Below are 72,089 nucleotides of genomic sequence, written 5' to 3'. Positions count from 1 at the left end.
GTATTACAGTTGATTTAATTATATTATGTATTACAGTTGATTGAATTATATTATGTATTACAGTTGATTTAATTATATTATGTATTACTGTTGATTTAATTATATTATATATTACAGTTGATTTAATTATATTATGTATTACAGTTGATTTAATTATATTATGTATTACAGTTGATTTAATTATATTATGTATTACAGTTGATTTAATTATATTATTTACATTTACATTTAAGTCACTTAGCAGATGCTCTTATCCAGAGAGATTACAGTTGATTTAACTATATGTATTACAGTTGATTTAATTATATTATGTACTACAGTTGGTTTAACTATATTATGTATTACAGTTGATTTAACTATATTATGTATTACAGTTGATTTAACTATATTATGTATTACAGTTGATTTAACTATATTATGTATTACAGTTGATTTAACTATATTATGTATTACAGTTGATTTAACTATATTATGTATTACAGTTGATTTAACTATATTATGTATTACAGTTGATTTAACTATATTATGTATTACAGTTGATTTAACTATATTATGTATTACAGTTGATTTAACTATATTATGTATTACAGTTGATTTAATTATATTATGTATTACAGTTGATTTAACTATATTATGTATTACAGTTGATTTAACTATATTATGTATTACAGTTGATTTAACTATATTATGTATTACAGTTGATTTAACTATATTATGTATTACAGTTGATTTAACTATATTATATATTACAGTTGATTTAACTATATTATGTATTACAGTTGATTTAACTATATTATGTATTACAGTTGATTTAACTATATTATGTATTACAGTTGATTTAACTATATTATGTATTACAGTTGATTTAACTATATTATGTATTACAGTTGATTTAACTATATTATGTATTACAGTTGATTTAACTATATTATGTATTACAGTTGATTTAACTATATTATGTATTACAGTTGATTTAACTATATTATATATTACAGTTGATTGAATTATATTATGTATTACAGTTGATTTAATTATATTATGTATTACAGTTGATTGAATTATATTATGTATTACAGTTGATTTAATTATATTATGTATTACTGTTGATTTAATTATATTATATATTACAGTTGATTTAATTATATTATGTATTACAGTTGATTTAATTATATTATGTATTACAGTTGATTTAATTATATTATGTATTACAGTTGATTTAATTATATTATTTACATTTACATTTAAGTCACTTAGCAGACGCTCTTATCCAGAGAGATTACAGTTGATTTAACTATATGTATTACAGTTGATTTAATTATATTATGTACTACAGTTGGTTTAACTATATTATGTATTACAGTTGATTTAATTATATTATGTATTACAGTTGATTTAACTATATTATGTATTACAGTTGATTTAATTATATTATGTATTACAGTTGATTTAATTATATTATGTATTACAGTTGATTTAATTGTATTATGTATTACAGTTGATTTAACTATATTATGTATTACAGTTGATTTAATTATATTATGTATTACAGTTGATTTAATTATATTATTTACATTTACATTTAAGTCATTTAGCAGACGCTCTTATCCAGAGCGATTACAGTTGATTTAACTATATGTATTACAGTTGATTTAATTATATTATGTACTACAGTTGGTTTAACTATATTATGTATTACAGTTGATTTAATTATATTATGTATTACAGTTGATTTAACTATATTATGTATTACAGTTGATTTAATTATATTATGTATTACAGTTGATTTAATTATATTATGTATTACAGTTGATTTAATTGTATTATGTATTACAGTTGATTTAACTATATTATGTATTACAGTTGATTTAATTATATTATGTATTACAGTTGATTTAATTGTATTATGTATTACAGTTGATTTAACTATATTATGTATTACAGTTGATTTAATTATATTATGTATTACAGTGGCTTTTATTTAGGCCTCCTGTTAATGTCAGATGTCCTTGAGGGCCCTGAAAGGTGTCCGCCGGCCTCACGGGTGGCGCAGTGGTCCAGGGCGCTGTACTGCAGCGCCAGCTGTGCCACCAGAGACTCTGTCGTAACCGGCCGCGACCGGGAGGTCCGTGGGGCGAGGCACAATTGGCCTAGCTTCGTCCGGGTTAGGGAGGGGTTGGCCGGTAGGGATATCCTTGTCTCATCGCGCACCAGCGACTCCTGTGGCGATCCGGGCGCAGTGCACGCTAACCAAGGTTGCCAGGTGCACGGTGTTTCCTCCGACACATTGGTGAGGCTGGCTTCCGGGTTGGATGCGCTCTGTGTTAAGAAGCAGTGCGGCTTGGTTGGGTTGTGTATCGGAGGACGCATGACTTTCAACCTTCGTCTCTCCCGAGCTGTACGGGAGTTGTAGCGATGAGACAAGATAGTATCTACTAAAACAATTGGACACCACGAAAATTGGGGATAAAAAGGGGTAAAATAAAAATAAATAAAAAAGGTGTCCGCCAAATCAAATATATTATTATTTTATTATAATTATTTATGTCTGTCAGTCTGTACGGTGTCTGACTCTTCTCCTCGTCTCCTCCAGCAATGTCCCACCTGAACGGCCAGAGGCTGCACGGCAAGGTGATCAGAGTGACCATCTCTAAGCACCAGACGGTCCAGCTGCCCAGGGAGGGACAGGAAGACCAGGGCCTCACTAAAGACTTCAGCGGCTCCCCGCTACACCGCTTCAAGAAGCCTGGATCCAAGAACTTTCAGAACATCTTCCCTCCCTCTGCCACCCTCCATCTATCCAACATCCCGTGAGATTCACTTTACCTCCCTCTGCCACCCTCCATCTATCCAACATCCCGTGAGATTCACTTTACCTCCCTCTGCCACCCTCCATCTATCCAACATCCCGTGAGATTCACTTTACCTCCCTCTGCCACCCTCCATCTATCCAACATCCCGTGAGATTCACTTTACCTCCCTCTGCCACCCTCCATCTATCCAACATCCCGTGAGATTCACTTTACCTCCCTCTGCCACCCTCCATCTATCCAACATCCCGTGAGCCACCCTCCATCTATCCAACATCCCGTGAGATCCCGTGAGGTTCACTTTACCTGCCACCCCCTCTGCCACCCTCCATCTATCCAACATCCCGTGAGATTCACTTTACCTCCCTCTGCCACCCTCCATCTATCCAACATCCCGTGAGATTCACTTTACCTCCCTCTGCCACCCTCCATCTATCCAACATCCCGTGAGATTCACTTTACCTCCCTCTGCCACCCTCCATCTATCCAACATCCCGTGAGATTCACTTTACCTCCCTCTGCCACCCTCCATCTATCCAACATCCCGTGAGATTCACTTTACCTCCCTCTGCCACCCTCCATCTATCCAACATCCCGTGAGATTCACTTTACCTCCCTCTGCCACCCTCCATCTATCCAACATCCCATGTGATTCACTTTACATCCCTCTGCCACCCTCCATCTATCCAACATCCCGTGTGATTCACTTTACCTCCCTCTGCCACCCTCCATCTATCCAACATCCCGTGAGGTTCACTTTACCTCCCTCTGCCACCCTCCATCTATCCAACATCCCGTGAGATTCACTTTACCTCCCTCTGCCACCCTCCATCTATCCAACATCCCGTGAGATTCACTTTACCTCCCTCTGCCACCCTCCATCTATCCAACATCCCGTGAGATTCACTTTACCTCCCTCTGCCACCCTCCATCTATCCAACATCCCGTGAGATTCCACCTCCCTCTGCCACCCTCCATCTATCCAACATCCCGTGAGATTCACTTTACCTCCCTCTGCCACCCTCCATCTATCCAACATCCCGTGAGATTCACTTTACCTCCTCTGCCACCCTCCTCTCCAACATCCCGTGAGATTCACTTTACCTCCCTCCTCTCCCATCCCTCCAACTGCCACCCTCCATCTATCCAACATCCCGTGAGATTCACTTTACCTCCCTCTGCCACCCTCCATCTATCCAACATCCCGTGAGATTCACTTTACCTCCTCTGCCACCCTCCATCTATCCAACATCCCGTGAGATTCACTTTACCTCCTCTGCCACCCTCCATCTATCCAACATCCCGTGAGATTCCTTTACCTCCCTCTGCCACCCTCCATCTATCCAACATCCCGTGAGATTCCTCTCCTCTGCCACCCTCCATCTATCCAACATCCCGTGAGATTCACTTTACCTCCCTCTGCCACCCTCCATCTATCCAACATCCCGTGTGATTCACTTTACCTCCCTCTGCCACCCTCCATCTATCCAACATCCCGTGTGATTCCTTTACCTCCCTCTGCCACCCTCCATCTATCCAACATCCCTCCTTCCCTCTCCACCTCCACCTGCCACCTCTCCATCTATCCAACACCTCCCTGAGATCTCTCCAACTTACCTCCTCTGCCCCTCCATCTCTCCAACATCCCGTGAGATTCACTTTACCTCCCTCTCTCCAACCCTCCACCTCTATCCAACATCCCTCTCCAATTCACCTACCTCCCTCCCGTCTCCAACTCCAACATCCCGTGAGATTACCTCCCTCCTCTCCCTCTCCAACTGAGATTACCTCCCTCCTCTCCACCCTCCACTCCAACACCTCACTTTACCTCCCTGCCACCCTCCTCTCCAACTCCAACTACCTCCCTCTGCCACCCTCCATCTCCAACTATTCAGCTCCCTCCTCCATCTATATCCCGTGAGATTCCCTACCTCCCTCTGCCACCCTCCATCTATCCAACATCCTTCCTTTACCCCTCTCCACCCTCCATCTATCCAACATCCCGTGAGATTCCTCCTCTGCCACCCTCCTCTCCAACTGAGATTCACTTTCTCCTCCTGCCACCTCTCCTCTCCAACTATACTTCCTCCCTCGCCACCCCTCTCCAACATCCCATGATTCCCTCCCTCTCCACCCTCCTCTCCAACTATAACTCCCTCTTCCCTCTCTCCAACTATACCTCCCCTCTCTCCAACTACACCTCCCTCCTCCCCCTTTCCAACTCTCCAACTCACCTCCTCCCCCTTTCCAACTACACCTCCCTCCTCCCCCTCTCCAACTATACCTCCCTCCTCTCCCTCTCCAACTACACCTCCCTCCTCCCCCTCTCCAACTACACCTCCCTCCTCTCCCTCTCCTCCAACTACACCTCCCTCCTCTCCCTCTCCAACTACACCTCCCTCCTCTCCCTCTCCAACTACACCTCCCTCCTCTCCCCTCTCCAACTACACCTCCCTCCTCCCCTCTCCAACTACACCTCCCTCCTCTCCCCTCTCCTACTACACCTCCCTCCTCCCCCTCTGAACAAGCGAATATGTATAATAATGTCTGTCACAAGAAAGTTCCCCTTTAGCTGTACTCCTGCAGTATACTGTAGAGGCTGTATTCCTGCAGTATACTGTAGAGACTGTACTCCTGCAGTATACTGTAGAGGCTGTATTCCTGCAGTATACTGTAGAGACTGTATTCCTGCAGTATACTGTAGAGGCTGTACTCCTGCAGTATACTCAATATGGCAGCTATATGTCTACAGTATACTGTAGAGGCTGTACTCCTGCACTATACTGTAGAGGCTGTACTCCTGCAGTATACTATAGAGGCTGTACTCCTGCAGTATACTGTAGAGACTCCCTCCTCCCCCCTCCAGTATACTGTAGAGGCTGTACTCCTGCAGTATACTATAGAGGCTGTACTCCTGCATTATACTGTAGAGGCTGTACTCCTGCAGTATACTATAGAGGCTGTACTCCCCCTCTCCAAGTATACTATAGAGGCTGTCCTCCTGCAGTATACTATAGACACCTCCCTCCTCCTCTCCAGTATACTGTAGAGGCTGTCCTCCCCCCTGCAGTCCAATACTGTAGACCTCCCTCCTCCCCTCTCCAACTGTACTCCTGCAGTATACTGTAGAGGCTGTATTCCTGCAGTATACTGTAGAGGCTGTCCTCCTGCAGAATACTGTAGAGGCTGTACTCCTGCAGTATACTGTAGAGGCTGTACTCCTGCAGTATACTGTAGAGGCTGTACTCCTGCAGTATACTGTAGAGGCTGTACTCCTGCAGTATACTGTAGAGGCTGTACTCCTGCAGTATACTGTAGAGGCTGTACTCCTGCAGTATACTATAGAGGCTGTACTCCTGCAGTATACTATAGAGGCTATACTCCTGCAGTATACTGTAGAGGCTGTACTCCTGCAGTATACTGTAGAGGCTGTACTCCTGCAGTATACTATAGAGGCTGTACTCCTGCAGTATACTGTAGAGGCTGTACTCCTGCAGTATACTGTAGAGGCTGTACTCCTGCAGTATACTGTAGAGGCTGTACTCCTGCAGTATACTGTAGAGGCTGTACTCCTGCAGTATACTGTAGAGGCTGTACTCCTGCAGTATACTGTAGAGGCTGTACTCCTGCAGTATACTGTAGAGGCTGTACTCCTGCAGTATACTGTAGAGGCTGTACTCCTGCAGAATACTGTAGAGGCTGTACTCCTGCAGAATACTGTAGAGGCTGTACTCCTGCAGTATACTGTAGAGGCTGTACTCCTGCAGTATACTGTAGAGGCTGTACTCCTGCAGTATACTGTAGAGGCTGTACTCCTGCAGTATACTGTAGAGGATGTACTCCTGCAGTATACTATAGAGGCTGTACTCCTGCAGTATACTGTAGAGTCTGTACTCCTGCAGTATACTGTAGAGGCTGTACTCCTGCAGTATACTGTAGAGGCTGTACTCCTGCACTATACTCCACCAGAGGTATCACCAGTTGAAGAAATAGTGAAAGGTAAAAAACCTTTTTTCTTCAGAGCTCCCCTCTAAACACTGTTCCTTTGTTTTCGTCCTCCTCTTCTCCGACAGTCCATCTATAACAGATGACATCCTGAAGGAGCTGTTTGCTGGGACTGGATACACAGTCAAGGCCTTCAAGTTCTTCCAGTAGGTTCTCTTTCTGACACTTGACTTCCTCACTGCTTCAGCAACACACAAAGGCCCCGACTAGGCCGCGATTCAAACAGAAACCTTCACTGCTCCAACGGAGGCCTCTACTTGACAGCTTCCCTGATGTTCACAGAGATCACCTTTTGTAGTTTTTAATTTAACTTTTATTTAACTTGGCAAGTCAGTTAAGAACAAATTCTTATTTACAATGCAGGCCTACCACGGCTAAACCACGGCTAAACCACGGCTAAACCACGGCTAAACCACGGCTAAACCACGGCTAAACCAAAAACTTGAAACTTAAGCGTCGACTCAAACGCAACATGACCTTCTTCTCCCCTAGAGTTGATGTCCGCTCTACCGCAGAAATCTAAGTGGCATAATAAAATCCCCATAAAAATATGTTAGTTAAATATGTTAGTAAAATATGTTAGTAAAATATGTTAGTAAAATATGTTAGTTAAATATGTTAGTTAAATATGTTAGTTAAATTCTTCCAGTTAAATATGTTAGTTAAATGTGACTTAAATATGTTAGTAACATACAAAGGTTAAATATGTTAGTTAAATAGAAACCTTACTGCTAAATATGTTAGTTAAATATGTTAGTTAAATATGTTAGTTAAATATGTTAGTTAAATATGTTAGTTAAATATTTAGTTAAATATGTTAGTAACAATATGTTAGTTAAATATGTTAGTTAAATATGTTAGTTAAATATTTAAATATGTTAGTAAAATGTGTAAACCAAAAATTGAAAGTTAAATATGTTAGTTAAATATGTTAGTAATATGTTAGTTAAATATGTTAGTTAAATATGTTAGTAAATAATAAAATGTTAGTTAAATATGTTAGTTAAAATATGTTAGTTAAATATGTTAGTTAAATATGTTAGTTAAATATGTTAGTTAAATATGTTAGTTAAATATGTTAGTTAAATATGTTAGTTAAATATGTTAGTAAAATGTTGTTAAAGTTAAATATGTTAGTTAAATATGTTAGTTAAATATGTTAGTTAAATATGTTAGTTAAATATGTTAGTTAAATATGTTAGTTAAATATGTTAGTTAAATATGTTAGTTAAATATGTTAGTTAAATATGTTAGTAAAATATGTTAGTTAAATATGTTAGTAAAATATGTTAGTTAAATATGTTAGTTAAATGTGTTAGTTAAATATGTTAGTTAAATATGTTAGTAACATATGTTAGTTAAATATGTTAGTTAAATGTGTTAGTTAAATATGTTAGTTAAATATGTTAGTTAAATATGTTAGTTAAATATGTTAGTTAAATATGTTAGTTAAATATGTTAGTTAAATATGTTAGTAAGATATGTTAGTTAAATATGTTAGTTAAATATGTTAGTTAAATATGTTAGTTAAATATGTTAGTTAAATATGTTAGTTAAATATGTTAGTAAAATATGTTAGTTAAAGCTAGCAATCCACTGCATCTGCCGATGAAAGGCAACAAGAGTTGGAGCCGTGTTTCAGCTACACCCTATTATGTCCCCCTATGTGGAAAGGTGAGACTCTCAGGAACATGTAGTACGTCTATTGTCACAGGCCCCCCCACAGGCCTCACAGGCCCCCCCACAGGCCCCACAGGCCCCCCACAGGCCCCACAGGACTCACAGGCCTCACAGGCCCCCCACAGGTCTCACAGGCCCCCCCCACAGGCCTCACAGGCTTCCCAGGCCCCCCACAGGCCCCACAGGCCTCACAGGCTTCCCAGGACCCCCACAGGCCCCCTACAGGCCTCACAGGCCCCCCACAGGCCTCACAGGGCCCCCCACAGGCCTCACAGGCCCCCCACAGGCCTCACAGGCCCCCCACAGGCCTCACAGGCCCCCCACAGGCCCCACAGGCATCACAGGCCCCCCACAGGCCTCACAGGCCCCACAGGCCTCACAGGCCCCCTCACAGGCCTCACAGGCCCCCCCACAGGCACCACAGGCCCCACAGGCCTCACAGGCCTCACAGGCCTCACAGACCTCACAGGCCTCACAGACCTCACAGGCCTCACAGACCTCACAGGCCCCACAGGCCTCACAGGGCTCACAGACCTCACAGGCCCCACAGGCCTCACAGGCCCCACAGGCCTCACAGGCCTCACAGACCTCACAGGCCCCACAGGCCTCACAGGCCTCACAGGCCTCACAGACCCCACAGACCTCACAGACCTCACAGGCGTCACAGACCTCACAGGCCCCACAGACCTCACAGGCCCCACAGGCCTCACAGGCCCCACAGGCCTCACAGACCTCACAGGCCTCACAGACCTCACAGGCCTCACAGACCTCACAGGCCTCACAGACCTCACAGGCCTCACAGGCCTCACAGGCCTCACAGACCTCGTCTAAAGGTCCCGTGGTAACAGTTGAAAAAAATGCATGGAATTAGTTTATTTTTTATTTTTCATACTTCAAGGTGTCTTAAAAGTGAAATAGCTAAATTATCCTTCTTAAAACAATTCGATATAGATTAGTAAAAAATTATCTTGTCTTAGGTCAGTTAGGATCACCACTTTATTTTAAGAATGTGAAATGTCAGAATAATAGTAGAGAGAATTATTTATTTCAGCTTTTATTTCTTTCATCACATTCCCAGTCAGAAGTTTACATACACTCAATTAGTATTTGGTATCATTACCTTTTAATTGTTTAACTTTGGTCAAAACATTTGGGTAGCCTTCCACAAGCTTCCCACAATAAGTTGGGTGAATTTTGGCCTATTCCTCCTAACTGAGCTGAGTCACACGCTTTTTCAGTCCTGCCCCCATATTTTCTATAGGATTGAGGTCAGGGCTTTGTGATGGCCAATTCAATACCTTGACTTTGTTGTCCTTAAGCCATTTTGCCACAACTTTGGAAGTATGCTTGGGGTCATTGTTCATTTGGAAGACCCATTTGCAACCAAGCTTTAACTTCCTGACTGATGTCTTGAGATGTTGCTTCAATATATCCACATACTTTTCTTGCCTCATGATGCCATCTATTTTGTGAAATACACCAGTCCCTCCTGCAGCAAAGCACCCCCACAACATGATGCTGCCACCCTCATGCTTCACGGTTGGGATGGTGTTCTTCGGCTTGCAAGCCTCACCCTTTTTCCTCCAAACATAACGATGGTCATTATGGCCAAACTGTTCTATTTTTGTTTCATCAGACCAGAGGATATTTCTCCAAAAAGTACAATATTTGTCCCCATGTAGAGTTGCAAACCGTAGTCTGGCTTTTTGTGGTTCCTTCCTTGCTGAGCGGCCTTTCAGGTTATGTCGATATAGGGCTCTCTGGTGACTCTCAGGTGACTCTCTGGTGACTCTCTGGTGACTCTCTGGTGACTCTTTGGTGACTCTCTGGTGACTCTTTGGTGACTCTCTGGTGACTCTCTGGTGACTCTCTGGTGCTCCACTTAGAGAAATATATTTGTATTTATTTTTTTAACCTTTATTGATTGTTCCACACCCTAATAGGTTTTTCCAAAAGCAGATTTGACAGACAAGAGCTAAAGCTGTGTCATTCAGAGCCGAGGGAACATTCAGAATAGTGATCTCGGTACATACATGATCTGGAATGAACATCTCTTTGCGGATCAATAAAGTGTAATTGATTACTGTCTGTCCATCTGTGTCCGCCTCAGGAAGGACCGTAAGATGGCTCTGATCCAGTTGGGTTCAGTGGAGGAGGCCATCCAGGCCCTGATCGACCTCCACAACCACGACCTGGGAGAGAACCATCACCTCCGCGTGTCCTTCTCCAAGAGCACCATCTGACCCACCTCACCCAGCTCCCCCAGCTCCCCCACCCCCAGGGCCTCGCTCCTGGGCTGGGCTAACCCCATGCCCCTCCCCCCACCTCCACCGCCAGGGCCTCGCTCCTGGGCTGGGTTAACCCCATGCCCCCACCCCCCTAGCCCCTGTTGGGAGTGACGGACAGAAACACCCACTTTTACTTAAAACAAACAACAGACAATGAACTAGTTTAGATGATATTGTTGTGTAATAGACTACTGTAACACAAGGCCTTCAGACAGAGACTGATATAGAGACAGAGCTGAAGGAGAGCTGGTTGATTGATTCAGGGCATAGAGTACAACGGTGATGTGGGCTGACATGGTGCATCAGTGCATCCTTTACCTGGCATTCGAGGACCCTAATCCAGGGAGAGACTAGACCCTAACCCAGGGAGAGACTAGACCCCAACCCTGGGAGAGACTAGACCCTAATCCAGGGAGAGACTAGACCCTAACCCAAGGAGAGACTAGACCCTAACCCAGGGAGAGACTAGACCCTAACCCAGGGAGAGACCCTAACCCAGGGAGAGACTAGACCCTAACCCAGGGAGAAACTAGACCCTAATCCAGGGAGAGACTAGACCCTAACCCAGGGAGAGACTAGACCCTAACCCAGGGAGAGACTAGACCCTAACCCAGGGAGAGACTAGACCCCAACCCTGGGAGAGACTAGACCCTAATCCAGGGAGAGACCCTAAACCAGGGAGAGACTAGACCCTAACCCAGGGAGAGACCCTAAACCAGGGAGAGACTAGACCCTAATCCAGGGAGAGACCCTAAACCAGGGAGAGACTAGACCCTAACCCAGGGAGAGACCCTAACCCAGGGAGAGACCCCAACCCAGGGAGAGACCCTAACCCAGGGAGAGACTAGACCCTAACCAAGGGAGAGACTAGTCCCTAACCCAGGGAAAGACTAGACCCAACCCAGGGAGAGACTAGACCCTAATCCAGGGAGAGACTAGACCCTAATCCAGGGAGAGACTAGACCCTAATCCAGGGAGAGACTAGACCCTAATCCAGGGAGAGACTAGACCCTAATCCAGGGAGAGACTAGACCCTAACCCAGGGAGAGACTAGACCCTAACCCAGGGAGAGACTAGACCCTAACCCAGGGAGAGACTAGACCCTAGCCCAGGGAGAGACTAGACCCTAATCCAGGGAGAGACCCTAACCCAGGAAGAGACTAGACCCTAACCGAGGGAGAGACTAGACCCTAAACCGAGGGAGAGACCCTAACCGAGGGAGAGACTAGACCCTAACCGAGGGAGAGACTAGACCCTAACCCAGGGAGAGACTAGACCCTAATCCAGGGAGAGACTAGACCCTAACCGAGGGAGAGACTAGACCCTAATCCAGGGAGAGACTAGACCCTAACCGAGGGAGAGACTAGACCCTAATCCAGGGAGAGACTAGACCCTAATCCAGGGAGAGACTAGACCCTAACCCAGGGAGAGACTAGACCCTAATCCAGGGAGAGACTAGACCCTAACCCAGGGAGAGACTAGACCCTAACCCAGGGAGAGACTAGACCCTAATCCAGGGAGAGACTAGACCCTAATCCAGGGAGAGACTAGACCCTAATCCAGGTAGAGACTAGACCCTAACCCAGGGAGAGACTAGACCCTAATCCAGGGAGAGACTAGACCCTAACCCAGGAAGAGAGATACTCAAAACTCTTTGGAGTCTTCTGCCCAGTCTGTCACCCCGTCACCCACCCAGCCACTGACCCACCTACAGTCCCGGAGTGAGACTCCTCTAGCTGTGCTGCATTATTACAACTGAAGCCCCTTCTCCGTAACCAACAGCACACCACGCTTTATGTGGTGGTGTTCCATGGACGTTGTTTACCGTTAGACTGGTTTCTCTTCAGTGGGATGATTTATTACACATGATTTACCTGATGAGTCTGAGACGCTGTTCCATTAACAGGTATCGTCACGGATACGGAGAAAGGGCGGTTGGCTGATGAAGCTGGGTGCCAGTAGCGGCGACCCTCCTCCTGACTAATGAACTGCCTCCATTTTAAGTAGCGTTGGAATGTTGAGCGAGGGGGACCAATGATCAGGCCCCCTCCTCTGTGACATAATGGTGACATCATCACGGTGCGACACTGAGTCTCAGAGCAGCTCAGCTAAACAGGACCACCACACCACTCAGATCACCATGACAACTACTCACCTGTTTTGTTTTGTTCTACAGTGTATCCGTGGTTTTCATTGAAATGTAAACAGAAAGAAAACCGTTCAAAGCTAAATGGGCAAATCTTCTTGCACCTTCATTTCTCTGTTTACTGTGCAGAGTCCTTGGACCAGACCAGACCAGGAAGTACAGTAGACTACAATAGACTACAATACAGTAGACTGCAGTAGAGTCCAGTATACTACAGTAGAGTACGATAGACTACAGTACAGTAGACTACAGTAGACGACAGTAGAGTACAGTTAGGTACAGTAATGACCTGTGAATAATAGGCAAAGTAATGGTGAACTTAATTGCTTTTATTTGGCCCTGTAGCTGAGGTCTATCTACTTGTAGGTGAGGTGTATCTACCTGTAGATGAGGTGTGTCTACCTGTAGCTGAGGTCTATCTACCTGTAGATGAGGTGTGTCTACCTGTAGATGAGATGTGTCTACCTGTAGCTGAGGTCTATCTACCTGTAGATGAGGTCAATCTACCTGTAGATGAGGTGTATCTACCTGTAGCTGAGGTCAATCTACCTGTAGATGAGGTGTATCTACCTGTAGATGAGGTGTATCTACCTGTAGATGAGGTCTATCTACCTGTAGTTGAGGTCTATCTACCTGTAGTTGAGGTCTATCTACCTGTAGATGAGGTGTATCTACCTGTAGATGAGGTGTATCTACCTGTAGATGAGGTGTATCTACCTGTAGATGAGGTGTATCTACCTGTAGATGAGGTGTATCTACCTGTAGATGAGGTGTATCTACCTGTAGATGAGTTGTATCTACCTGTAGATGAGTTGTATCTACCTGTAGATGAGGTGTATCTACCTGTAGCTGAGGTGTATCTACCTGTAGATGAGGTGTATCTACCTGTAGATGAGGTGTATCTACCTGTAGATGAGGTGTATCTACCTGTAGATGAGGTGTATCTACCTGTAGATGAGGTGTATCTACCTGTAGATGAGGTGTATCTACCTGTAGATGAGGTGTATCTACCTGTAGATGAGGTGTATCTACCTGTAGATGAGTTGTATCTACCTGTAGATGAGTTGTATCTACCTGTAGATGAGGTGTATCTACCTGTAGATGAGGTGTATCTACCTGGTGTATCTAGATGAGGTGTATCTACCTGTAGATGAGGTGTATCTACCTGTAGCTGAGGTGTATCTACCTGTAGATGAGGTGTATCTACCTGTAGATGAGGTGTATCTACCTGTAGATGAGTTGTATCTACCTTTAGTATCTATGTAGATGGTGTATCTACCTGTAGATGAGGTGTATCTACCTGTAGATGAGGTGTATCTACCTGTAGATGAGGTGTATCTACCTGTAGATGAGGTGTATCTACCTGTAGATGAGGTGTATCTACCTGTAGATGAGGTGTATCTACCTGTAGATGAGGTGTATCTACCTGTAGATGAGTTGTATCTACCTGTAGATGAGGTGTATCTACCTGTAGATGAGGTGTATCTACCTGTAGATGAGGTGTATCTACCTGTAGATGAGGTGTATCTACCTGTAGATGAGTAGCATCTACCTGTAGCTGAGGTATATCCAGGTCAGATCAGACTGAACCAGGCCAACTGGACCACACCAGACTGCACATCTCTGCTGGAGGAAAGCCTCTCTGCTGAGAGTGGTGGACATATGAATGTGAATACTGGAGGCATCATTAAAAAACGCCACCCTATTCCCTATATAGTGCACTACTTTTGACCAGAGCCATATTCCCTAAGGGCCCTGGTCAAATGTAGGCCACTATAAACAAATGGGTTGGTGTTTAGGACGCAGGCCCTGTCTGTCTGTCTGTCTGCCTGCCTGGCTCCCATAATGATGATCTGTCTGTCTGTCTGCCTGCCTGGCTCCCATAATGATGATCTGTCTGTCTGTCTGTCTGCCTGCTTGCCTGTCTGTCTGTCTGTCTGTCTGCCTGCCTGGCTGGCTCCCATAATGATGGTCTGTCTGTCTGTCTGTCTGTCTGTCTGTCTGTCTGTCTGTCTGTCTGTCTGCCTGTCTGTCTGTCTGTCTGTCTGCCTGCCTGCCTGCCTGGCTGGCTCCCATAATGATGATCTGTCTGTCTGCCTGTCTGTCTGTCTGTCTGTCTGTCTGTCTGTCTGTCTGTCTGTCTGTCTGTCTGTCTGTCTGTCTGTCTGTCTGTCTGTCTGTCTGTCTGTCTGTCTGCCTGGCTCCCATAATGATGATCTGCCTGCCTGCCTGCCTGCCTGTCTGTCTGTCTGCCTGCCTGCCTGCCTGCCTGCCTGCCTGGCTCCCATAATGATGATCTGTCTGTCAGGCTCCTGTAATGATGGGTTGTCTGTCTGTCTGTCTGCCTGCCTGGCTCCCATAATGATGATCTGTCTGTCAGGCTCCTGTAATGATGGGTTGTCTGTCTGCCTGTCAGGCTCCTGTAATGATGGGCTGTCTGTCTGTCTGTCTGCCTGCCTGGCTCCCATAATGATGATCTGTCTGTCAGGCTCCTGTAATGATGGGTTGTCTGTCTGCCTGTCAGGCTCCTGTAATGATGGGCTGTCGTGTTAGCCCTGATCTGACCTCTGACCCTGATCTCTTTAACTAAATTCAAACGCTTTCTGCTTTTGGCAACAGAAGAGGAAAGCTTAGTTTTGGTGTTCTCTTGGCCCTTCTGGGTTAGATCACTCTGCTCTGTCCCTCAGCCCTGTCCTCTGTCCTGCTCTCCTCCTGTCCTCTCTTCATGTCCTCCATTCCTGTCCTCCATTCCTGTCCTCCTGTCCTTGATACTGTCCCTCTGCCCTGTTCTCTCATCCTGTCCCTCTGTCCTGTCCTCCTGTCCTCTCCTCCTCTCCTCCTGTCCTCTCCTCCTCTCCTCCTGTCCTCTCCTCCTCTCCTCCTGTCCTCTCCTCCTCTCCTCCTGTCCTCTCCTCCTGTCCTCTCCTCCTGTCCTCTCCTCCTGTCCTCTCCTCCTGTCCTCCTGTCCTCTCCTCCTGTCCTCTCCTCCTGTCCTCTCCTCCTGTCCTCTCCTCCTGTTCTCTCGTCCTGAGCAGAGTTAAATGTCTCTACTCTCTTTAGCTTTGTAGTTTTACAGATCAGCCATGTATCCATCTTGGATCAAACCAAAAAAAGAGAGATAATAAAGCGACATGTTATTTACACCTGGCAATGAGATGACACTGAGTTGTGCTTCCCTTGGAAGTGCTGTGTCCTCAGAGAACAGGAGAAGGACCCGGTGTGAATTATTTCATAGAACTAGAATGAGAAATAGAAACAATTCCTTATAATTCTATGGGTTCTGTGGTTTTCAGGTCCAGGCCAGGCCAGGTGCTGTCTGTCTGTCTGTCTGTCTGTCTGTCTGTCTGTCTGTCTGTCTGTCTGTCTGTCTGTCTGTCTGTCTGTCTGTCTGTCTGTCTGTCTGTCTGTCTGTCTGTCTGTCTGTCTGGTGCTGCCGTGGTGTAGCCTTAACATTCCAAGGAGGGTCATGTGACCTCCTGAGTAGCATTATGGGTAATTATTAGCACTGTGTTTTGTGTCATCCAACCTCAGCCGAAGTTATGTCTCGTAATCTCCAGGGGAAAAGTAAAAACAAAACAAACATGATTTAGTTTAAGTTTATTACAACGCAAGGCAAGAGATGGTGTTACTTAACAGTTACTGTACCTTAAGCAAAACAACTGCAAACCCTTCCAAAAACAAAGAAAAAGATTTTGAAGTTTACAGTCTTAACAGAAACCAACTATTCAGGTCTCTATATATCTTAAAAAAGGCTTTTTTTGGAGGAAGAAGAGAAGAAAAAAAACATGACTTATTTTTGGTAATTTGTTATTTTTTATGAAAGAGAAAACGAATCTGAAACCTCACTGGGTTTTTGTACCACTATAATCATACAAGAAATCATGACAGAGCTAAACATCATATTTACTGTGTATCCACTTCAGTTGTTATTACGTGCCTTCTAATCTAATGTTTTAGACAGCGTCTGAAATGGCTCCCCTATGTGGTACACCCTTACTACTTTACAGTAGTGCACTATTGGAGAATAGGGTGCAATTTCAGACACAGACAATATCTTATGTACTATCTAGTGGGATTGGTGAGAGGGTTGATTTAATTCACTTGTTGTTTTTTTTTTTATGTAGAGAAATGTAGACGTGTTTCTCAATGTGGGGGGGTCCATTGTATTATATGGTTTCTGATGTGGAAGTTAATGCTTGGTTCTTTGATTGCACTTCTTAAGAGACAAATGAGCAGGAAACTGAAATTATACAGTGTGTACTGTGGGCCTCTCCATCCCTCTGTGTGTGTGTGTGTGTGTGTGTGTGTGTGTGTGTGCGTGCGTGCGTGCGTGTTATGTAGTGTGTGTGTGTGTGTTATGTAGTGTGTGTGTGTGTGTTATGTAGTGTGTGTGTGTGTGTGTGTGTGTGTGTGTGCGTGCGTGCGTGCGTGCGTGCGTGCGTGCGTGCGTGCGTGCGTGTGTGTGTTATGTAGTGTGTGTGTGTGTGTGTTATGTAGTGTGTGTGTGTGTGTTATGTAGTGTGTGCGTGCGTGCGTGTGTGTGTGTTATGTAGTGTGTGTGTGCGTGTTATGTAGTGTATGTGTGTGTTATGTAGTGTGTGCGTGCGTGTTATGTAGTGTGTGTGTGTGTTATGTAGTGTGTGCGTGCGTGTTATGTAGTGTGTGTGTGTGTTATGTAGTGTGTGTGTGTGTTATGTAGTGTGTGCGTGCGTGTTATGTAGTGTGTGTGTGTGTTATGTAGTGTGTGTGCGTGTTATGTAGTGTGTGTGTGTGTTATGTAGTGTGTGTGTGTGTTATGTAGTGTGTGCGTGCGTGTTATGTAGTGTGCGTGCGTGTTATGTAGTGTGTGTGTGTGTTATGTAGTGTGTGCGTGCGTGTTATGTAGTGTGTGCGTGCGTGTTATGTAGTGTGTGTGTGTGTTATGTAGTGTGTGCGTGCGTGTTATGTAGTGTGTGCGTGCGTGTTATGTAGTGTGTGTGTGTGTTATGTAGTGTGTGCGTGCGTGCGCGTGTGTAAAATGTTAGACGCCGTGTTCATTCTTCTTCACTTATTTGTGACTTAACAGGACTGATGATCTGTCGTTACATCTTCTAGACCGTTCTACAGCACCATTTTCAGAACTACGGCCTTTTGATGCCGAATGTAGCTCAGGTCAACACATGTTGAACACGTCAATACTGACTGAGTTCTGTTTAGCACATCTGATGAGGTCAATAAAAATAGTTCATTTTTATTTCTAAAGTAACCTACCCAAACCCTGTGTATAAATGTTATTCCTCTGATGTTAAGGCCCACAACACCCACTTAGGTCATTTCAGGTGTTCCTTCATTTTGCTCTTTGTGAGTGAAGCTGTAAAAGACAACCTGTGTGTTTTTGTTTTCATCTTTATTTGACTTGTTTCTCATATTATTCATGTTAGGGGTATTTTGGTTGCCTGGTTTTTGATCCGTACTGATATCTGTAGTGCATTTTTTTCCTCTCTTTTAAAGGTGAACTGCTTGTCTGTCACTCTGCTTTTCATAACAACAGGTGTTTGAGTCTGCAGAAAGCCCTGAGAATGTGTGTCTGAAATAACACCCTATTCCCTATATAATGCATTACTTTTTCTTTTTTTTACGGAGCCACAGGAGTCCCCACCTGGCACTGACCTCGACCCCAAGTTTTTTGGGTGCATCAAAAGTAGTGCCCGGTATAGGGAATAGGGCCCAATAATGCTGTGGTATCTGAGGGCTGGTTCAGACCGTGAACCTCGTATAAACCACCATACTGGTTATTGATGCTGCGCTTCATGTAACACCCTGGACCAGAGCTAGTCTCCGCTGAGCTGCCTTGGTCGTGGTCTTCATCATACTCCTATTTCTGTGGATCGACTCTCTCACATCTAAAAGCCATGTCGTTTAAAACATTTTCATTTCATGTTCTAGGTCTCTGAATGTTCTAGAATGTCTGAATGTCATAGGTCTCCCAAATGTTCTAGGTCTCCCAAATGGCACCCTATTCCCTACATAGCGCACTACTTTTGACCAGAGCCTACGGTCCCTGTATAGGGAATAGGGTTGCATTTGGGACGCTTCCACAGTCATGCCTTAACTCAGGCAGCATAGTTCAGCCATGATGACAGACTTTTCTTTTCAATTGTGATTAACATTTTGCTTTTACATTATCAAATGTTTTTTATACTGAAGAGTCACAAACAACAGAAACAAACAGGACCAAAGTTGATGTGCCTTTCATTGATCTGTTATTCATCCCCTAGTTCCCTCATCCATCACTATCGTTTAAATTAAAGACTGTCATTGCTGAATACGAGGTCATTGGCTCTCTCAAAACAGGGGTAAAGTAAGTTATAGATATACATTTCAGTCAAAATATAATTTACAACATTTTGACAGGAATCCATTATCAAAAAGGGGTAAAGTAAGTTATAGATATACATTTCAGTCCCATTCCTAGCTTGGTTAACCCAGACTGAAACAGTGAAACGTAATGAAACATAATGAAATCAGGTTGGATTCCAGGCTAGCCCATTGATTCCCACAGACTCACGTAATAAAAACGTTTAAAAAACAAACAAAACAAATGTACCTTTAGCTTTACTTTGAGTTGTACAAGAAGACAACACATGAAATGAAACCAAAGGAGCTGAATCCTCTCATTACAACCACCAATCATAGTGTAGCGACCCTCACTGGACCGGGGTTCGAGTCCTGACCCCCCCCCCCCCCCAAGCCCCCCTGAGTTTACTACAATAGTGTTACTTTAATAGTGACTTTTCCTGTCAATATCACTGAATTATATGGGAGACAAATGATTGGAGAAGTTAAATCGATGTCCGGTTTCATGATTACGAAAGGGAGAGATTTGACATTTTAAAGAGCCATGTAGTTGCACAGAGCTCAGTCAGAGGGCTTACATCCAAGACGGCACCCTTATCTCTACGCAGTGCACTACTTTTTATGACCTGAGCCCTATGGGCCCTGAACGTAAGTTGTGCACTATATAGAGGATATGGTGTCATTTGGGACACAGGAAAGTGTCTCATCTGATCTGATTGTTTTTCTCGTCTCTTTAAGGCACGTCTTGATAATATACCTTATTTATAGTTAATATTTCAATGTTTCACGACCAAAATAGACAACAAGAAAGTCTGTATTTAAAAAAGTTCCCTTTTCAAACTTGGCCAAAATGGTTCACGAGAACAAGAAAGCTACAAATAACAACAATAACGAGAGACATTAAAGTCCCAGTGCACTCAAAAACGTGATTTACCTGTGTTTTGATATTTCCACGCTATGAGGTTGGAAAAATACTGTGAAATTGCTAAAATGATGATAATGCCCCTTTAGTGTAAGAGCTGTTTGAAAAGACTGCCTGAAATGTCAGCCCGTTTTGGTGGGATGGGAGTTTTAGCCTGCCTGGTGACATCACCAGTTAATAGACCAATAAGAAAGAGTTCCAAACCTCTCTGCCAATAACAGCCAGTTTTCCCCTCCCCACTCAGACCCTCCCCACTCAGACCCTCCCCACTCAGACCACTCCCCACTCAGACCCTCCCCACTCAGACCCTCCCCACTCAGACCACTCCCCACTCAGACCACTCCCCACTCAGACCCTCCCCACTCAGACCCTCCCCACTCAGACTCCCCTCCCCACTCCCCACTCAGACCCTCCCCACTCAGACCCTCCCCACTCAGACCCTCCCCACTCAGACCACTCCCCACTCAGACCACTCCCCACTCAGACCCTCCCCACTCAGACCCTCCCCACTCAGACCCTCCCCACTCAGACCCTCCCCACTCAGACCCTCCCCACTCAGACCACTCCCAGACAGTCCTATCTAAATTCTTACTTGTGATATTGCTCTTTGCTAAGAAGCTATTTTTGTTTCTTTTTGATCACAGTTAGGTTCTTCATTTTTACCCAGAAATTATTTGATACTGAGATTTAAACATTTTTAAAAACAGCTGCATTGGACCTTCAACTGTTTGTTTTTTAAAATATATATTTAAAGATGAACACAACATGAAATAAACCAACTTGTGTATTTTGATATCATACCAGGTTTGATTTGTAAAGCAGTGTGTGTGACGTCGTGGGGATGGAAGGTGGGGTGAGAAACAACAGGTTTCCTTATGAGTTGATGTCATTTAAATGCAAATAGAAAATTAAACTATTAAAGAAACATATTTTAAAATGTTTGTGGTGCATGGTTGAATGGAGTTTCTGTATTTGATATAGAAACATTTTATTTTACATTTTTCAATTGATTACTATGATTATTATAGATACTATTATAAGGATTCTCATTATTACTATTGCATCAGAATCTCTTCTTATTTTTTTCCTAAAGCAACTTTAATTGTAGCATGCCTTGAATAAATGTCACGATCTCTGCTTTCCTCAGTCCTCCTGTGTCCTCTTGACTTCACATTGGCAATCAAACCAGTCTTCCGGGAAGAATCTCCAATTGCGTTTTCTTGACTACTCGCGTCCTCTCTCCTCGCTTCCTTCTCAAAAACCCATCGGGATAAGAAGGTCAGAGGAGAGGGACCTCTGACCTCGTCTAATGGGTTTTGAGAAGGTGAGGAGAGAAGACGCAAGGAGTCAAGGAAAAGCAAATTGAGATTCTCCCTCAGTGTTCCTTCCTTTCCTGTCTAACTTCTCTCAACCACTGCAGTGTGCCCCACTATGCCTCTTTTAACCAATCACACTGCTCGCCACACCAACCTGCCTCTCTGTTCTCTTCCTTAAACGTCTTCCTCTGAAGGCAACACCCCATACCTTGACTTGACTTAAACCCTTTTACTCTGAGGGCCGATTTCTCAGTCCTACAAGATTAAACCAAGTCCTGATAGGTTACAAGTCAACACAACCAATGACCCCTAACCTCACACACCATAGGATAGACAGGCAGACAGACAGACAGACAGACAGACAGGCCCTGACCTGGTAGCAAGGTCAAACTCCCAAGGTTATGTAGTCCTTATAGTACCATGCTGTATGGGCTAGATAGATAGACCACAACACTGTCTAGGATAGATAGATAGATAGATAGACCACAACACTGTCTAGGATAGATAGATAGATAGATAGACCACAACACTGTCTAGGATAGATAGATAGACCACAACACTGTCAGGGATAGATAGATAGACCACAACATAGATAGATAGATAGATAGATAGATAGATAGATAGATAGATAGATAGATAGATAGATAGATAGATAGATAGATAGATAGATAGATAGATAGATAGATAGATAGATAGATAGATAGACCACAACACTGTCTAGGATAGATAGATAGATAGATAGATAGATAGATAGATAGATAGATAGATAGATAGATAGATAGATAGATAGATAGATAGATAGATAGATAGATAGACCACAACACTGTCTGGGATAGATAGATAGACCACAACACTGTCTGGGATAGATGGATAGATAGATAGACCACAACACTGTCTGGGATAGATAGATAGACCACAACACTGTCTGGGATACATAGATAGACCGCAACACTGTCTGGGATAGATAGATAGACCACAACACTGTCTGGGATAGATAGATAGACCGCAACACTGTCTGGGATAGATAGATAGACCGCAACACTGTCTGGGATAGATAGATAGACCACAACACTGTCTGGGATAGATAGATAGACCACAACACTGTCTGGGATAGATAGATAGACCACAACACTGTCTGGGATAGATAGATAGACCACAACACTGTCTGGGATAGATAGATAGACCACAACACTGTCTGGGATAGATAGATAGACCACAACACTGTCTGGGATAGATAGATAGACCACAACACTGTCTGGGATAGATAGATAGATAGATAGACCACAACACTGTCTGGGATAGATAGATAGACCACAACACTGTCTGGGATAGATAGATAGACCACAACACTGTCTGGGATAGATAGATAGACCACAACACTGTCTGGGATAGATAGATAGACCGCAACACTGTCTGGGATAGATAGATAGACCACAACACTGTCTGGGATAGATAGATAGACCACAACACTGTCTGGGATACATAGATAGACCGCAACACTGTCTGGGATAGATAGATAGATAGATAGATAGATAGATAGATAGATAGATAGATAGATAGATAGATAGATAGATAGATAGATAGATAGATAGATAGATAGGATAGATAGATAGATAGATAGACCACAACACTGTCTGGGATAGATAGATAGACCACAACACCGTCATTGATTCTACATTTTTTAAAAGTATTGTTGTGTATTGTTGTGGCCTGAAGTGTAAATTAGTTGGATATTGGATTATATATATATTTACATAATCTGGGAAATATGCTATTCTGGCGTTAATTGTTTTTTTTTACACATGATTAGTCTTAGTACATTTACATTACATTTAAGTCATTTAGCAGACGCTCTTATCCAGAGCGACTTACATAACTGCATCACAAATGGCCCCCTATGTAGTGCACTACTTTATCAACACAAATGGTCCCCTATGTAGTGCACTACTTTATCAACACAAATGGCCCCCTATGTAGTGCACTACTTTATCAACACAAATGGCCCCCTATGTAGTGCACTACTTATCAACACAAATGGCCCCCTATGTAGTGCAATACCTTATCAACACAAATGGCCCCCTATTCCCTATGTAGTGCACTACTCTATCAACACAAATGGCCCCCTATTCCCTATGTAGTGCACTACTCTATCAACACAAATGGTCCCCTATTCCCTATGTAGTGCACTACTCTATCAACACAAATGGCCCCCTATTCCCTGCTCAAAAGTAGTGCAGTACGTTGCGGATCCAGGTCTGGTCATGGGATGTATAGCCAGGCGAATACACACGTGACCATGCCCTGCAAACCTTTACGCAGCTTCTATATACACACGTGACCATGCCCTGCAAACCTTTACGCAGCTTCTATATACACACGTGACCATGCCCTGCAAACCTTTACGCAGCTTCTATATACACACGTGACCATGCCCCTGCAAACCTTTACGCAGCTTCTATATACACACACGTGACCATGCCCTGCAAACCTTTACGCAGCTTCTATATACACACGTGACCATGCCCCTGCAAACCTTTACGCAGCTTCTATATACACACGTGACCATGCCCTGCAAACCTTTACGCAGCTTCTATATACACACGTGACCATGCCCCTGCAAACCTTTACGCAGCTTCTATATACACACGTGACCATGCCCTGCAAACCTTTACGCAGCTTCTATATACACACGTGACCATGCCCTGCAAACCTTTACGCAGCTTCTATATACACACGTGACCATGCCCCTGCAAACCTTTACGCAGCTTCTATATACACACGTGACCATGCCCTGCAAACCTTTACGCAGCTTCTATATACACACGTGACCATGCCCCTGCAAACCTTTACGCAGCTTCTATATACACACGTGACCATGCCCTGCAAACCTTTACGCAGCTTCTATATACACACGTGACCATGCCCCTGCAAACCTTTACGCAGCTTCTATATACACACGTGACCATGCCCTGCAAACCTTTACGCAGCTTCTATATACACACGTGACCATGCCCTGCAAACCTTTACGCAGCTTCTAACATATTTTTCTAACATATTTTCACCTTTTCTATAGTTTGATCTTTTGTTTCTCAATGAATCTGGAATAGAAAATATCTTCATGGGGTTTAAAACTGCATTTACATGGTTGTTGTATTGACTTTATACAGAACCTAGCCACTGGACACAGACATGAATCCAACATCTATTCCACGTTGGTGTCACGGGTTTCTTCCTGGGAAGGAGAGGAGGACCACAATGCAGTGCGGTAGTTGTCCATGGTTTTTAATTAGAAAACTGAACATGAACACATAACCAAAACAACAACGTGGAAACCCGAAAACAGTCCCGTGTGGCACAAACACTAAGACAGGAACAATCACCCACAAAACCCAACACAAAACAGGCTACCTAAATATGGTTCCCAATCAGAGACAATGACTAACACCTGCCTCTGATTGAGAACCATATCAGGCCCAAACATAGAAACAGACAAACTAGACACACAACATAGAATGCCCACCCAGCTCACGTCCTGACCAAACAAAACATAGAAACATACAAAGCAAACTATGGTCAGAGCGTGACAGTTGGTTTCAGCGTAATTTCATTGAAATGATGTGGAAACCACATTGACTGAACACAGTTTATCATGTCATCTCTGGTGTAACTAAATTCGATGACTCAACGACTAAAGTATTCTCTCCATGTATTGTAATGGTAGCAGTATGGGGGGGATTCAGAACCCAGGTAAACGAGCGTAAATGGAACGTAATTCCCTTTTTGTTTCACTCAATGGGTATTCTGACCTTCATCTTGAGCCTGCGAATAGCATGCTATTCACCCGCGATTCACCCGCTATTCACCCGCGATTCACCCGCGATTCACCCGCTATTCACCCGCTATTCACCCGCTATTCACCCGCTATTCACCCGCTATTCACCCGCTATTCACCCACTATTCACCCGCTATTCACCCGCTATTCACCCACTATTCACCCGCTATTCACCCACTATTCACCCGCTATTCATTTGGGGTGGATATCAAATATGTGAAGGTGTGTCTACTGATACACTGTATTAATGGAGGTGTGGAGGAGGAGGTGTGTCTATAGATACACTGTATTAATGGAGGTGTGTCTACAGATACACTGTATTAATGGAGGTGTGGAGGAGGAGATGTGTCTATAGATACACTGTATTAATGGAGGTGTGTCTACTGATACACTGTATTAATGGAGGTGTGGAGGAGGAGGTGTGTCTACTGATACACTGTATTAATGGAGGTGTGGAGGAGGAGGTGTGTCTATAGATACACTGTATTAATGGAGGTGTGGAGGAGGTGTGTCTACAGATACACTGTATTAATGGAGGTGTGGAGGAGGTGTGTCTATAGATACACTGAATTAATGGAGGTGTGTCTACTGATACACTGTATTAATGGAGGTGTGTCTACTGATACACTGTATTAATGGAGGTGTGTCTACTGATACACTGTATTAATGGAGGTGTGGAGGAGGTGTGTCTACTGATACACTGTTTTAATGTAGCACACACTCCAACAGGTATATCTCTCGTCACCCCAAAACCAATTATTTCTTTGGCCGCCTCTCCTTCCAGTTCTTTGTTGCCAATGACTGGAACCAACTACAAAAATCTCTGAAACTGGAAACACTTATCTCCCTCACTAGCTTTAAGCACTAGCTTTAAGCACCAGCTGTCAGAGCAGCTCACAGATTACTGCACCTGTACATAGCCCATCTCTGTAGCTCAGTTGGTAGAGCATGGCGCTTGTAACGCCAAAGTAGTGGGTTCGATTCCCGGGACCACCCATACGTAGAATGTATGCACACATGACTAAGTCGCTTTGGATAAAAGCGTCTGCTAAATGGCATTTATTATTATTATTATAATTTAGCCCAAACAACTACCTCTCCCCCTACTGTATTTATTTTGCTCCTTTGCACTCCATTATTCTACTTTGCACATTCTTCCACTGCAAATCTACCATTCCAGTGTTTTACTTGCTATATTGTATTTACTTTGCCACCATGGCCTTTTTTTGCCTTTACCTCCCTTAACCTCCCTTATCTCACCTCATTTGCTCACATCGTATATAGACTTGTTTATACTGTATTATTGACTGTATGTTTGTTTTACTCCATGTGTAACTCTGTGTCGTTGTATGTGTCGAACTACTTTGCTTTATCTTGGCCAGGTCGTAGTTGTTGAGAACAAGTTCTCATTTACTTTAAATAAAGGTGAAATAAAAAATAAAAAATCCTCCTGCACTGTAATTTACGAATTGATAAGAGGTACATTAGTACGCTGTTCGATTAAGGGGATTATAAATATAAATGACAATTGTTTTACCTTAGGATCGCTGTGTAACGGCGTTCGTCTGTTGAATGAAGAAAGTCGGACCGAAATGCAGCGTGTAGGTTACTCATGACTTTAATGAACAGAATAGCGGTGCATGAAATAACTGAAATACAAAAACAACAGAACGGAACGTGAAACTAATTACAGCCTATCTGGTGACTACAACACAGAGACAGGAACAAACACCCACAAAATACCAAGCGAACTCAGGCTACCTAAATACGGTTCCCAATCAGAGACAACGATAAGCACCTGACTCTAATTGAGAATCGCCTCAGGCAGCCAAGCCTAACAACACCCCTAATCAGCCGCGATCCCAAATAATACAAACCCCAATACGAATCACAACATATAAACCCATGTCACACCCTGGCCTGACCAAACATAACAAAAACACAAAATACAATGACCAAGGTGTGACAGAACCCCCCTCCCTAAGGTGCGGACTCCCGGACGCACCTCAAGAGCATAGGGAGGGTCCGGGTGGGCGTCTGTCCATGGTGGCGGTTCTGGCTCGGGACGTGGACCCCACTCCATAAATGTCCTATTTCCTCCCCTTCGCGTACTGGGTTAATCCACCTTCTCCGCCGACCATGGCCTAATAGTCCTCACCCAGATCCTACTAACTTGATTTCTGATTTCTAGAATGTTTTCATTAAATCGTCAGTTAAATCCACCTACTGTACATTTACAACGGTCACTGACTTCATAGTTAATTTCCTTTACATCGTTATTTTACCTTTCCTCCGTCTCGTTCCTGTGTTTGTTCCTGATGAGGTTTGTTTTTCTTCTGTTAAACAGCAGTTACCTTGCCAGCTACATCAGTCATCTAAAAGAGTAGCCAGTTTCTGTTCTGCTTCCTTTTACAACTCGGTGGAAGAGCGCAACACACTGAACTATGCTCAACTCTCCCATGCCAGTCCAGCCAGCCTTCCAGAAGCTTTGCCTTCACTGGGTACTAAACCGAGTTGTATAAAACACTTAACACATTAACACGTAAAACAACTTCAAAACAGCTTACCCGACCGCTCGGAGGCGTCCGTATGGTCCTAAAGAACACCGTTACCGTGTTTTGTATCACATTCCAATGATAACACTGGGGGGGGAACAAAAATGCCTTTTCAGAATGTGGTTGGGACATGTCCCCATCCCCACTGAAAGTTGCACCCCTGGTTGTTCCTGAGGATAGCTAGCAATAGTGGATCATATTAGGATAACGCCTTACAGGCTGTGAAATAGTCTGGGACATGTAGCCTATGGGAATCATTATGGAACGCAGGCCATATGTAGCAGATTAAACCTGGAGCCTGAAGCACGGTTCACGATGACCGGTCTGTTGTCATCACAGTGCCATGATTAGTGAGGATCAGGACTACTGGTCAACCCCTATTACAGTTCCATGATTAGTGAGGATCAGGGTAGATTTATAGGACTACTGTTTAACCCCTATTACAGTTCCATGATTAATGAGGATCAGGGTAGATTTATAGGACTACTGTTTAACCCCTATTACAGTTCCATGATTAATGAGGATCAGGGTAGATTTATAGGACTACTGTTTAACCCCTATTACAGTTCCATGATTAGTGAGGATCAGGGTAGATTTATAGGACTACTGTTCAACCCCTGATTGTACACTTTTCTCACCTTCCAGTATTTTGTGGAGTTATCAATTAAAACAATTTGTAAGTCGCTCTGGATAAGAGCGTCTGCTAAATGACTTAAATGTAAATGTAAATGTAAAACATGGCAACTTTCAGGAGGAAATCAAACCACTATTTTTGATTCCTCATTACTTTTAGTCCGTAAAAGGCTCTCCAGTCCTGTTTTCATTATTATTTATATTTTGCTAACACTAAATCATAAAAGATGAGTATTTTTAAATCTACAAGGAGATTAATGTGTGCTTTCTTTAATTGATCCCTAATATTCTGAACTGTTCTCTTCATATATTCTTATATGGCTTAGAACTAAAGTTAAAGCCATGTTAGAGACTGGTGATCCACATGGTTTAGAACTAAAGTTAAAGCCATGTTAGAGACTGGTGATCCACATGGTTTAGAACTAAAGTTAAAGCCATGTTAGAGACTGGTGATCCACATGGTTTAGAACTAAAGTTAAAGCCATGTTAGAGACTGGTGATCACATGGTTTAGAACTAAAGTTAAAGCCATGTTAGAGACTGGTGATCACATGGTTTAGAACTAAAGTTAAAGCCATGTTAGAGACTGGTGATCACATGGTTTAGAACTAAAGTTAAAGCCATGTTAGAGACTGGTGATCACATGGTTTAGAACTAAAGTTAAAGCCATGTTAGAGACTGGTGATCACATGGTTTAGAACTAAAGTTAAAGCCATGTTAGAGACTGGTGATCACATGGTTTAGAACTAAAGTTAAAGCCATGTTAGAGACTGGTGACCCACATGGTTTAGAACTAAAGTTAAAGCCATGTTAGAGACTGGTGACCCACATGGTTTAGAACTAAAGTTAAAGCCATGTTAGAGACTGGTGATCACATGGCTTAGAACTAAAGTTAACCACACCTGCATTCAACATGGTTCGTATACCTCATTTACTCAAGTACTTCCTTTATTTTGTCAGTTACATGTATATAGTAATAGTATAAACACAATTAGTATACAATGAAGACTGTACACCTTGGTATGGTTTGATAAAGCTTTAATTTCTCCTGCTATGGCACAGTTTCCAGCTGTAGATTATTCTGCTTCATAGTACAATTCATATTAAATAAAAAATACAACTTTTTTTTTTTTTAACAGAAGTTTGTCCAGCCTTTGTTTTCCCGCTGCTTAGATTAAATACCTACAATAATCATAATCATCATCATCAAAAACTTTAAATAAATTAGGCGTCATAAAGCAAAAAAAAAATGGTATCTACCAAACTTCATAAATATACATATCGTAACATGTTTAAAAAATAATATAACATCTGTACAATTGAAATAGACAGAATGGATTCCAAACAGACCCTGTTCTGCTACAGTGAGCCATTTGTTCCCCACATAGTGCACTACTTTTGACCAGAGTAGCTTTGTCCAAGCCAACATGACTCCATCTCCTGTTTGTGAAGTACAACCCCCACCGGGGACGTGACTCTGGTCAAAAAAAAAAAAAAAAAAAGTGTACTATATTAGGGAAAAGGGTACGATTTTGGACATACCCTCCAGAGACACTTGATACTTTGGTCCACTAGAACTGCAAGGCAAGCAGTCTCTCATTCACAGATAGTTGGGTACATCATGAAGCAGTCTAAAGCAGTGTGTTCCTCTCCCTAATCAAGTTCAAGCCTCCACATAGTGTGCTAGTATCAGGAGGGTTTTGGGGGTCAATTTCAGTCAATTCAGGAAGTCCACTGAAATCTCCAATCAAAACGCTTTAAAAAAAAATGGAGGACAACTCGGAACAGCAATTGATTTTACTTTCTGAATTGACTAGAATTCCAAAGAATTTGACTCATCTACTAGTCAGCTAACTGAAAACCTTAAAGCAAATAGTTAACTTTACATTTTTTACATGCATTTTAATATATTGAATAATTGTTTCAAACTCCTGGAACAACACAATATTGAATCTGTAAGATGAAATGTTATTATTATTTTTTTTATATGGTCTTGTCTTCCAATAACAAATCTGAAATGTTTCAAAACAGGATGTGATATATTTCTCATATCCTGTTATAGTGGAATACAGCGACATCTCGTTCAGAGAGCTGTATTCCTTTATTGCTGTTAATTTTCAGTCGTCTTCCTGTCATTAAAAACAACGCCAGAGTGTGTGTCCCAAATAGCACCCTATTCCCTACATAGTGTGCACCCCCCCCCCATAAGGCCCTGGTCAAAAGTAGTGCACTATATAAGGAATAGGGTACCATTTGTGACAAATGCAATATCAGCCATATTAATATTTATACGTTTGTATCTACAACAGATTTGACAAGACAGATAGAAGTAAACAGAACCACATCATCATGATTTCCTTCGTCTCATCAGCAGAGTAGGAAACCGGTAGCCTACGGTCAAGACAGTACACAAACAGATCTGGGACCAGGCTAGGAGATGGACAGATCTGGGACCAGGCTAGGAGATGGACAGATCTGGGACCAGGCTAAGAGATGGACAGATCTGGGACCAGGGCAAGTCTCAGGCCAGACACCAGGGCTAGTCTCAGGCCAGACACCAGGGCTAGTCTCAGGCCAGACACCAGGGCTAGTCTCAGGCCAGACACCAGGGCTAGTCTCAGGCCAGACACCAGGGCTAGTCTCAGGCCAGACACCAGGGCTAGTCTCAGGCCAGACACCAGGGCTAGTCTCAGGCCAGACACCAGGGCTAGTCTCAGGCCAGACACCAGGGCTAGTCTCAGGCCAGACACCAGGGCTAGTCTCAGGCCAGACACCAGGGCTAGTCTCAGGCCAGACACCAGGGCTAGTCTCAGGCCAGACACCAGGGCTAGTCTCAGGCCAGACACCAGGGCTAGTCTCAGGCCAGACACCAGGGCTAGTCTCAGGCCAGACACCAGGGAATATGAAGTTACCCAGCAACAAAATAATATGAGGTTACCCAGCAACAGAATAATATGAGGTTACCCAGCAACAGAATAATATGAGGTTACCCAGCAACAGAATAATATGAGGTTACCCAGCAACAAAATAATATGAGGTTACCCAGCAACAAAATAATATGAGGTTACCCAGCAACAAAATAATATGAGGTTACCCAGCAACAAAATAATATGAGGTTACCCAGCAACAAAATAATATGAGGTTACCCAGCAACAGAATAATATGAGGTTACCCAGCAACAAAATAATATGAGGTTACCCAGCAACAAAATAATATGAGGTTACCCAGCAACAAAATAATATGAGGTTACCCAGCAACAGAATAATATGAGGTTACCCAGCAACAGAATAATATGAGGTTACCCAGCAACAAAATAATATGAGGTTACCCAGCAACAAAATAATATGAGGTAACCCAGCAACAAAATAATATGAGGTTACCCAGCAACAAAATAATTGTAACTAAATCAAGATCAAGGTTGCCATGCCTGTGTGATAGAGTAAATTGTACTGTGGTAACATAGAGTCTACCCAGCCCCAGAGTCTAAACCTGGTTGACCCCCTCCCCCCATCTACCCAGCCCCAGAGTCTAAACCTGGTTGACCCCCCCCCATCTACCCAACCCCAAAGTCGACACATGGCAGGCAATTGTGACAAGTAGTCTAGTATTTAGGGGACAGGGTGTTATTTGGGTCAGACATACAGCTATTGAACTTCCACACTACACAATGTGACACTAATGAAATGAATCGGGGCAGAAAACTGAAACACATGGACAATTTGGATAATCATATTCCCACCAATAAAAAGTAACATTTCCAAAACCTTTGACTAAGTGCAATCTTGCCGTTTTGCCTTCTCCAGTAAGCGAGATAGTTAGGGCCCTCTGTTTGAATAGAGAACGCTGCCAGAGCAGGCGTTAAGAGGATTCTCATAGTTCAGAGAGAGAAAGCAGACACGGAGCTTCATACTGTAGGGTCAGAGGGGGTGCAGGCTTTTGTTTCAGCCCAGCACTAACACACCCAATTCAGCTAATCATGGGCTAAAAAGTGTGTTCGTGCTGGGCTGAAACAAAAGCCTGCACACCCAATAAAGCTCCAGGAGCTGGAGACAGTGATTTTACTGGATCAGATCAGCCTATCCAGCAGCCGAAACTCAACTCAAACTCCAAGCAAGTTCCAACACACTTCATCATCGTTTCCCCTCTAATCAGAGCCTGATTTAGACCTGGGACACCAGTCATTCTCCCCACTAATCTACCTGATTTAGACCTGGGACACCAGTCATTCTCCCCTCTAATCAGGGCCTGATTTAGACCTGGGACACTAGGTGGGTGATTCCCCTCTAATCAGGGCCTGATTAAGACCTGGGACACCACCAGTCATTCTCCCCTCTAATCAGGGCCTTTTTTAGACCTGGGTCACCAGTCATTCTCCCCACTAATCTACCTGATTTAGACCTGGGACACCAGGTGGGTGATTCCCCTCTAATCAGGGCCTGATTTAGACCAGGGACACCAGGTGGGTGATTCCCCTCTAATCAGGGCCTGATTTAGACCAGGGACACCAGGTGGGTGATTCCCCTCTAATCCAGGGCCTGATTTAGACCAGGGACACCAGGTGGGTGATTCCCCTCTAATCAGGGCCTGATTTAGACCAGGGACACCAGGTGGGTGATTCCCTTCTAATCAGGCCTGATTTTGACCAGGGACACCAGGTGGGTGACTAATCAGGGCCTGATTTTGACCAGGGACACCAGGTGGGTGATTCCCCTCTAATCAGGGCCTGATTTTGACCAGGGACACCAGGTGGGTGATTCCCCTCTAATCAGGGCCTGATTTTGACCAGGGACACCAGGTGGGTGATTCCCCTCTAATCAGGGCCTGATTTTGACCAGGGACACCAGGTGGGTGATTCCCCTCTAATCAGGGCCTGATTTAGACCTGGGACACCAGGTGGGTGCAATTAATTATCAGATACAAAAGAACCTGGACCTCGTAGGGTCATAGTTGAATACCCCTGGTTAAGACCATGGTTTCATCACAAATGACACCCCTGTGGGCTTTAGTCAAACGCCACACACTACGTAGGGAATAGGGTGTACACTACACAGGGAATAGGGTGTACACTACACAGGGAATAGGGTGTACACTACACAGGGAATAGGGTGTACACTACACAGGGAATAGGGTGTACACTACACAGGGAATAGGGTGTACACTACACAGGGAATAGGGTGTACACTACACAGGGAATAGGGTGCCATTTGCGCCACATCCAGTCTGTTGAAAATAGCCAGCAATCTCACAGCAGAAAGACCATGGTGCTTGAAAACCTGACCAATAAACCAAACAAAATGGAACAAAGAGAATTCCTAGGTTTGGACCTTAAGTTTTCACATTAAAACAATATTAATTGAGTATAGAAGCAAGACTAAGTGAGGACTAGGGTGTAATTTGGGACGTAGTGCTCACTTCACGACAGGAGGACCTTGGTTTTCAACAGTTTGGATGGTAGCATTAGTAATAAATGATATATTTCAACACACAGGTTAAAAACCATCAAACACTATGAATTCCATATGACCTTTTCTGCCTGCCACGCCCATAAGGGGTGTTTCCTTCTAGCCGCCACGCCCATAAGGGGTGTTTCCTTCTAGCATCCACGCCCATAAGGGGTGTTTCCTTCTAGCCGCCACGCCCATAAGGGGTGTTTCCTTCTAGCCGCCACGCCCATCAGGGGTGTTTCCTTCTAGCCGTCACGCCCACAGCGGGTAGTTTCCTCCTAGCCGTCACGCCCACAGCGGGTAGTTTCCTCCTAGCCGTCACGCCCACAGCGGGTAGTTTCCTCCTAGCCGTCACGCCCACAGCGGGTAGTTTCCTCCTAGCCGTCACGCCCACAGCGGGTAGTTTCCTCCTAGCCGTCACACCCACAGCGGGTAGTTTCCTCCTAGCCGTCACACCCACAGCGGGTAGTTTCCTCCTAGCCGTCACACCCACAGCGGGTAGTTTCCTCCTAGCCGTCACGCCCACAGCGGGTAGTTTCCTCCTAGCCGTCACGCCCACAGCGGGTAGTTTCCTCCTAGCCGTCACGCCCACAGCGGGTAGTTTCCTCCTAGCCGTCACGCCCACAGCGGGTAGTTTCCTCCTAGCCGTCACGCCCACAGCGGGTAGTTTCCTCCTAGCCGTCACGCCCACAGCGGGTAGTTTCCTTCTAGCAGTCACGCCCACAGCGGGTAGTTTCCTTCTAGCAGTCACGCCCACAGCGGGTAGTTTCCTTCTAGCAGTCACGCCCACAGCGGGTAGTTTCCTTCTAGCCGTCACACCCACAGCGGGTAGTTTCCTCCTAGCCGTCACACCCACAGCGGGTAGTTTCCTTCTAGCCGTCACACCCACAGCGGGTAGTTTCCTCCTAGCAGTCACGCCCACAGCGGGTAGTTTCCTCCTAGCAGTCACGCCCACAGCGGGTAGTTTCCTCCTAGCCGTCACGCCCACAGCGGGTAGTTTCCTCCTAGCCGTCACGCCCACAGCGGGTAGTTTCCTCCTAGCCGTCACGCCCACAGCGGGTAGTTTCCTTCTAGCAGTCACGCCCACAGCGGGTAGTTTCCTTCTAGCAGTCACGCCCACGGCGGGTAGTTTCCTTCTAGCAGTCACACCCACAGCGGGTAGTTTCCTTCTAGCAGTCACACCCACAGCGGGTAGTTTCCTTCTAGCCGTCACGCCCACGGCGGGTAGTTTCCTTCTAGCAGTCACACCCACAGCGGGTAGTTTCCTCTAGCAGTCACACCCACAGCGGGTAGTTTATTTTCTTCCACTCAATGTTGCCATCTCTCTCTGGCCGTATACCAAACGACACCCTATTCCCTATATAGTGCACTACATTAAACCAGAGCCCTATGGAACCCTATTCCCTATATAGTGCACTACCTTAAACCAGAGCAGAAAAATATGGGCAAGTGTGGGCCCTGGTCAAAAGTAGTTGACTATATAGGGATGCTGATCAGTCTGTGTCTGTTATTGTCTCTGGCCCCTGGGGGTGATAGGACTCGGGTTGTGTCCCTGTAGGTGGACTTAAGCCGGTAGCTATACATCCAGGATCTCCTCGGCCGTACCCCCACATCGTAACCTGTAGCGCCCCGTTCGCCAGCTGATGGTGGGGTCCCACAGGGCCGACAGGAAGATCTGGATGGTCATGGACTCTCTGATGAACCAGGCTACAGCGTAGTCCAGTTTGGAGAAGGCTGGCGCACCGCCCTGTAGGGAGAGAAGGAAAAACATACTCCGTTGGTTTCTTCCACACAATTTATTCTGAACTTTTCCACGAGCGGTGGTTATCAGTTTTTACGTCCCAGACATAACATTAACAGCAGACAACCTGGTAACTTGGATGTAGTCAGAGATGATCCCCACCAGACAGTGTGTGTGTGTGTGTGTGTGTGTGTGTGTGTGTGTGTGTGTACCTGAACTCCTCGGAGCTGGATGTAGTCAGAGATGAACCACGCCAGACAGTGTGTGTGTGTGTGTGTGTGTGTGTGTGTGTGTGTGTGTGTGTGTGTGTGTGTGTGTGTGTGTGTGTGTGTGTGTGTGTGTGTGTGTACCTGAACTCCTCGGAGCTGGATGTAATCAGAGATGAACCACGCCAGACAGTGGCACATGAAGAAGACCATAATATCCCAGTGGAAGACGTGATGCGCAGCCCAGCCAATGATCAGGCTGGCTACGAAACACTCTGAGATGGGCTCACAGATGGTGGCGGGGAGCATGTTGATACGAAGCTTGGCCCACCTGAGAGGGGAGGAACAGACCACAGAATTACAAATCAACGGATGTCCCCATTCAGGTCAATTACGTTATAATGATTGGACTGGCGGCCATTTTGAGTGTCCACATAGCAGTAAAGCAGGAAGTAGTGGACTGGCGGCCATTTTGAGTGTCCACATAGCAGTAAAGCAGGAAGTAGCAGACTGGCGGCCATTTTGAGTGTCCACATAGCAGTAAAGCAGGAAGTAGCGGACTGGCGGCCATTTTGAGTGTCCACATAGCAGTAAAGCAGAAAGTAGTGGACTGGCGGCCATTTTGAGTGTCCACATGGCAGTAAAGCAGGAAGTAGTGGACTGGCGGCCATTTTGAGTGTCCACATAGCAGTAAAGCAGGAAGTAGTGGACTGGCGGCCATTTTGAGTGTCCACATAGCAGTAAAGCAGGAAGTAGTGGACTGGCGGCCATTTTGAGTGTCCGAGTAGCAGTAAAGCAGGAAGTAGTGGACTGGCGGCCATTTTGAGTGTCCGCGTAGCAGTAAAGCAGGAAGTAGTGGACTGGCGGCCATTTTGAGTGTCCGCGTAGCAGTAAAGCAGGAAGTAGTGGACTGGCGGCCATTTTGAGTGTCCGCGTAGCAGTAAAGCAGGAAGTAGTGGACTGGCGGCCATTTTGAGTGTCCGCGTAGCAGTAAAGCAGGAAGTAGTGGACTGGCGGCCATTTTGAGTGTCCGCGTAGCAGTAAAGCAGGAAGTAGTGGACTGGCGGCCATTTTGAGTGTCCGCATAGCAGTAAAGCAGGAAGTAGTGGACTGGCGGCCATTTTGAGTGTCCGCATAGCAGTAAAGCAGGAAGTAGTGGACTGGCGGCCATTTTGAGTGTCCGCATAGCAGTGAAGCAGGAAGTAGTGGACTGGCGGCCATTTTGAGTGTCCGCATAGCAGTAAAGCAGGAAGTGGTGGACTGGCGGCCATTTTGAGTGTCCGCATAGCAGTAAAGCAGGAAGTAGTGGACTGGCGGCCATTTTGAGTGTCCGCATAGCAGTAAAGCAGGAAGTAGTGGACTGGCGGCCATTTTGAGTGTCCGCATAGCAGTAAAGCAGGCAGTAAAAAAACATTATGGTTCTATGGATGAGATACCCCTTAGAGTAATCTATAGACACATCTACGTAACTTTAGCCTATATCACAGTATGTCTTATCACACTATACACAAGTGAAAAATATATTTGATCTCTTTTTTTTTTTAATGAATTACATTGATCAGAGTCGGTAGATCTGAAGCAATCTGAATCCCAACGTGGCAGGCTAGTCGGTGGACTATTGGGAGACTGTAACAGCTAAATTAGCTTTTAGAAATAAAATGCCACATGTTCAAATAATAGTAGGTGTCAAACTCAATTCCCGGAGAGTTGTGTCTACTGTGACCTTAATTGATCAATCAAGTACAAAAAGGGAGGAGAGAAAGAACTCGGTCCCTTGGTCCTCCGGGAATCTGCTCTATAACAGTGGCTGAGTGTGAAAGTCTAAGCCCTGATAGATTGTTTACCTGATCATACGGGACTGGAACTGAGCAACTGAATAGGACCCGGAGTTCTGCATGGCTACCTGCGTTGCCATGGAGAATTTCCATCCCCTGTGAGATAAAAAAGGGAGGGACAAAGGAAACAGTTAGCCCCTTTAGTTAAAAAGGGAAGTTCAGCAACAAATACCTCACGTTGATTTTTAGCTAGCGGTGGCTAAAGTTGGCAGACCTTTGTAGATGGCTGCTTAAAGAAAACCAAGCCACATATTACAGAGCCTCCTTGCCCATAGACTCCTTTCAGGTTGAGGAAATATATCTAACATCAAGTTGTAAAATAGTGAACTTCCCCTTTAAGACCTGGAGTTAAGACCTGGCCAATGGCCGGCAATCCCCATGAAAGCTTTCAATAACACCAAAACACAACCGTATCACTTCCCCTTTAAGAGCTGGAGTTTAGACCTGGCCAATGGTCGGCAATCCAATAAAAGCTTTCAATAACACCAAAACACAACCGTATCAAATCATCGCTGTTTAGTGGATCAACAATAAAAGGGGTTAAAAGATAAAAAAATAAAATGTCAGAGGTTAAAAGGCAAAGATGGGAACCGGGTTCAGAGGTGTCACTACAGACCCTGGTTCGATTCCGGGCTGTATCACAGCGGTCTAAGGCACTGCACCTCGGCGCTAGAGGCGTCACACTACAGACCCTGGTTCGATTCCAGGCTGTATCACAGCGGTCTAAGGCACTGCACCTCAGCGCTAGAGGTGTCACTACAGACCCTGGTTCGATTCCGGGCTGTATCACAGCGGTCTAAGGCACTGCACCTCAGCGCTAGAGGTGTCACTACAGACCCTGGTTCGATTCCGGGCTGTATCACAGCGGTCTAAGGCACTGCACCTCAGCGCTAGAGGTGTCACTACAGACCCTGGTTCGATTCCGGGCTGTATCACAGCGGTCTAAGGCACTGCACCTCAGCGCTAGAGGTGTCACTACAGACCCTGGTTCGATTCCGGGCTGTATCACAGCGGTCTAAGGCACTGCACCTCAGCGCTAGAGGTGTCACACTACAGACCCTGGTTCAATTCCAGGCTGTATCACAGCGGCCTAAGGCACTGCACCTCGGCGCTAGAGGCGTCACACTACAGACCCTGGTTCGATTCCAGGCTGTATCACAGCGGCCTAAGGCACTGCACCTCAGCGCTAGAGGTGTCACTACAGACCCTGGTTCGATTCCGGGCTGTATCACAGCGGTCTAAGGCACTGCACCTCAGCGCTAGAGGCGTCACACTACAGACCCTGGTTCGATTCCAGGTTGTATCACAGCGGTCTAAGGCACTGCACCTCAGCGCTAGAGGCGTCACTACAGACCCTGGTTCGATTCCAGGCTGTATCACAGCGGCCTAAGGCACTGCACCTCAGCACTAGAGGCGTCACTACAGACCCTGGTTGGATTCCAGGCTGTATCACAGCGGTCTAAGGCACTGCACCTCAGCGCTAGAGGCGTCACTACAGACCCTGGTTCGATTCCAGGCTGTATCACAGCGGTCTAAGGCACTGCGCCTCAGCGCTAGAGGCGTCACACTACAGACCCTGGTTCGATTCCAGGCTGTATCACAGCGGTCTAAGGCACTGCACCTCAGCGCTAGAGGCGTCACTACAGACCCTGGTTCGATTCCGGTGTCGGCAGTCATTGTAAATAATAATTTGTTCTTAACGGACTTGCTTAGTCAAATAAAAGGCTAAATACATTATATAATTATTTTACATATTTGAAAAACATTATTATTATTTTTTTTTACATTTTGAGGACTGACCAACACCATCAATAAACAACGGATGTTGAGAGACATTTGTGTCCTTAAACAGCCGAGAACAAAAACACTCTTCCTTGTGTTTCGATGTGAAAAATATGCTAAACTTTATAGCCAACTTAATTTTAAACTTTCCTAAAACAATAATTAGAGCACTAAATGCATCAGGGCATTGCATGCTTAGACTTAGGAGTCCACTCTATGATATATATCTATATATATATATATATATATATCTATATATATATATATATATATCTATATATATATATCTATATCTATATCTATATCTATATCTATCTATATATATATATATATCTATCTATCTATATATCTATCTATATCTATCTATATCTATCTATATCTATCTATATATAATCTATATAATCTATATCTATATATAATCTATATAATCTATATAATATATATAATCTATATATATATATATATATATAATCTATATAATCTATAATCTATATAATCTATATAATATAATCTATATATATCTATATATATCTATATATATCTATATATATAATCTATATAAATATATATATATATAATCTATATCTATATAATCTATATCTATATAATCTATATCTATATATATAATCTATATCTATCTATATAATCTATATAATCTATATATCTATATATCTATATAATCTATATCTATATATCTATATATAATCTATATATATATCTATATAATCTATATCTATATATATCTATATATAATCTATATCTATATCTATATCTATATCTATATCTATATCTATATCTATATCTATATCACACACATTCACACAGTACCAGTCAAAAGTTCGGACACACCTACTCTTTCAAGGATTTTTCTTTGTTTTTACTATTTCCTACAGTATGTAGAATAATAGTGAAGACATCAACACTATGAAATAACACATATGTAGAATATGGTAAAAATAAAGAAAAACCCTTGAATGAGTTAGACTGGTGCTATATAGGGGACGATAGACAAACACAATTTAAAAGAAGTGTCAACATACATTATATGATAAACTAGGCTGTATTGAGTGAAGGGTTAGGGTCAGGGATAGGGTCAGGGTAAGGTTCAACAGGTATAAGGTAAGGGTTAAGGTTAGGGTCAGGGTTAGGGTCAGGGTAAGGTTCAACATGTATAAGGTAAGGTTTGAGGTTAGGGTCAGGGATAGGGTCAGGGTTAGGGTCAGGGGGTAGGAAGGGTTCAACATGTATAAGGTAAGGTTTGAGGTTAGGGTCAGGGATAGGGTCAGGGTTAGGGTCAGGGTAAGGTTCAACATGTATAAGGTAAGGGTTAAGGTTAGGGTTTGGGTCAGGGTAAGGTTCAACATGTATAAGGTAAGGGTTAAGGTTAGGGTCAGGGAGTAAGGGTCAGAACCTCAGGTTAGCTGTAACATGTATGATAAAGGGTTAGGGTCAGATAACCTCAGGTTAGCTGTAACTGTTAGGGTCAGATATGTAAGTAATGTCTGTACCTGTCAGCGATGGCCTTCGCCATAAAGTAGTCCTCAGCGATGTACTGAGCGAAGGTTATGAGCCCTCCAGCCTGGTCCAAGATATCTTTCCTCATCAAACATGACATCCCTGTCACACACTTAATACCCATCACGTTGGCTGAGATGTAGGAGCGTGGGTGGGACGTGCCAAAGTACACCTGTTAGAAAGACAGAGGTAGATTAGTAGGACAGTCTCTAACCTTCGACCCCTTCAATCCCTAGACCCGTGACAGAAAAGTTAGGGGGGGAAACATAATATTGGAATTTCAGAACTTCTGTGTGTGTGTCTGTACGAACCACCCTTAAATATTTTTTTTAATTTTTACCCCTTTTTCTCCCCAATTTCATGGTATCCAATTGTTTTAGTAGCTACCATCTTGTCTCCTCGCTACAACTCCCGTACAGGCTCGGGAGAGACGAAGGTTGAAAGTCATGCGTCCTCCGATACACAACCCAACCAAGCCGCACTGCTTCTTAACACAGCGCGCATCCAACCCGGAAGCCAGCCGCACCAATGTGTCGGAGGAAACACCGCGCACTGCACCCGGCCCGCCATGGGAGTCTCTGGTGCGCGATGAGACAAGGACATCCCTACCGACCAAGCCCTCCCTAACCCGGACGACGCTAGGCCAATAGACCTCCCGGTTACGACAGAGCCTGGGCGCGAACCCAGGGACTCTGATGGCACAGCTGGCGCTGAAGTACAGCACCCTTAACCACTGCACCACCCGGGAGGCCCTCACCCTTAATTTTTAACGCACCAAAACAAAAAAGACTATTTAAGTTTAGGGTTCTTCATCAGTCAGACAAACAGATGGCGAATAAAAACACGTTTTTGTTGTTGTTGGAAAACAGACATTGTTCTTACGGTACAGTCAAAAACTACTTGTAGAGGCGACTATCAGTTAAACAATTTATTTTATATATTTTTAGTACCTTCTCAGATAAGTGATCATAATTCATATAAAATAAAGAGATCATTGTGTTGATATATGCACGTTATAGTATATTACATGGCTATTAATTAGTACTTCTGTGTCTTCACGATAGCAGTCTTAGGACATGTCACAATCAATCCAGGAGCAACATAACATGGAAAGAGGGAGATGCCTAGTCAGCTGTACAATTTAATGTATTCAACTGAAATGTGTCCCCCAACCCCTCAATCAGCAAGGTGCGGGGGCTGCCTTCAATCGACGTCGTCGGTGCCCAAGGAACGGTCGGTTAACCGCCTTGTTCAGGGGCAGAACGACAGATTTTTACTTTGTCAACTTTAACCACAACAATATAATCGATCGGGGAAGGGAATATAATGATTATGTTCAACCCAAGGGCACCACGGTCACTTTGACCACAAGGCATGGATTTATTAAAGGGGGCATCGATACCGTCGGGAAATACGAGGCCTGAATATAGTGGAATATAACAATAGAAATTACAATTGAAATATAACTAATATTTTGTTCCCATACAACTTTACTGTAGCGGGCATGAATGTTTTGTCAGCCGGTGATTTTCAAGCAAGTATCACTGAAATCATCACTGGTCACCGTGATAATGGAACACTGGTCACCGTGATAATGGAACACTGGTCACCGTGATAATGGAACACTGGTCACCGTGATAATGGAACACTGGTCACCGTGATAATGGAACACTGGTCACCGTGATAATGGAACACTGGTCACCGTGATAATGGAACACTGGTCACCGTGATAATGGAACACTGGTCACGTGATAATGGAACACTGGTCACCGTGATAATGGAACACTGGTCACCGTGATAATGGAACACTGGTCACCGTGATAATGGAACACTGGTCACCGTGATAATGGAACACTGGTCACCGTGATAATGGAACACTGGTCACCGTGATAATGGAACACTGGTCACCGTGATAATGGAACACTGGTCACCGTGATAATGGAACACTGGTCACCGTGATAATGGAACACTGGTCACCGTGATAATGGAACACTGGTCACCGTGATAATGGAACACTGGTCACCGTGATAATGGAACACTGGTCACCGTGATAATGGAACACTGGTCACCGTGATAATGGAACACTGGTCACCGTGATAATGGAACACTGGTCACCGTGATAATGGAACACTGGTCACCGTGATAATGGAACACTGGTCACCGTGATAATGGAACACTGGTCACCGTGATAATGGAACACTGGTCACCGTGATAATGGAACACTGGTCACTGTGATAATGGAACACTGGTCACTGTGATAATGGAACACTGGTCACCGTGATAATGGAACACTGGTCACTGTGATAATGGAACACTGGTCACCGTGATAATGGAACACTGGTCACTGTGATAATGGAACACTGGTCACCGTGATAATGGAACACTGGTCACCGTGATAATGGAACACTGGTCACCGTGATAATGGAACACTGGTCACTGTGATAATGTTTACATACGGTTTTACTCATCTCATATGCATGTTCTGTATTCTATTCTCCTCCTATATTTTAGTCAATGCCACATCAGTATTGATCGTTCCTAATATTTATATAATTTTTTAATTCCATTCTTTTACTTTTAGATTTTAAATAAAAATCTGAGTGAAATGTTGACTTGCGAGTCCTTAACCAACAATGCAGTTAAGAGGCAATGTGGAGGTTATATACAGAGTCAATGTGGAGGTTATATACAGAGTCAATGTGGAGGTTATATACAGAGTCAATGTGGAGGTTATATACAGAGTCAATGTGGAGGCTATATACAGAGTCAATGTGGAGGCTATATAGAGAGTCAATGTGGAGGCTATATACAGAGTCAATGTGGAGGCTATATACAGAGTCAATGTGGAGGCTATATACAGAGTCAATGTGGAGGCTATATACAGAGTCAATGTGGAGGCTATATACAGAGTCAATGTGGAGGCTATATACAGAGTCAATGTGGAGGCTATATACAGAGTCAATGTGGAGGCTATATACAGAGGCAATGTGGAGGCTATATACAGAGGCAATGTGGAGGTTATATACAGAGTCAATGTGGAGGTTATATACAGAGTCAATGTGGAGGTTATATACAGAGGCAATGTGGAGGCTATATACAGAGGCAATGTGGAGGTTATATACAGAGTCAATGTGGAGGTTATATACAGAGTCAATGTGGAGGTTATATACAGAGTCAATGTGGAGGCTATATACAGAGTCAATGTGGAGGCTATATACAGAGTCAATGTGGAGGCTATATACAGAGTCAATGTGGAGGCTATATACAGAGTCAATGTGGAGGTTATATACAGAGTCAATGTGGAGGCTATATACAGAGTCAATGTGGAGGCTATATACAGAGTCAATGTGGAGGCTATATACAGAGTCAATGTGGAGGCTATATACAGAGTCAATGTGGAGGTTATATACAGAGTCAATGTGGAGGTTATATACAGAGTCACAGAGTCAATGTGGAGGCTATATACAGAGTCAATGTATACAGAGTATGTGCAGGCTATATACAGAGTCAATGTGGAGGCTATATCAATACAGAGTCAATGTGGAGGCAGAGTCAATGTGGAGGTTATATACAGGAGGTTATATACAGAGTCAATGTGGAGGTTATAGTCAATGTGGAGGTTATATACAGGGCATTACGGTACAGAGTCAATGTGGAGGTTATATACAGGGGGTACCGGTACAGAGTCAATGTGGAGGCTATATACAGGGTATTACGGTACAGAGTCAATGTGGAGGTTATATACAGGGCATTACGGTACAGAGTCAATGTGGAGGTTATATCGGTACAGAGTCAATGTGGAGGTTATAACAGGGACTACAGAGTCATGTGGAGCAGAGTGTGGAGGTTATATACAGGGTATTGACAGAGTCAATGTGGAGGCTATATACATTCTTATCTAGATCAATGGTAGTGTTTTATTTACAGAGTCAATGTGGAGGCTATTACAGGGTGTTAACAGAGTCAATGTGGAGGCTAATTTATTCGGTACAGAGTCAATGTGGAGGCTAGACATTTTGTGGAGGCTATATACAGGGTGTTACGGTACAGAGTCAATGTGCGGGGAACAGGTTAGTCCAGATAATGTGAAAGACTCACAGCTGTTTTCTAATGTATTGACACAGGGGTTGAATTCTTATCTAATCAAGGTAGTGTTTTATTTTCCATTAATTTAAAAATAAATGTTCTAATTTATCTTCCACTTAGACATTTTGTGTAGATCGTTTACAAAAAAAACAAATTAAATCCATTTTAGTCCCACAACCTAACAACAAAATGTGGAATAAGTAAAAAAAAGTGTGAATGCAAATGACTGCTGTCCACACACACACACACACACACACACACACACACACACACACGCACACGCACACGCACACACACACACACACACACACACACGATTTGGTAACTTGCTGTTTGGAGAGTCAATATTCCAAAACGGATTTGAAAAACAAGTGATTTGAGCATTAAAGCCTGTAGTGTGAACACGGCTTCAGAACTCTGAGGGTTAAGTCATATAGATCTAGTAGAGCACCAGACTAGTGGTCTGTCTCTGTCTGGAAGAATGCTACCGTCTACCGGCTCCCCAGGCTACCGGCCCCCCAGGCCCCTCAGGCTACCGGCTCCCCAGGCTACCGGCTCACCAAGCCCCTCAGGCTACCGGCTCCCCAGGCCCCTCAGGCTACCGGCTCCCCAGGCTACCGGCTCCCCAGGCCCCCCAGGCTACCGGCTCCCCAGGCCCCCCAGGCTACCGGCTCCCCAGTCTCTGAACTGAGAGCCTCTGTCTGTAAGGATGCCCACCTGCTCCAGTGTTGCAGCGAAGCCCTGTCTGTCGGCCACGTAGGGAAGGCCATGAACCAACCCCACCTTCTCAGTCATCTGATTGGCCATATCGGTCAGAGTGTCCGGTTTCACTGGGGAGGAACAGGAACAAAATTAATCTATCAATGTATATAGAAAGCCCATTGTTCATTTTATTTGAATTAAAATCAGCAGTTTACAGATCAGGCAATGAGATCTAAACAACCTTTTTATCCAACTACAGTACTTGAATATAGGTGAATAAAATAAACGTTGATAGCTTTACATACAAACATAAAGGTCTGGTTTATCTAGGTTCAGTTTATTTGTTCAAGGTTCAAAACTAGAACACATAAGATAGTCTCTGTATTATCCAACGGGTGTGAGTCAGTGATAAGAACGAAAACAGAGACCGCTGACTGATTTGTAACAGTGCAGCTGATTCATTCTGTTACAATTCAAAAATCGGAGTAAGGAAACGTCCCCAAATGCCACCACAATCCCTAGGTAGTGCACTACTCTTGACCAGGGCAGTGCACAACGTAGGGAATAAAAAGGTGCCCTTTGGGATACAAGCTAAGTGAAGTTTCCTACCTCGTATTCCGCTGTCGCAGATCCACACGAGGTCATACTTGGCCCCTTCATAACCCGGCATCAGGTTATTTATCTTGGGGTTGATGCCGACCTTCTTTCCTCCTGCAACAGAACATTTGTTCAGTGACTTGACGTGCACTAGGACCGTCACCAAGACTGTGTTGTAAAAACCAAGAGATTCTCTTCAACCTTTACAGACGGTTTCACTTCCCTTCAGCCCTCTCATTCAGCAGGGAGGCCATTTTGTGCGTGGCCTTATATGGGACTCGCAGGTCACGGCAGGTAATGACACAGCCTGGGATCTTCCCAATTCATTACATTTTAATCTCGAAGACAACCAATACATACATTTACTCAATGAAAATGTTTTTTTTGTTAAATGATCTGTCTCAATAAAGTTTGAATATTGCCCAATCAAAATAAATCAGAAGTTCATTCTGCCGCCCAAAACCTAAATGTGAACGTTTTTGTTGTATTTTTTGGCGACTGCGGAGGAAATAAACTTCATGAGGAGGAAGGACGTCTGACATTTGCATCACTTCTTTATTTTTGGGGGATGACGAAAGTGGACATTTTTGACAGATTTAAAACCTACAAAATGCCTTCCAGTCAGAATCTGTGATCTGTAGTCATTATTCTGATCTGTGACCCCGACGATACAGACAGCATCTCGGTGTCATTTTACTCTTTATATTGTGCTGTAAAATAAGGTCCTTATTGTCTAGATTCTGAAATACAATGTTTCACATTCATTTATTTAAAAATGAGAAATATTCTCTCAAAAGTCAAAACTTTTTTTGATAATAAAATGTTTATTTTTATTTTTAGACATATCGTTTGGAACAATATAATCTTCAAAACACGTCCCCTTTCCCCGAGTGGCTCTCTGGTACTGTTAATGATAAGACCCATTTTATACATAGAAAATGACATCATAGGTCATTCCAGTTCCTTTTGAATCCAATCATTCAGCCCAGCTCTGAGATATTAATAACAATATAGGATTTTTTTTTTAAATATAAGCTCCATGTTTTACAGAACAGTATAAGTAGTATAATGACAGAAATATATGGACACTCCTTCAAATGAGTGGATTCAGCTATTTCAGCCACACCTGTAGCTGACAGGTATATCAAACCACCATGCAATCTCCGTAGACAAACATTGGCAGTAGAGTGACCTTATTGAAGACCTCAGTAACTTTCAACGTGGCACCGTCATAGGATGCCAACTTTCCAACAAGTCAGTTTGTCAAATCCACGCTTTGCTAGAGCTGCCCCCGGTCAACTAGTAAGTGCTGTTATTGTGAAGTGGAAACGTCTAGGAGCAACAACGGCCCAGCCACGCAGTGGTAGGCCACACAAGCTCACAGAATGGGTTTCCATGGCCGAGCAACCGCACACAAGCCTAAGATCACAATAAGCAATGCCAAGAGTCGGCTGGAGTGGTGACTAATGCTGGCAGTCCGACAGACAAATCTGTGTTTGGCGGATGCCAGGAGAACACGACCTGCCCGAATTCATAGACCCAACTGTAAAGTTTGGTGGAGGAATAATGTTGTTTTTCATGGTTTGTGCCCCTTAGTTCCAGTGAAGGGAAATCTTAATGCTACAACATAAAATGACATTCTAGAAGATTCTGTGCTTCCAACTTTGTGGCAACAGTTTGGGGAAGGCTCTTTCCTGTTTCAGCATGACAATGCCCACGTGCACAAAGCGAGGTCCATACAGAAATGTTTTGTCCAGATTGGTGTGGAAGAACTTGGCTGATCTGCACAGAGCCCTGACTTAAACCCCATCAAACACTTTTGGGTTGTATTGGACCGCCGACTGAGTGCCAGGCCTAATCGCCCAACATCAGTGACCACTTCACTAATTCGTGGCTGAATGGAAGCAAGTCCCAGCAGCAATGTTCCAACATCTAGTGGAAAGCCTTGAGTGGATAGCAGCAATGTTCCAACATCTAGTGTAAAGCCTTCCCAGAAGAGTGGAGGCTGTTATAGCAGCAATGTTCCAACATCTAGTGGAAAGCCTTCCCAGAAGAGTGGAGGCTGTTATAGCAGCAATGTTCCAACATCTAGTGTAAAGCCTTCCCAGAAGAGTGGAGGCTGTTATAGCAGCAATGTTCCAACATCTAGTGTAAAGCCTTCCCAGAAGAGTGGAGGCTGTTATAGAAAGCCTTCCCAGAAGAGTGGAGGTGTTATAGCAGCAATGTTCCAACATCTAGTGGAAAGCCTTCCCAGAAGAGGGAGGCTGTTATAGCAGCAATGTTCCAACATCTAGTGGAAACTTCCCAGAAGAGTGGAGGCTGTTATAGCAGCAATGTTCCAACAATGGAAAGCCTTCCCAGAAGAGTGCAGGCTGTTATAGCAGCAAAATGAGACCAACTCCATATTAATGCCCATGTTTGATGATGAACAGGTGTCCACATACTTTTGGTCAAGCAGTATTGGTGAGTGTACATACTTTGCTGTCAGTGTAATGTAGGGTTCAGAGGTCAGAAAAAAGGGCCATAAAAATGTCCACTTTCAAAATGATTTTAAAATAAATACGTGACAAAAATGTAACATGCATGTCAAAACGTCCTTCCTCCCGATTAAATTTATATGTGAGAATTGCCAGAACAATCTTAGATGGCAAAAATACATGTTCCGTCCATCCACGCTCAAAAAGGAATTGGCCAACTGTGTACTGTTGTTTAGTCCGGCTCTTTGTGTACCGACAGGCCACCGTACTGAGCATTGACACGTCTCCCTACTTACAACTACAAATATTAACATATTTATTAGACAGATCTTAGAATTGCAGGACATGAGATATGAATATTAATTAACAGGTGTTCAAAGAATTCATCAACCAGACTCTTACCTATAAATAACCGAGCATCAACGTTGGGATATTTTCCTAGAAGCTTTTTACAAACGTCAATGGCTGGGTCGTCATGGTCCTGTACACAGAGTAGGATCTCAAACTGGGCAGAGAGAGAGAGAGACAGACAGACAAAACGTTAGTTCAATACTGTAGAGAAACTGTAGAGAAAGATAGATATGTAAGTTCTGCTCAATACTGTAGAGAGGAAGTTCAAGCCACGAGCATTTATTCAATTCATTTGTTTAACTTCAACAGTGTTCCACTCTGACCCCTCCAACTGTGTTCTACTGGCCCTCTGACCCCTCCAGCTGTGTTCTACTGGCCCTCTGACCCCTCCAACTGTGTTCCACTCTGACCCCTCCAACTGTGTTCCACTCTGACCCCTCCAACTGTGTTTCTGACCCCTCCAGCTGTGTTCCCTCTGACCCCTCCAGCTGTGTTCCACTCTGACCCCTCCAGCTGTGGTTCTCCAGCTGTGGTCCCTCTGACCCCTCCAGCTGTGGTCCACTCTGACCCCTCCAGCTGTGGTCCACTCTGACCCCTCCAGCTGTGGTCCACTCTGACCCCTCCAGCTGTGGTCCACTCTGACCCCTCCCTCCACCCCTCCAACTGTGGTCCACTCTGACCCCTCCAGCTGTGGTCCACTCTGACCCCTCCAGCTGACCCCCAACCCAACAGTCCAACCGGTCCACTCTGACCCCTCCAGCTGTGTTCCACTCTGACCCCTCCAACTGTGTTCCACTCTGACCCCTCCAACTGTGTTCCACGGGGCCCTCTGACCCCTCCAACTGTGTTCCACTCTGACCCCTCCAACTGTGTTCCACCGGGTTCTAACCCCTCCAGCTGACCCCTCCAACTGGTCCAACTGGGTTCTACAACCCCTCCAACCGGGCTGTGGTCCAACCGGGTTCCACTCTGACCCCTCCAAGTTCCACTCTCACCCCTCCAACTGGGTCCACCCCTCCAACTGGGACCCCTCCAACTGGGTTCTACACTCACCCCTCCAACCGGGTTCTACTCTGACCCCTCCAGCTGACCCCTCCAACCGGGTTCCACTCTGACCCCTCCAGCTGTGTTCCAACCGGGTTCTACTGGCCCTCTGACCCCTCCAACCGGGTTCCTGGCTGACCCCTCCAACCGGGTTCCACTCTGACCCCTCCAACTGTGTTCCACTCTGACCCCTCCAACTCTGACCCCTCCAACTGGGTTCTACTCTGACCCCTCCAACTGACCCCTCCAACTGTTCTACTCTGACCCCTCCAACTGGGTTCTACTCCCCTCCAACTGTGTTCCACTCTGACCCCTCCAACTGTGTTCCACTCTGACCCCTCCAACTGTGTTCCACTCTGACCCCTCCAACTGTGTTCCACTCTGACCCCTCCAACTGTGTTCCACTGGCTCTCTGACCATTCTGACCCCTCCAACTGTGTTCCACTGTGGCTGACCCCTCCAACTGTGGACCACCCCTCCAACTGTGTCCACTCTGACCCCTCCAACTGTGGTCCACTCTGACCCCTCCAACTGTGGTCCACTCTGACCCCTCCAACTGTGGTCCCCTCCACTCTGACCCCTCCAACTGTGGTCCACTCTGACCCCTCCAGCTGTGGTCCACTCTGACCCCTCCAGCTGTGGTCCACTCTGACCCCTCCAACCGGGTTCTCCAACCGTGGTCCACTCTGACCCCTCCAACTGGGTTCTACTGGTCCCTCTGACCCCTCCAACTGGGTTCTGACCCCTCCAACTCTGACCCCTCCAACTGGGTTCTACTCTGACCCCTCCAACCGGGACCCCTGACCCCTCCAACTGGGTTCTACTGGCCCTCTGACCCCTCCAACTGGGTTCTACTCTGACCCCTCCAACTGGGTTCTACTCTGACCCCTCCAACTGGGTTCCACTTCTCCAACCGGGTTCTACTGGCCCTCTGACCCCTCCAACTGGGTTCTGACCCTCTGACCCCTCCAACTGGGTTCTACTCTGACCCCTCCAACTGGGACCCCTCCAACTGGGTTCTACTCTGACCCCTCCAACTGGGTTCTACTCTGACCCCTCCAACTGGGTTCTACTCTGACCCCTCCAACTGGTTCTACTCTGACCCTCCAACTGGGTTCTACTCTGACCCCTCCAAACTGACCCCTCCAACTGGGTTCTACTCTGACCCCTCCAACTGTAAACCCCTCTGACCCCTCCAACTGGGTTCTAGACCCCTCCAACTGGGTATTCTGAATCTGAACTAGTGCTCACTACTGACCCCTCCAACTGGGTTGACCAGGTGCCCTCCAACAGTGCATTCTGACCCCTCCAATAGTGCTCACTACTGTTGACCAGGTGCCCTCCAACTGGGTGCATTCTGAATCCAACTAGTGCTCACTACTGTTCTACTCTGACCCCTTGACCTCCAAGGTGACCCCTCCAACTGGGTTCATTCTGAATCCAACTGGGTGCTCACTACTGACCCCTCCAACTGACCAGGTGCCCTCCAACTGGGTTCATTCTGACCCTCCAACTGGGTGCTCACCCCTACTGTTGACCAGGTGCCTCCAACAGTGACCCCATTCTGACCCCTCCAACTGGGTGCTCACTCCAACTGTTGACCCCTCCAAGGTGCCCTCCAACTGTGTAATTCTGAATAATAGTGCTCACTACTGTTGACCAGGTGCCCTACAGTGCATTCTGAATAATAGTGCTCACTACTGTTGACCAGGTGCCCTACAGTGCATTCTGAATAATAGTGCTCACTACTGTTGACCAGGTGCCCTACAGTGCATTCTGAATAATAGTGCTCACTACTGTTGACCAGGTGCCCTAGTGTATTCTGAATAATAGTGCTCACTACTGTTGACCAGGTGCCCTACAGTGCATTCTGAATAATAGTGCTCACTACTGTTGACCAGGTGCCCTACAGTGCATTCTGAATAATAGTGCTCACTACTGTTGACCAGGTGCCCTACAGTGCATTCTGAATAATAGTGCTCACTACTGTTGACCAGGTGCCCTACAGTGCATTCTGAATAATAGTGCTCACTACTGTTGACCAGGTGCCCTACAGTGCATTCTGAATAATAGTGCTCACTACTGTTGACCAGGTGCCCTACAGTGCATTCTGAATAATAGTGCTCACTACTGTTGACCAGGTGCCCTACAGTGTATTCTGAATAATAGTGCTCACTACTGTTGACCAGGTGCCCTAGTGTATTCTGAATAATAGTGCTCACTACTGTTGACCAGGTGCCCTACAGTGTATTCTGAATAATAGTGCTCACTACTGTTGACCAGGTGCCCTACAGTGCATTCTGAATAATAGTGCTCACTACTGTTGACCAGGTGCCCTACAGTGCATTCTGAATAATAGTGCTCACTACTGTTGACCAGGTGCCCTACAGTGCATTCTGAATAATAGTGCTCACTACTGTTGACCAGGTGCCCTACAGTGTATTCTGAATAATAGTGCTCACTACTGTTGACCAGGTGCCCTACAGTGCATTCTGAATAATAGTGCTCACTACTGTTGACCAGGTGCCCTACAGTGTATTCTGAATAATAGTGCTCACTACTGTTGACCAGGTGCCCTAGTGTATTCTGAATAATAGTGCTCACTACTGTTGACCAGGTGCCCTACAGTGTATTCTGAATAATAGTGCTCACTACTGTTGACCAGGTGCCCTACAGTGCATTCTGAATAATAGTGCTCACTACTGTTGACCAGGTGCCCTACAGTGCATTCTGAATAATAGTGCTCACTACTGTTGACCAGGTGCCCTACAGTGCATTCTGAATAATAGTGCTCACTACTGTTGACCAGGTGCCCTACAGTGCATTCTGAATAATAGTGATCACTACTGTTGACCAGGTGCCCTACAGTGCATTTGGAAACTTTTCAGACCCCTTGGCACATTGTTACCTTATTGTAAAATTGATAAAATAGTTTTTTCACCCCTCAATCTACACACAATACCCTATAATGACAACGCAAAAACTGTTTGTTTTTTTAAAATTACTTTTAGCAACAAAATTAAAAATACTTAAATACGACATTTACATAAGTATTCAGACCCTTTACTCAGCACTTTGTTGAAGCACCTTTGACAACAATTACAGCCTCGAATCTTGGGTATGACGCTACAAGCTTGGCACACCTGCATTTGGGATCTTCTCTGCAGATCCTCTCAAGTTCTGTCAGGTTGAATGGGGAGCGTCGCTGCACAGCCATTTTCAGGTCTCTCCAGAGATGTTCGATGGGGTTAAAGTTCAGGCCACTCAAGGACATTGAGACTTGTCCCAAAGCCACTCTCCTGTGCTGTCTTGGTTCACCGTGGGGATGGTGCCAGGTTTCCTCTTGACGTGACAGTTGACATTCAGGCCAAAGAGTTCAATCTTGGTTTCATCAGAACAGGGAATCATGTTTCTCATGGTCTGAGCGCCCTTTAAGAGTCTTTTGGCAAACTCCAAGCGGGCTGTCATGTGCCTTTTACTGAGGAGTGGCTTCCGTCTGGTCAGTCTACTATAAAAGGCCTGATTGGTGGAGTGCTGCAGATGGTTATCCTTCTGGAATGTCCTCCCATCTCCCTGACCAAGGCCCTTCTCGCCAGATTGCTCAGTTTGGCCAGGCGGCAAAGTCTAGGAAGAGTCTTGGTGGTTCCAAACATTCTTCCACTTAAGCATGATGGAGGCCACTGTTTTCTTGGGGACCTTCAATGCTGCAGACATTTGTTGGTACCCTTCCCCATATCTGTGCCTCGACATAATCCTGTCGTCTCGGAGCTCTACAGACAATTTCTTCTACCTCATGGCTTGGTTTTTGCTCTGACGTGCACTGTGTCAATTGTAGGACATGATATAGACATGTGTGTGCCTTTCCAAAACATGTAAATTCAACCGATTGGACCACAGGTAGACTCCAAGCAAGTTGTAGAAACATTTTAACGTTGATCAACGGAAACAGGACGCACCTGAGCTCAATTTAGAGTCTCATAGCAAAGGGTCTGTTATTTATTTATTTATATAATTTAGCAAACATTTTTTATTATTATATATTTTTTTCTCACTTTGTCATTATGGGGTAATATGTGTAGATTGATGAGGCAACATTTTTTTATTAATCCATTTTAAAATAAGGCTGTAATGTAAAAATAAATGTGGGAACAAGTCAAGGGGTCTGAATACTTTCAGAATGTGATGTGTCTGCCCTTTTAATACTCGTGATGACTGTCGGGCACACGGGGTTTCCGACTGACTGTCGGGCACACGGGGTTTCCGACTGACTGTCGGGCACACGGGGTTTCCGACTGACTGTCGGGCACACGGGGTTTCCGACTGACTGTCGGGCACACGGGGTTTCCGACTGACTGTCGGGCACTGACGGGGGGTTTCCGACTGACTGTCGGGCACACGGGGTTTCCGACTGACTGTCGGGCACACGGGGTTTCCGACTGACTGTCGGGCACACGGGGTTTCCGACTGACTGTCGGGCACACGGGGTTTCCGACTGACTGTCGGGCACACGGGGTTTCCGACTGACTGTCGGGCACACAGGGTTTCCGACTGACTGTCGGGCACGGGTTTCCGTCTTACTGGCACGGGTTTCCGTCTTACTGGCACGGGTTTCCGTCTTACTGGCACGGGTTTCCGTCTTACTGGCACGGGTTTCCGTCTTACTGGCACGGGTTTCTGTCTTACTGGCACGGGTTTCTGTCTTACTGGCACGGGTTTCTGTCTTACTGGCACGGGTTTCTGTCTTACTGGCACGGGTTCCTGTCTTACTGGCACGGGTTCCTGTCTTACTGGCACGGGTTCCTGTCTTACTGGCACGGGTTTCTGTCTTACTGGCACGGGTTTCTGTCTTACTGGCACGGGTTTCTGTCTTACTGGCACGGGTTTCTGTCTTACTGGCACGGGTTTCTGTCTTACTGGCACGGGTTTCTGTCTTACTGGCACGGGTTTCTGTCTTACTGGCACGGGTTTCTGTCTTACTGGTATGGTGTTTCAGTTAGATTATTCATCATGTTTCACAGCCATCACTGAACATGAAAAGATAAGGACATAGTGAACCTGTAGAGACATGTTGGTTACGGCTTGTTGTAATCGAGTATCACCCTAGGAAGGCAAGGCAGGGCGTTTTAAATACCTCTGTCATCCCTAACCTCACGTCCTATGAAGGTAGTGTAACGGCAAAGTCCCTGCATGCATTTAAGACAGTTGTGAAAGGCTATCGCCAGCGTCAATCATCTGGTTTGGTTGGTAACACGCACCGACGTCATGAATATGTTGCTTAATGCTTCCCTTTACAGCATCGTTCAAGAGGAAGCAGGTACTTCTGGCTTGCTACACTAATGCATTACTATGACGTGTCCAACTGTATTGGAACATTATCTATAACAGTAGACTGATTGTTAGTAACTAACAGTGTGGTGGGTAGGCCTGGGCAGTATACCATGTATATACATACACCAGGGTACTTGGAAAGCCACAGGATTATTTTTTCCATACCGTCAAAAACAATTTTAAGTTTCTCAATAAATTGGCATATTTGTAGCTACTTTTTAAAGTTATTGCCTGCAGTCAACTTGTGCAATACGCCGGGAGACAAAGCAGACTGCGTTCTCCATTACGTAATGAAGCTTACCGTAGTTCCTCAGAACAGTTAAGCCAGTCACGTGATTTGTTTGTAAAATAATCACAACAGGAGAAAGCGTGAGTCAGTGAGTTCCGCTTTCTAGATCTATCAGTGAGTCTTAGTTGTAACGGTGCACATGAGATGACTAAGTTACACTTGTACGCAATTCACTACTAAATATTTGCCATGAAGCTGTTTGAGAGAATGCCAAGAGAGTGTGCAAAGCTGTCATCAAGGCAAAAGGGTGGCTACTTTGAAGAACCTCAAATATAAAAAAATATATATATTTTGATTTGTTTAACATTTTTTGGAGTTACTACATGATTCCATGTGTTATTTCATAGTTTTGATGTCTTCACTATTATTCTACAATGTAGAAAATAGTAAAAGAAATAAAGAAAAACCCTTGAATGAGTAGGTGTGTCCAAACTTTTGATTGGGTACTGAATGTCAATATTTATGTTCAGAAATTAGCATGGCATTTAGCCCATTAATTAGCATGGCATTTAGCCCATTAATTAGCATGGCATTTAGCCCATTAATTAGCATGGCATTTAGCCCATTAATTAGCATGGCATTTAGCCCATTAATTAGCATGGCATTTAGCCCATTAATATAATGCCGCTTTGGACCCCCGTCTCAAAAGCACAAAGAGCGTTTGGAATTTTACAGAGAGCTATTAGCCTATTAGTTCAGGGCTAAGCCTACCTCTCGTTGACGTAAGCAGCCGTGTCTCCCATACTGTGCACACACAGTTCTGACAGTTAAGCCCTGTTTACATCTGAGCAGGCCACTGCAGAGCGCCGGACGCAAAACCGCATAAATACATTTGAAAAAATAATGAAAATAGCTTCAAGCGTAAGCTTAAAACGACTAAAAGTATGTAGAAAAGATTATGGATATATACATTTTTTCATAAAATCATTAACTAACAATTACCCGAATAAAAGCTAGACAGTAAGATAATTGAAAATTCCAAAAACAAATGAATTTAGCAGTAATATATATATATATATATTTAATATGTTTGAGCAAAATAACACAGCATTAGCCATGAGAAAAATAAAATATCAGCTCTATGGAGAAATGTGTTGAATTACAGGAAATTGCCTTAAAAATGTTAGTTTCTGTACAGCTATATAAAAATCTCTAAAAGACAGCCGCCTTGCCACACCCATTAATTCACTTCACAGGGGACCATCCGGAGTGATATCGCAGCACCCCCATGCAGCTAAGTTGCGAAACGAACGCTGCATACTTTACATACTTTACATACTTTACAAACATTGCTTTTGTCTTTAATGCAGCCAGAGTCTGTCAATGGAAAAGGAAGTTACCAGACCACACAACAAGATGAAAATGTGTTTTTTGAGCAATAGTTAGTTAGCAACACGTAAACAATTAACCATTCCTATAAGTGAGTACTATTTCAATGCTAAAATAACACACATTGGCTGTTAAAATTTCTTATGGATAGGGGGCAGTATTTTCACATTTGGATGAAAAGCATTCCCAGAGTAAACTGCCTCCTACTCAGTCCCAGATGCTAATATATGCATATTATTAGTAGTATTAGATAGAAAACACTCTGAAGTTTCTAAAACTGTTTGAATGATGTCTGAGTATAACATAACTGATATAGCAGACAAAAGCCTGAGGAAAAGAATCCAACCAGGAAGTGGGTAATCTGAGGTTTGTAGGTTTTCAACTCAGCCCCTATTGAATATACAGTGGGATATGGGCCATCTTGCACTTCTTAAGGCTTCCACTAGATGTCAACAGTCTTTAGAACATTGTTTCAGGCTTTTACTGTGAAGGGGGGCTGAATGAGAGGGGAATGAGTCAGAGGTCTGCCAGCAGCCTCGGTCTCATGATGTGCGGTCATGAGAAAGTTACCTCTCGTTCCATTGCTTTTTCTACAGACAAATATATTCTCCAGTTGGGACATTATTGAACATTTATGATAAAAACATCCTAAAGATTGATTCTATACATCGTTTGATTTGTTTCTACGACCAGTAATATAACTTTTGGGGGATTTGTCCGACATTTCCACTGGACTTGCCTGCGCCTCGTGAGTTTCGATTTGTTTACTAAACGCCCTAACAAAAGTAGGTATTTGAACATACATTATGGACTTTATGGAACAAATCAAACATTTATTGTGGAACTGGGATTCCTGGGAGTGCATTCTGATGAAGATCAAAAGGTAAGTGAATATTCATTTTTGAATTATGTTGACTCCAACATGGTGGATATATTCTTGGGTTGTGTATGTCGTCTGAGCGCCGTACTCGAGATTATTGCATAGTTAGCTTTTTCCGTGAAATCTGACACAGCGGTTGCATTAAGCAGAAGTACATCTTTAAATCTGTGAATAACACTTGTATCTTTTATTAATATTTATTATGAGTATTTCTGTGATTTGATGTGGCTCTCTGCGAATTCACAGGATGTTTGAGGCAAAGTCAAATGTAAACTGATTTAAAAAATATATAAATATGAACTTGATTGAACAAAACATACATGTATTGTGTAACATGTTGTCCCGGGAGTGTCATCCGATGAAGAATATCAAAGGTTAGTAATTAATTCTCTCTCCATTTCTGCTTTTTGTGACTCCTCTCTTTGGTTGGAAAATCGCTGTATGCTTTCTGTGACTAGTTGCTGACCTAACATAATGATATTATTATTATTATTATTATCTGCTTTCGCCTAAATGCTTTTTTTGAAATCGGACACTGTGGTTGGATTAACGAGAATGTTATCTTTAAAATGGTGCCTAATACTTGTATGTTTGAGAAAATTTTATTATGACACTTCTGTTGATTGAATTTGGCGCCCTGCAATTTCATTGGCCGTTGGCGCCCTGCAATTTCATTGGCTGTTGGCGCCCTGCAATTTCATTGGCTGTTGGCGCCCTGCAATTTCATTGGCTGTTGGCGCCCTGCAATTTCATTGGCTGTTGGCGAGGGGTTCCACTAGCGGAACAGGGTTGTTGTCTACCATTTTAGTTTATTGTGATGATAAAGAGATTTTGTTTTTGATGATAATTATTAGGTGGTGGTTGCTAGCAACAATTATACATTCAACCTAGCCTAGCTTTTAGCTAACTGCTCGGTAAGCTAGCTTGACTTGCTAGAAAGTTAAGAGAAAAATATATATATATTTTTTTCTCTAAGTTACTCAATGAAACAATGTTTTATATCATCACCTGAATCAATGTTTCGTCTGTCTTGAATGAAACTGTAATAAATCTCCCAAAATAAATGCGATATTTGACGAAAGACTAGGTTTCTCAATCTTGTCTTGTGTTTTGAAACACTGTGTTCTCATCCAGTAGCAAAACGTGATTTACGTGAAGGTGGTGTTCGGTGTAATGAACTTCGCTGTGATGTCATACGTAGTTAAATGCATAAACGTTCCATAGGCTATGGAACTGATGGAGGGAGCATCAATTCAGTCACAACAGATATATATTTTTAAAGTCAGATATTTTAAGAGTGAAAACTATTGAACCGGTGATTCATAACGTTTGAAACTGGTTTCCTGACCGATGAATGCTTCATTGGGATTGGCTTGGGTTCCCGCAGACCGATATTTTTTTATTTATTTCACCTTTATTTAACCAAGTAGGCTAGTTGAGAACAAGTTCTCATTTACAACTGCGACCTGGCCAAGATAAAGCAAAGCAGTTCGACACAAACAACAACACAGAGTTACACATGGAGTAAAACAAACATACAGTCAATAATACAGTAGAAAAACAAGTCTATATACGATGTGAGCAAATGAGGTGTTATGAGGTAAAGGCAAAAAAAGGCCATGGTGGCAAAGTAAATATAATATAGCAAGTAAACCACTGGAATGGTAGATTTGCAGTGGGAGAATGTGCAAAGTAGAAATAGAAATAATGGGGTGCAAAGGAGCAAAATAAATAAATAAATACAGTAGGGGGAGAGGTAGTTGTTTGGGCTAAATTATAGATGGGCTATGTACAGGTGCAGTAATCTGTGAGCTGCTCTGACAGCTGGTGCTTAAAGCTAGTGAGGGAGATAAGCGTTTCCAGTTTCAGAGATTTTTGTAGTTCGTTCCAGTCATTGGCAGCAGAGAACTGGAAGGAGAGGCGGCCAAAGGAGGAATTGGTTTTGGGAGTGAACAGAGAGATATACCTGCTGGAGCTTGTGCTACAGTTGGATGCTGCTATGGTGACCAGCGAGCTGAGGTAAGGGGGGTCTTTACCTAGCAGGGTCTTGTAGATGACCTGGAGCCAGTGGGTTTGGCGACGAGTATGAAGCGAGGGCCAGCCAACGAGAGCATACAGGTCTCAGTGGTGGGTAGTATATGGGGCTTTGGTGACAAAACGGATGGCACTGTGATAGACTGCATCAAATTTATTGAGTAGGGTATTGGAGGCTATTTTGTAAATGACATCGCCGAAGTCAAGGATCGGTAGGATGGTCATTTACATTTGAACAAGGGACTGATTTGTATCGGTAAATTGTTGCATCCCTAATATAGAACAAGTAGTAACTTGGAGGGATAGGGTATAGAACATAGACATGTAGCATATAGAACAGGTAGTACCGTGGAGGGATAGGGTATAGGACATAGACATGTAGCATATAGAACAGGTAGTACCTTGGGGTAGTCGAGTTCAAAGAAGGTCTCCAGGTTATTGATGAGGTTGGGGTCTACTCCTTTCAGAGGCTTCAGTAGAGAGACCCCCGACAGCTTACTGTAGGGCTGCTTGTCAATGCTCTTCTTATTGAGATAGAGTCGGCTACATTCAGGGAGACAGACACACAGAAAGAGAGACAACAAACGAGATCTTCAGTTTTTTTTTTTTACATGTTGCCCAGAGTAATTTTAGAATGGACACATTTTCAACACGATTAGCCAAAATTGAGGCAACTTTGAATAGACACAATCACAAACACTGGTATAAATGGCTTTATTTTTTATTATTAATGACTTCACGGGTTGTTTTCCCGAAGACAAGGCATCAAAAGTGGTGTTTGTTGTGATAAGATAAGTCCATGCTACGGCCTTTACAGGCCTCGTCTACATCTCACTCTCAATCCCAACAGGAAAGAAAGCACCGCCTACAAACGATGGAATTAGACTGTCTGTCCAACCATTGGGGTTAAAGCCTAATTATCTGCATTTAATGCCATCAATCATGTGACCGACTCGACATTCCACAATCTCTGAGGCCTGAATGAAACACCTTTGTTTCTGAGTGAATCACACAAATGCTTTCATGAGGGCTTGAATCCCAAATGGCACCCTATATATAGTCTAGTGCACTACTTTTCACCAGAACCCAATGGGCCCTGGTCCAAAGTGGTACACTATGTGGCCTAGGGTGGTCTAAGCCACAGCCCTCGGTGCACATATACCACTGCAGCACGAGTTCCAATCCTTCCCACTGCTCATTTCACTACTCTCCTTCATCTTTCCCACGGTCTCTCTATTTTTTAATTTGACCTTTATTTAACTAGGCAAGTCAGTTAAGAACAAATTCTTATTTTCAATGACGGCCTGGGAACAGTGGGTTAACTGCCTGTTCAGGGGCAGAACAACAGATTTGTACCTTGTCAGCTCGGGGGTTTGAACTTGCAACCTTCCGGTTACTAGTCCAACACTCTAGCCACAAGGCTACCCTGCCGGTTACTAGTCCAACACTCTAACCACAAGGCTACCCTGCCGCCCCAATCCAATAAAGCATAAAAATGCCATGAAAATACATATATATACACACAACACACACACACACACAGCTCAAAAAAATGAAGGGAACACTAAAATAACACATCTTAGATCTGAATGAATGAAATATTCTTAAATATTTTCTTTGCATAGTTGATTGTGCTGAACAAAATCACACAAAAAGTATCAAATGGAGGTCTGGATTTGGAGTCACACTCAAAATTAAAGTGGAAAAACACACTACAGGCTGATCCAACTTTGATGTAATGTCCTTAAAACAAGTCAAAATGAGGCTCAGTAGTTTTTATGGCCTCCACATGCCTGTATGACCTCCCTATAACGCCTGGGCATGCTCCTGATGAGGTGGCGGATGGTCTCCTGAGGGATCTCCTCCCAGACCTGGACTAAAGCATCCGCCAACTCCTGGACAGTCTGTGGTGCAACGTGGCGTTGGTGGATGGAGCGAGACATGATGTCTCAGATGTGCTCAATTGGATTCAGGTCTGGGGAACGGGCGGGCCAGTCCATAGCATCAATGCCTTCCTCTTGCAGGAACTGCTGACACACTCCAGCCACATGGGGTCTAGCATAGTCTTGCATTAGGAGGAACCCAGGGCCAACCGCACCAGCATATGGTCTCACAAGGGGTCTGAGGATCTCATCTCAGTACCTAATGGCAGTCAGGCTACCTCTGGCGAGGGCTGTGCGGCCCCCCAAAGAAATGCCACCCCACACCATGACTGACCCACCGTCAAACCGGTCATGCTGGAGGATGTTGCAGGCAGCAGAGCGTTCTCCACTGCGTCTCCAGACTCTGTCACATGTGCTCAGTGTGAACCTGCTTTCATCTGTGAAGAGCACAGGGTGCCAGTGGCGAATTTGCCAATCTTGGTGTTCTCTGGCAAATGTCAAACATCCTGCACAGTGTTGGGCTGTAAGCACAACCCCCACCTGTGGACGTCGGACCCTCATACCACCCTCATGGAGTCTGTTTCTGATCCTTTGAGCAGACACATGCACATTTGTGGCCTGCTGGAGGTCATTTTGCAGAGCTCTGGCAGTGCTCCTCCTGCTCCTCCTTGCATAAAGGCGGAGGTAGCGGTCCTGCTGCTGGGTTGTTGCCCTCCTACGGCCTCCTCCACGTCTCCTGATGTACTGGCCTGTCTCCTGGTAGTGCCTCCATGCTCTGGACACTACGCTGACAGACACAGCAAACCTTCTTGCCACACCTCGCATTGATGTTCCATCCTGGATGAGCTGCACTACCTGAGCCACTTGTGTGGGTTGTAGACTCCGTCTCATGCTACCACTAGAGTGAAAGCACCGCCAGCATTCAAGTGACCAAAACATCAGCCAGGAAGCATAGGAACTGAGAAGTGGTCTGTGGTCACCACCTGCAGAACCACTCCTTTATTGGGGGATGTCTTGCGAATTGCCTATAATTTCCACCTGTTGTCTATTCCATTTGCACAACAGCATGTGAAATGTATTGTCAATCAGTGTTGCTTCCTAAGTGGACAGTTTGATTTCACAGAAGTGTGATTGACTTGGAGTTACATTGTGTTGTTTAAGTGTTCCCTTTATTTTGTTGAGCAGTGTATATAAAAACAAAAATCTAAAAAGTAGTGCACTATATATGGAATAGGGTGCCATTTGGGACACGGCCATTCTCATCGTCCTCCTTGTGGATTCTCTGCTACTGTCGCCCTGCTGAACATTAAGGATTCTCTACTACTGTCTCCCTGCTGAACATGAAGGATTCTCTACTACTGTCTCCCTGCTGAACATTAAGGATTCTCTACTACTGTCTCCCTGCTGAACATGAAGGATTCTCTACTACTGTCTCCCTGCTGAACATGAAGGATTCTCTACTACTGTCTCCCTGCTGAACATGAAGGATTCTCTACTACTGTCTCCCTGCTGAACATGAAGGATTCTCTACTACTGTCTCCCTGCTGAACATTAAGGATTCTCTACTACTGTCTCCCTGCTGAACATTAAGGATTCTCTACTACTGTCTCCCTGCTGAACATGAAGTATTCTCTACTACTGTCTCCCTGCTGAACATTAAGGATTCTCTACTACTGTCTCCCTGCTGAACATGAAGGATTCTCTACTACTGTCTCCCTGCTGAACATTAAGGATTCTCTACTACTGTCTCCCTGCTGAACATTAAGGATTCTCTACTACTGTCTCCCTGCTGAACATGAAGTATTGTCTGGGGAACTACTGTCTCGGGCTGAACATTAGGGATTCTCTACTACGGTCTCCCTGCTGAACATTAATGTTCTCTGAACTACTGTCAACCTGCTGAAAATTAAGGATTCTCTACTACTGTCCCCTGAACATTAAGGATTCTCTACTACTGTCCAACCTGGGGAACATGAAGTATTCTCTACTACTGTCTCTATCCTGCTGAACATTAAGGATTCTCTACTACGGTCTCCCTGCTGAACATTAAGGATTCTCTGCTACTGTCTCCCTGCTGAACATTGATTCTCTACTACTGTCTCCCTGCTGAACATTAAAATGGATTCTCTACTACTGTCTCCCTGCTGAACATGAAGGATTCTCACTACTGTCTCCCTGCTGAACATGAAGGATTCTCTACTACTGTCTCCTGCTAAACATTAAAAGGATTCTCTAAACTGTCTCCCTGCTGAACATGAAGGATTCTCTACTACTGTCTCAAGCCTAAATGAACATGAAGGTAAAACTGTCTCCCTGCTGAACATGAAGGATTCTCTACTACTGTCTCCCTGCTGAACATTAAGGATTCTCTGCTACTGTCTCCCTGCTGAACATTAAGGTGTGTTCCCTGAAGCAGTAATTATGATGTCATGGGGAAGGAAGGTGTAGAAACGGGCAGAAACAGGGTGTTGGCTACGTGGAAAAGTAATGTTGCAACAGAGAACAACTATCAACCAGTAAAATTGTAAGGTCCCTCATCTCTGTACCCCACATACCAGATAATTGGGAAATCTCTTTTCGATCCCCACAATAACAATAACTAGCACGCCAACCTGGGGAAAGTATCGGGGGACTCGTGTAGTGAATTTAATTCCACTGCTCCATCTATCACTAGGCTAAATACACAGAGCTTTCAGAAAGTATTCACAACCCTTGACCTTGTCCACATCCTGTTGTGTTACAGCCTCAATTTAAAATGGATTAAATTGAGAAGTGTGTGTGTGTGTACGTCAGTGACACGCACACACACAACACCACCATAAAGGTCAGTGGAATTATGTTCTTTGAAATGTTCACAAATTAATTAAAAATTAAAAGGCTGAAATGTCATATAAGTCAATGAGAATTCAGTCCCTTTGTTATGACAAGCCTAAATAAGTTCAGGAGTAAAAATGAACAAGTGACATAATAATTGCATGGACTCACTGTGTGTGTGTGCTATAAAACATGACTACCTCATCTCTGTACCCCACATACAGATTATTAGAAGGTCCCTCATCTCTGTACCCCACATACAGATAATTGTAAGGTCCCTCATCTCTGTACCCCACATACAGATAATTGTAAGGTCCCTCATCTCTGTACCCCACATACAGATAATTGTAAGGTCCCTCATCTCTGTACCCCACATACAGATAATTGTAAGGTCCCTCATCTCTGTACCCCACATACAGATAATTGTAAGGTCCCTCATCTCTGTACCCCACATACAGATAATTGTAAGGTCCCTCATCTCTGTACCCCACATACAGATAATTGTAAGGTCCCTCATCTCTGTACCCCACATACAGATAATTGTAAGGTCCCTCATCTCTGTACCCCACATACAGATAATTGTAAGGTCCCTCATCTCTGTACCCCACATACAGATAATTGTAAGGTCCCTCATCTCTGTACCCCACATACAGATTATTATAAGGTCCCTCAGTAGAGCAGTGAATTTCAAACAGATTCAACCACAAAGACCGGGGAGGTTTTCTAATGCCGCGCAACGAAGGGCACCGATTGGTAGATGGGTACAAATAAATAAAAAGCAGACGTTAAAAATATCCTTTTTGAGGGCGAAGTTATTAATTAATTAATGAAGGGCAGCTATTGGTAGGTGGTGGTGGGGGGGGGGGAGAAGACATTGAATAAGTATGGTAAGTATGAATAAGCATGGTAAAGTTATTAATTACACTTAGGATGGTGTATCAACACACCCAGTCACTATAAAGATACAGGCGTCCTTCCCAACTCAGTTGCCGGAGAGGAAGGAAACCGCTCAGGGATTCCATCATGAGGCCAACGGTGACTTTAAAACACTTACAGTGTTTAATGGCTGTGATAGGAGACAACGGAGGATGGATCAACAACATGGTAGTGAGGTGTCCTTTTGAACACAGAAAACAAGTTAAATGCAAACAATCAACATTTTTAAAAACTTGTTTGTTTTGGGGTTTTTTACCTTTATTTAACCAGGCAAGTCAGTTAAGAAAAAAAAAATCTTATTTTCAATGACGGCCTGGGAACAGTGGGTTAACTGCCTTGTTCAGGGGCAGAACGACAGATTTTGTACCTTGTCAGCTCGGGGATTTGAACTTGCAACCTTTCGGTTACTAGTCCAATGCTCTAACCACTATGCTACCCTGCCGCCCCATATTAACTATGTATGCTGTGAGGAATGCACCATAAGCAATGTTTCAAGACTGAGCTTCACTCAGGCAGAGGGACATTAGCCTACAATTGAATTCCTACAGAAACAGGCCTCAGAGGAATGTACAGGAGACTGTTTATCACATGTATCCTTTATTAGGGCACTACTTTTGACCAGGCCCATTACACTATATAGGGAATAGGGTGCTATTTGTGACACAGTCCGTGTCACCTGGCATGGAGGGATGACATTCTGGAGATTACTCACACCCCTCCTGTTAGAACAGCAGGAGCTGAACAAACTACTTGTTTTGTCTTCACTTTCACTAAGGAAGCTTCGCTTCAAGTGTGTTTTCTGTTGTCGTTTTGTTCCTGTGATCGTCTCTCTAAAAACATAGATGAACTATAGGCCCAACGATGGGTGGCAAGAAGCTGGGTCGTATTCATTAGTGCACGCCGTAGCATAAAATGGTTTGAAACACAAAAACGAGTTCCTCCCGGTTCCAGTCTGCTCTCCTCCGTTTTAGTGAGTAAAAGAATACGACCAAACAACAAGGCAATTAAGTGATCGTCAGCAAGCCAAGAGGCATCCCACGTTTGAAATCCATCCGTCTATAGCATAGAACAAGTTGGCCTTCTGCCAGTGACTTTATATATATATATATATATATAAATAAATAACTCTAACCCTTTATTTAACCAGGTAGGCAAGTTGAGAACAAGTTCTCATTTACAATTGCGACCTGGCCAAGATAAAACAAAGCAGTTCGACAGATACAACAACACAGAGTTACACATGGAGTAAAACAAACATACAATCAATAATACAGTAGAAAATAAGTCTTTATACGATGTGAGCAACTGAGGTGAGATAAGGGAGGTAAAGGCAAAAAAAGGCCATGGTGGCGAAGTAAATACAATATAGCAAGTAAAACAATGGAATGGTAGATTACATCTTGCCTGACAACAACTAGAGGGGAATATTTAAAATACTATATAAAGAGGTAGGGTTTCAGGTGCTTTCAGAAGATGGGCAGGGACTCTGCTGTCCTCGTTTCAGGGGGGGGGGGGGGCTGGTCGCACCAAATGGGGTGCCAGGACAGAGAAGAGCTTGGACTGGGCTGAGCGGGAGCTCACACCAAAACAGTTTAGTTAAGATGTAAAATTGTGTGACTAAGATCTCCTTGGCAAAAACTACTAAATTAAAAAGTATGTGGACACCCCTCCATCGACAAACATTGGCAGTAGAATGGCCTGACTGAAGAGCTCAGTGACAATCAATGTGGCACCGTCATAGGATGCCACCTTTCCAACAAGTCAGTTTGTCAAATCCACGCTTTGCTAGAGCTGCCCCCGGTCAACTGTATGTGCTGTTATTGTGAAGTGGAAACGTCTAGGAACAACAATGGCTCAGCCGTGAAGTCGTAGGCCCACAAGCCCACAGAACGGGACCGCAGAGTGCTGAAGAGCATAAACATCGTCTGTCCTCGGTTGCAACACTCACCACTGAGTTCCAAACTGCCTCTAGAAGCAACGTGGGCGCAAAAACTATTCATCGGGAGCTTCATGAAGTGGGTTTCCATGGCCAAGAAGCTGCACACAAGCCTAAGATCACCATGCGCAATGCCAAGAGTCGGCTGGAGTGGTGTAAAGCTCGCCACCATTGGACTCTGAAGCAGTGGAAACAAGTTCTCTGAAGTGATGAATCACACTTCACCATCTGGCAGTCCGATGGACGAATCTGGGTTTGGCAGATGCCAGGAGAACACTAACTGCCCGAATGCCAACTGTAAAGTTTGGTGGAGGAGGAATAATGGTCTGGGGCTGTTTTTCATGGTTCAGGCCCCTTAGTTCCAGTGAAGGGAAATCTTAAGGCTACAGCATACAATGACATTCTAGACGATTCTGTGCTTCCAATTTTGTGGCAACAGTTTGAGGAAGGCCTTTTCCTGTTTCAGCATGACAATGCACAAAGCATCCCGTGCACAAAGCGAGGTCCATACAGAAATAGTTTCTCCAGATCGGTGTGGAGATATCAGCTGATGTACGAAGGGCTATATAAATAAATTTGATTTGATTTGATTTGGAGTAACTTGATTGGCCTGCACAGGGCCCTGACCTCAACCCCATCAAAAACCTTTCAGATTAAATGGATGCCGACTGCGAGCCAGGCCTAATCGCCCAACATCAGTGCCCGACCTCACTAATGCTCTTGTGGCTGAATGGAAGCACGTTCCCGCAGCAATGTTCCAACATCTAGTGGAAAGTCTTCCCAGAAGAGTGGAGGCTGTTATAGCAGCAAAGGAGGGGGGGGGGGCAACTCCATATTAATGCCCATGATTTTGTAATGAGATGGACAAGAAATTGTCCACATACTTTTGTAGTGCATGTTAGATTCATTCTGACTATTTTGAGGAAGCGGAAACTGCCCACAGCCTCTCGAGATGGACAACAAGTACCATTGTCGCTTTTAAACTCAAAAGAATCATGATTCTACACACCTCTCATTCACCATTGGGGAGCTGTTATCTGTGACTGACACACAAAGCTTGATTTGATTTGATAGTTGCGGCCGCAAACGACATGATTGCGAAGTGAATGAAATTGCTTGACTGCTTGCGCAATAGCATATCCTTCGTAAACTGCAGAAGCCACACAAAAGATTTGTTCTAGAGTTGATCAGGAGGCAGGCGGAGCCATGTTCTGGTTCTACAAAGCTGTGTCAATCGATAACATTCAATAATAAATATAATATAATAATATATGCCATTTAGCAGACGCTTTTATCCAAAGCGACTTACAGTCATGTGTGCATACATTCTACGTATGGGTGGTCCCGGGGATCGAACCCACTACCCTGGCGTTACAAGCGCCATGCTCTACCAACTGAGCTACAGTTGGTAGAGTATTGTATTGCATTCATTCTTGCACCATATCAATCATTTATCAACATGTACTTTTCATACATGCTGCCTGATCTCATTTTTCTTCACACATGAGAGACAGTTGGTGGTTGGAGTACGGTATAAATTCTGCTGTAGAATTCCTTGAAACCAGCAAGTCAAACTAACGAATGAAATTAAATGACTCATTAGAAAAATGACTCGAGTCAGTCTACACTTGCTATTCCTCGTTGGTGTGCCAGTCGGAGCTAGGCAACATGTCTGACCAGCTAGATGGTTGAACACCGCAGCTGTACCACCACCACAAGTCAGAAAGGTCTCAACGCGGTCACAGGTGTGTGGAGAACACTCCACCGCCAATTAGCACAGGTGCGTGGAGAACACTCCACCGCCAATTAGCACAGGTGCGTGGAGAACACTCCACCGCCAATTAGCACAGGTGCGTGGAGAACACTCCACCGCCAATTAGCACAGGTGCGTGGAGAACACTCCACCGCCAATTAGCACAGGTGCGTGGAGAACACTCCACCGCCAATTAGCACAGGTGCGTGGAGAACACTCCACCGCCAATTAACACAGGTGACCCGCCTATGTCTTCCGTTAACAAACCGTGTAACACGGCCGTGTGAGAACACTAACCCTATAAAAAAGGTGTAGTAATTTAACCGTTTTTAGGAAATGTATTTATTGCCGATATGAATGATACGTTCATATATTTCGAAACCCGTAACATAACCCTTTTCAGCTTTCAGGACGAGTGTCGGAAAAACTTTAACCCGAGCAGAAGAGACCATCAAATATGAACAAAAAGCAGTTATCGTCTGACTGGGGTACAAGATAACTAGTTAACTCAATAAATTAAACTGTGTAATTGGGCTATAAGAACGTGTTAATTAACAAGTTATCGTCTAACTATCATCGTGACCATGTCAGAGGTGTTAAGTCAAACGACAAAAATACCATACCGACATTACCGACGTCTAGGCTGTATCACAGCATCAACTACATGTCAGCGAACGTAAAATCCGAAATAAACTGATATCCAATTGTGTCTGTGCCAGTGACGTTAGCTAACTAGCTAAATACAAGGGGAAAAAAACAGTTGAGACATTAAAACAAAAACAAAAAAACGAAACAATAACGCGTTAAGACAGTGACTAACGATTGAAATGGTATTCAAGAGACACATTACTTTACTTAGCTGGCTAAACATCGATTAGTTTACTAGCTATCATGTGAGAGGTTGTGATATTCAGTCTATCGAGATAAATAGCTAAGCTAACTAGCTGACGTTATATTTGACATCGTGCTAACGTTAGCTTGAGACATACTTTAGCTAGCTAAATTGATAGGTATAATACTTACACATAGACGATGGACATGAAATGCATAAACCAGAGTACCAGAAATAGAATGAATCCAAATATAGAGAAACCTTGCATGGCAAGATCCAGAAGAGCCATCATTGTGGCTAAGCTACTACGTTTAACAACACCGGCGGTGTAAATATCCAGGCGGACTGGCGAGTCCGGGCGGGGTATGGCACTTCCGCCCTGTCTTTTCTTCTTCTGTGGATTTTTACATATGTCAGTTGGCGACCAACTTTACAGTGCATTGGCGCCACCAACTGGACTGGAGGGTGGTCTAAATCAAAGGAAACCTTTTCTCTTTTTTTTTCTTCTTTTAATTAAAAAAAATGTAAACCATTATTTAACTAGGCAAGTCATTTAAAGAACAACTATTTATTTACATTGACAGCCTGCCGATTCTGCCGATTCTGTTGAAAAACGTTTCTTAAACGGAAGCAAACGGAACAAAACGGGGATAAACATACCAGAATTTGTCCAATAGAGACTCTGGTTTGCAACTGTTGGACTAATGATTACACCCTAGATCAGCTAGATGCAGGCAAGAGTGTCACCTTTATTACAAAGAATTATCGCGACCTGTGAACCTACGTTGTAAACTTTCATTCATAGGCTAGGTTGTAACAACCTCATGATGGGTATAGGGAAAATTTGAGATTTACCATGAATCGGCTTTAAGTGCCTATACTACGAATCAAGTTTCAAAAATCAAATCAAAGTTTATTGGTTGCGTATACAGTTTAGCAGATGTTATAGTGGATGCAGCGAAAATGTTTGTTACTATCTCCTAACAGGGCAGTATAATTCTTATCTTACTATCTCCTAACAGGGCAGTAAAATGTTTGTTACTATCTCCTAACAGGGCAGTAAAATGCTTATCTTACTATCTCCTAACAGGGCAGTAAAATGCTTATGTTACTATCTCCTAACAGGGCAGTAAAATGTTTGTTACTATCTCCTAACAGGGCAGTAAAATGTTTGTTACTATCTCCTAACAGGGCAGTAAAATGTTTATCTTACTATCTCCTAACAGGGCAGTAAAATGCTTATCTTACTATCTCCTAACAGGGCAGTAAAATGCTTATGTTACTATCTCCTAACAGGGCAGTAAAATGTTTGTTACTATCTCCTAACAGGGCAGTAAAATGTTTGTTACTATCGCCTAACAGGGCAGTAAAATGTTTATCTTACTATCTCCTAACAGGGCAGTAAAATGCTTATGTTACTATCTCCTAACAGGGCAGTAAAATGTTTGTTACTATCTCCTAACAGGGCAGTAAAATGCTTATGTTACTATCTCCTAACAGGGCAGTAAAATGTTTGTTACTATCTCCTAACAGGGCAGTAAAATGCTTATGTTACTATCTCCTAACAGGGCAGTAAAATGTTTGTTACTATCTCCTAACAGGGCAGTAAAATGCTTATCTTACTATCTCCTAACAGCAGCACTCACTAATCAGACCTTCATGGTAGAGTGGCCAGGCAAAAGTAAAAGGCACATGACAGCCCCCTTGGAGTCTGAGACCATGAGAAACAAGATTCTCTGGTCAGATGAAACCAAGATTGAACTCTTTGGCTTGAAT

The 72,089-nt window shown here is 44.1% G+C and overlaps 2 protein-coding genes across 4 annotated transcripts in view; one reads left to right on the top strand and one right to left on the bottom strand.

Annotated features, from left to right (window-relative positions):
- The window catches only part of LOC123999476 (polypyrimidine tract-binding protein 3-like), a 141,152-nt gene extending 129,385 nt beyond the window's left edge, over nt 1-11,767 (top strand). For all 3 annotated transcript variants that reach the window (XM_046305316.1, XM_046305317.1, XM_046305315.1), the window contains exons 12-14: nt 2,591-2,807; nt 6,881-6,958; nt 10,603-11,767. In XM_046305316.1, coding sequence (XP_046161272.1) covers nt 2,591-2,807; nt 6,881-6,958; nt 10,603-10,735 — 428 coding nt within the window. In that variant the 3' untranslated portion in view covers nt 10,736-11,767. The remainder of the gene's footprint in view (nt 1-2,590; nt 2,808-6,880; nt 6,959-10,602) is intronic.
- A 23,318-nt stretch (nt 11,768-35,085) lies between these two features.
- On the bottom strand, nt 35,086-70,675 carry LOC124000381 (ceramide glucosyltransferase). Its single transcript, XM_046306700.1, has 9 exons — nt 70,505-70,675; nt 60,561-60,702; nt 49,307-49,409; nt 46,440-46,541; nt 45,846-45,958; nt 41,036-41,214; nt 37,755-37,841; nt 36,055-36,241; nt 35,086-35,710 (listed from the first exon to the last, which is right to left on the bottom strand). Exons 1-9 carry the CDS (start codon nt 70,603-70,605, stop codon nt 35,540-35,542), a joined length of 1,185 nt encoding a protein of 394 aa, XP_046162656.1. The 5' UTR covers nt 70,606-70,675; the 3' UTR covers nt 35,086-35,539.
- Between the last annotated feature and the right edge of the window lie 1,414 nt (nt 70,676-72,089).

The sequence above is a fragment of the Oncorhynchus gorbuscha genome, linkage group LG16 (assembly GCF_021184085.1).
Source record: "Oncorhynchus gorbuscha isolate QuinsamMale2020 ecotype Even-year linkage group LG16, OgorEven_v1.0, whole genome shotgun sequence".
Taxonomy (NCBI): Eukaryota; Metazoa; Chordata; class Actinopteri; order Salmoniformes; family Salmonidae; genus Oncorhynchus; species Oncorhynchus gorbuscha.
This window is presented reverse-complemented; position numbering and strand designations above follow the sequence as displayed.

Coding starts and splice junctions, on each gene's coding strand:
- LOC124000381 (XM_046306700.1), bottom strand. CDS start 70,605: ATGATGGCTCTTCTGGATCTTGCCATGCAAGGTTTCTCTATATTTGGA. Junction 41,215..45,845: donor TCGCTGCAACACTGGAGCAG/GTGGGCATCCTT, acceptor TCTTTCTAACAG/GTGTACTTTGGCACGTCCCA. Junction 36,242..37,754: donor TTCCAGTCCCGTATGATCAG/GTAAACAATCTA, acceptor CTCCCCTCTCAG/GTGGGCCAAGCTTCGTATCA.